Here is a 72,089-nt window from a genome sequence, read left to right on the forward strand (position 1 = left end):
ACATTCCACTGGCACTAGCAAGATCAGACTCTACACCGGCACTCACATCACTGGCACCGGTGGTGAAAGGAAGCATATCAGCACAGAAGCCGACAAGATTTTTGTTGTTTATATATTTTGTTTATTATTTGTAAAATCATTGTAAGCCGACTTGGCAAGTTGTAAAATGACTCTTATATAAGAGAGATCATTGTAGAACATTTGTAATGAAGTAAGAGGAATGTAATTAGGCGAAATAAGGCATACCTATTATGTGAATTATAGGTTAAAGGTTTATGTAAGAAGCATAGCAGAAACCAGTACTAGATCTGGCATTATAGATGCTATTTTGAAGCAGTACAAGACACTGGATTTATATAATCCATTTTGTAAGTCAGTGAGACTTCCCATTTTGTATTTGAGCAGTGAGCTCTAGGCAGTTGGCCTTCCTGCATGTGCAGGCCCCTCTTGTAGCAGTAATATTCTCTTATTCATGGCCAGTAAGTGAATATTGTGGGTCACAAATCCCACCGAGGTTTTTCCCACACCGAGTTTTCTCGTTAAATCCTTGTGTTATGGTGTGATTTTTTATGTGGTTGTTTTTATCTATGTTCATTGCATTACTTTATGTTTACCGGTACACGGTATTAATATGCTCTACATGTTTTAAGTTAAGAAAATCTTATAACCGGTTAGATACTGATTCACCCCCCCCCCCCCTCTCAGTATCTTATAACAGCTTGAGGAAGATCTTGACACCGGTAGAGATGGAAAATCTGATGAAGCAACTTGAAGGAGCTCTCTCAGACTATGATGCAGAAAAATTGAAAAATATCAAACTTGAAGATGATCTAAAGGCTGCTCAGGATATTATTCAAGCACTTCAAGAGAATCTTTCTATTTCAAGAAACAAGAGAAGAGAAATTTGTGAAAAGATGCAAAATGAGAATGATGAAAAAGAAACTCTTAATGATATGATAAACAAGCTGAAGCAAGAGAACATGACAACAAAGAATGAGATGCAGGATATGACTATGAGATTCTGTAAAGAAATTGAAGATAGAAAGAAGAATGAAGAAGATTTGACCATAAGACTGAGTGATGTTGCAAATGAGAACACAAGACTTAGCTATGAAACTGATTTGTTGAAGACAGATCTGATGCAGACTCAGAATGACTCAAATGAACTGATGAGGCAGAAAGAAGTCTTAGAAAGAGAACTAGATACTGCAAATCAACATAAAGAGAAATTCAAGAAAAGCTCATAAGAACTTGGTAACTTGTTGAAGAATCAAAAACCTAAAGGTGACACTTCTGGAATTGGATTTGAAGTTGGTGAAAGCTTCGGTATTGCAAACACACAGGATCATAGCAAACCGGTAAGACAACCTACTGCTTATAAATTCAATGGCAAATGCTTTAACTGTAATAAACATGGTCATAGAACAAATGAATGTAGATCTAGAAACTATCAGAATACCAATGCACCCACCGGTCAATGTTCAAAATGCAACAAAGTTGGTCATAACTCTGAGAATTGCATAATGAATGTGAGATGTTATGTTTGTGGAAAATTTAGACATTTATCTAATCAATGCAGAACACAAACTGGCATAGGTTATGGAAAGGCTATTTAGAGAAATAATGTGACTTGTTATGCATGTAACAAAATTGGGCATATTGCTAAATTTTGTAGAAGCAAGTCCTCACCGGTAGACAACAAAGGTTCTAGTTTGAAAGGTAAAGAAACAGTTGAAGAGGTTAAGCAAGAATTTTCAAAACAATGGATCAGGAAATCAGAACTGAATGTGGATAAGAATACTCCTCCACCGGTAGAACCGAGCAACACTCCACCGACAGAACAGAGTAGCACTCCACCGGCAGGAGTCTCTTCATCAAATTGAAGAAATTTCTTTGAGGGTTTGGCAATCAATGAGACATATGCTATTATTCCCTCGGTTGATGGTAAGAAGTTGAAATTACTTCTATACCGACAGTTATGTTAAGTGATTACTTAACCGGCATGCATTAAATGAGGTAGTTGGTAGATTGACATTATAAATTAATGTTTTTGGCTCCATTTCACTTCACCAAGCATTCAAACATTCGAAGAGCGTGAAATTTCCAGAGCTAAGGCATTTCGAGCAAAGAGGCAAAGCATTTCAGCGATCAATCCTTCCAAAGGCAGAAAAAGGTATTTATAATCATGGCATCCTCTTCTGTACTTGAATTCATAGAAAACCCTACTGTGGTTGAGGTAATCAAATGCCCTAGGCCTGTATTTCAGTTAGTTCCCGAGATAGCTAAAAAGGATGACAATGTAGGAGCTTTTTCCCAAATTCCCAAAGGAGTTGTTTTTGTAGAAGACCCTAGAATTTATATCCATTGCCATATAGAAGAATTAGGAGATGAAGAAATCAAGAACATGTACAAAACTGTCATATGTGATGACTCCGGAAATGTAAAACCTGAACACAAAATTGTTGAAACCCTAGGATTCACTGAGATCCTTTGCATTTCGGAATTCCCCAAGGAAGTAATAAGGATAGTATTGAGAAGGGTACATGGAGAATTATTTTGGCTAGATTCAATTCATAAAATTACCAAGGAAGTTGTGAAAGTTGTAACAGGGTTACCTTCCACGAGTAACAGACCAGACAAGACAAAGAAGGTCTCAAATGACCTGGTAATAAACCTAACTGGTGCAACATCTGACAGAAGGTCTCTAAGGGTTAATGATGTGACCGACATAAATGTGAGATTTGTTAGCATGATTTTAGGTTACAAAGCAACACATGCAAACCGAATTAACTCAGTTTCTAGTTTATGCATAAAAAGTGCACATGATATGGTTAAGGATAATGTAAAAATTGATGTATGTGAATGGTTAAAGGATGAATTGATTGACAATTTAGGGAAGATCAAGAAGGATAAGAAAGGAACATTTAGATTTGGTAACCTACTTGTATGCTTAATGCTACACATAACCAAACAGGTGCCCGGTATAGGTATCAAGAACCTTGGATTTGACATACCAGTAGGGAAACAGTTATCAGACTTGTTCAACAACATGGGTGAAAGCAAACAAAAGAATATTGATGAGTATTTTAAAGCACTAAAGGCCAGAATGAACAAAAGAGTCAAACTGTCACAGGAAATTGTAAACAAATACAAAGATGATATATGTCTTGTGATTAAAAAGGATGAGATCTGGATGGAAGCAGTTATCCCAAGAACAATTTGGGTTATGAGACTGATGACCACATCATTGAAACATATGCTAAAGCCCTTCTGGAAGCACCAAATGAACCTAAGGAAGAAATATTTGGTAATGCTAAGACCATTGAAAGCCAAATTCAATCCAAGAAGAGAGTAAAGAAAGTAGAAGCAGCAGTGAGGAGAGGTTCAAGGCAGGCTAAGGCTATAAAAGAAGATGTACTGAAACAAACTGGTATCACTGAAGATGAGTTACAGGCACAACAACTAAAAACTCACCTTTCATCGGTAGCAACTTCTTCAGAGAGTGACATGCCAGCTGAATTCAAAAGAGTTGTAAGGAAAAGACAACCTTCACCAGTATCCACACCCTCGCCTAGAAGAACTAGACAAAAACAACAGGCAATAAGGTCTCCGGTAAAGAAGACAACCCCAAAGAAAAAGCTAACTCCTAAGAAGAAAATGACTTAACAGAATATTTCTCCGATTGACAGACTGTTGGATGAAATCACAGAAGAAGGAAAACTCAAGAACATAGAAAAATTATATGATACACTATCAGCAGATGAGAAAGAGCAAGTTGAAAACAATGTCATTTTACACCTGGATATCTATAAGAAGTTTTTGATGCAAATTGTAGATGAACTACCAGATGAATTATTCAAGAGACTAGAAGCAAGAAGACAATCTGTTGTAGAACTTGACAAGAAAATCAAAATTGAAAAATTACTTGTTGTCTACCCAGTCAACACTCCAAAAGAAATAGATAATCTAATTGCAAAAGCCAACCGTTCAGTATTCTCTACTGCACATCAGCATATTGCACTAATGGCAGGAAGAGTAAAAGAGGTAACAAAAGAAACAGAAAATGGATGGGATATATTCCTTGTGGAGAAGGAAAAGCAAGAAGAGTACAGGAACCCCAAGCCTATCAAAGTCTATCAAAAGGACAAAGACAAGGGTAAAGGAAAGGTTGGTGGAGCTCCTAGTATCAAAATAAAAGATAAATTATCCCCACCACCTCTGATTACTACACCGGTAACAACAACAGAAGACCAACCGACAGATGACAGTATGGATGTATCACAAGAGGATACTAATCCTAATTTGAAGATACTATACACAGTTGATGTTGATACTCAAAAGGTCAACATTGTGGTAGATAAAGACACAACCGATAAGACTGACATGGCTAGTGAGCCACCTGCAACTAACAACATTGATAACACTGAAGGAAAAGTTGAAGATGATAGAACAGGGAAACAGACAGAGACTGGAACAGATCAACAGACAGAGAGACAAGCAGAGTAACAGGCTCTAGAACAGGAACAGGTTCATGTGGAAACAGTGCCACCGGCAACAGGAGAGAAACAAAAACCCTTGCTTAAGGAAATGGAAACACAGACTGACCTACCAGAGGTCACTACAAGCATGGTTACTTCCTCCACCTGTGGAATTCAGAATGTTGGTTCCTTCTCAGTGGATTATAAATCAACCAATGTAACTGAAGTTCTTTTAGATTCTTTGAAGAAAATAACTGATTGTAGTTCACAAGCTTATAAAGCTATAGATGACACAATCCCAATTTTAAGGATGATAGCTCCTAAATGCAACATAGATAATAAGGATTCTTTGACTCAACTTGACACTTTGTCGAAGTATATTACTGACAGCACAGTGACAGTTGAGCAAATAAAGGAACAGGCATTCAAAGACAGGCTAGAAATTGAAAAACAGATTCTTTGAGGATCAAATAAAGAAGTGTACTAGGGAATTTGACACACTTCTACCGGAACTCTGTAACATATTGAAGGAATTTAAAACTTTGTACAAAGATACGTGCAAGACAAACTTTTTGATAGTGGACATAGATAAGAAAATGAGCAAGCTACAAGAAGAAATAAATAAACTTGCTGACAATTTTGTTAATTCACCTGATACATTATTAGTTTTTGAGCAAAAGATAACAGGTTTTGAGGAAGAGTTACTGAAGCTAAAGAGAGAAAAGGAGAGAATAATAAACAAGGCTAAAAATCTGAGACTAAGACTAAGTCCAAGACTGGACTATCTAGCATTCTTGAGGAAGGAAATATCTGAGGCATTAGTACAAGGTCAGAAAACACCGGCAAAGCATATGCAGCACCTCACCGATATAGTTCAAAGAACGGAGGCAACAATAAAAGACAATAAGAAGTTTATGGAAAGCATAAATTTGGTTTTGGAGGATCTTTTTCAAATTGTAACCACCCAATTACAAGGTTGAGATGGAAAAACTACAACTCTATTGACACCTTGACAACCTTTGTCATTGATGCCAAAGGGGGAGTAGTAGTATGAGAAAATAATCTGCAAATGACTTATCTGCTCAGGGGGAGCTCACATATTTTTGGTACACAATTTTTGGATTACAAGTTTTGGAATTTTCTCATGAGTGTTGCCATCAATGCCAAAGGGGGAGATTGTTGGCATATGCACACTCCAATGAGACATTGTAGGTGATTGAAGGTTTTGTCATTGATGGCAACCTTACAATCCTATGACACCAGCAAGACATTCCACCGGCACTAGCAAGATCAGACTCTACACCGGCACTCACATCACTGGCACCGGCGGTGAAAGGAAGCATATTGGCACAGAAGCCGACAGGATTTTTGTTGTTTATATATTTTGTTTATTATTTGTAAAATCATTGTAAGCCGACTTGGCAAGTTGTAAAATGACTCTTATATAAGAGAGATCATTGTAGAACATTTGTAATGAAGTAAGAGGAATGTAATTAGGCGAAATAAGGCATACCTATTATGTGAATTATAGGTTAAAGGTTTATGTAAGAAGCATAGCAGAAACCGGTACTAGATCTGGCATTATAGATGCTATTTTGAAGCAGTACAAGACACTGGATTTATATAATCCATTTTGTAAGTCAGTGAGACTTCCCATTTTGTATTTGAGTAGTGAGCTCTAGGCAGTTGGCCTTCCTGCATGTGCAGGCCCCTCTTCTAGCAGTAATATTCTCTTATTCATGGCCAGTAAGTGAATATTGTGGGTCACAAATCCCACCGAGGTTTTTCCCACACTGGGTTTCCTCGTTAAATCCTTGTGTTATGGTGTGATTTTTATGTGGTTGTTTTTATCTCTGTTCATTGCATTACTTTCTATTTACCGGTAGTTGTGCAAGACTTTTCAATATTTGCACAAAAATAGAAAATAGTTATGCAAATTCCTAACATTTGCACAAGAAAACCTTAACAATTGCGCTTACCTAGGCACATGCATAGATTAAAAATAATTGTGCAATTGTCCAATTTCTACCCTAGGATGCATTTGTATCTTGATTATTATACCTAATTAACAATCAAAAAACACAAATTACAAAACTCAAATTAGGCACATATTGAGGATTTGTAGTCCCTTGGCCATTGGTGAGTGCCCACCATTTCACTCAAAGCTCCTACACATAGACTTTGGAAGATATGACTTTCTAACTTGAGAGTGTTCAAATGAGACAAATGAGGCATCCCCTTTCCATTTATAGCCCTTTGTTGCCCAAAGTCTTCCATCCCAAACCTAACATAACTCATTCTAACCCATCAATACACCCTTCTAGCCTATTTCACCTTGTTTTCTTTGTTCAAGACATCCAACCTAGCTTATCCATCTTTTCATGAGATTGACCTCAAAAATGTATTTGACCAATCTCTCAAGGGGACATCCTACCTCCATCCCTCAGTCCATTGGGGTGCATTGGGACATGCCATCATCATACTTTTATATTTTCTTTAAAACAACACTATAAAATGCATTTCATCAAAGGGGACAAAATGTAGACACTTAAAAATTACTAACGCATTCTTCATGTGTCTCAGAAATCATTCTTTTACACATTAATTAAATAGTTTTATTTTTTAATTAAACTAATATCAATTTTATCTTTTCATCATTTCAAATTCATATTTTCCCTCCAAATCAACATTTAATAAAATTATTTAATTATTCCATTTTCATCCTCTCACATTAATTAAATATTTTTTATAATTGTTTAATTATTTCTCTTTATTTATTTTATATTTTTTTATTAAAATATGAGCTAGTTTCCATTTGCAAATTTATATTTTCCATATCTGGTTTCCATTTCAAAAACTCAATCTATCTCTTCAATTAACTATTCTTCTTTTTTAAAATCTTTTTCTCCTTACTTCACTTAATTATTCATCTTTTTATTAAAAAAGGGGAAAAAAATCTCTTCACTTAACTCAATTTTTAATTAGAAATTGAGTGTACACATTCATTAATCACTCAAAATTAATAATCTTTCATTATCTTTACAACTTAAAATTTTTATTTTCAATTTATCAACTAAATTGCTCATCTTCATCTTTTTTTCGGAAATCTATAATTTCTTCCATCAATCAATCTCAAATTCTTAATCACATTTTTTGAATTTTATGCAATCATATCATACTTTAATTATTGTGTGTGTACTATATTATGAGAGCAACACACCACAAACACCCATTCTTCAAGATGCAATTGAAGAATCAATGAAGATGATTAAGGTTTGCACATGAGGTAATGTTGTTGTTTACTATTGTCGCATACATGTCCTTTTCTTTATTAAGTGATTTGAGAGGTTTTAGTTTTATTTTATTACTTCTTAGTACATTCTCTTACTAACAATCTTTGACATTGTACAATATTCTTTGAAGTCTTTTACATAGATTTTTCTAAATGTTGGTATGAATAATCTTTTGAAACCAATGTTACCAAAAATGATAAACCAATCGACAAAGCAATAGGAAATAAGATTGAAATAGTTGCATATAAGAAACACATAAATAATATATGTATATTACTCTTAATAAACACAACATATAGTCCAAAATAAATTATTAATCACATTGAGATTAATATACAATTTACGTTGATAATAACAATATCCTTACACGTTGAGATTTTTTAGATAGATCGTCTTATAATCTATTGAGGACTAATGGAAACTCCTCGGGGTGGTAGAGGAAGATATGGAATCTATAGTTGATTCCCAAAATAAACTTCTTTTGGTGGACGACCATGCACAATAAAATCCCAACTCAATATAACTTGATTAAAAGGGGATTTTAATTACCTAACAAGTGTGCTCTCTAAAACTAGGATGAAGAGTATATCACTCATATTCTTCTCCATTGAAAATTTGCTCATGAGTTATGGCAAAAAGTGTTGATGAAACTTGAAATACATGGGTCAGTATTAGTACTATCCAACAATTTGTCACCGAATGGAGGGGAACCCCTTGGTCAGACAGCTTTTGAGGCAGACCCCCCCACCCCCACTTGGGATGGAGCTTGTGGAAAGAAAGGAACAACAAAAATTTTAGAGGGGAGGAAAATTTGATTAAGGAAGTCTTTAGAATCCTCTGTAAATTGCTTAAGGAAATTTTATCATTCACCACCTGGAAGTGCCCATCTTATCCCCCCATTCCTTTTGATGATATGATGGTGAGAAACTCGGAATTGCCTAATGCTTTGCTAGGTTTGACAAGTCCAAAAGATTGGTATGGAGGAACACTAGGTGTAAACCACCAATCCCAAGTTGGTACAAGCTTAATTTTGATGGAGCTGGTAGAAGGGATAAGGTTATTGCGAGTGGTGTCATTCGATCTACCAATGGGGATTTAGTGGCCGCCTTCACTAGTAACCTAAATGGTTACACTAATAACCAGGTAGAGGGGATGGCCTTACTGTGGGGAAGGAAATTTGCTCTCTCTCTTGGTTTTAAGGCTTTAGCTATAGAAGGGGACTCAAAGTTGATAGTTGAAGTTGTTAAAGGCCTAACCAAAACAAATTGGTCTATTGAAGGAATTTTGGATGATATTAGGAAACTCCTTCTCGGGTTAGATTTTTTTGTCATTGACCATTCATACAAGGAGGGTAATATGTTTGTTAACGCAATGGCAACTCTGGGTATTGAAATTGAAGGTATCAGATTTTGGAGAAATATTGATTGTATTCCATCCCATGTAAGAACTCTCCTAGAGGAAGAGAGAAAAGTTAATCATAATTGGAATGGGGATTAAAAATCCATGGATATGGATTACCCTATTCTACATATTACTGTTGTTGAACAGGAATAATATTAATAACGCTTCAAAAAGACAAAGGCGGAAAGAATGTATTAGTGTGAGGAATTTGAATCGATTGAGAAGGCAAAAAGGGATTAGAGGAGGGTGCACTTACATGGAGGGGGCCCTAATGATGAGATGGCATCATGATGGGATGAAAAGGGAAATTTTTTGAAGCATTTTTAATTGGGAAAAGCCAACAAAAGATTTGGCAATTTGGACCATATTTATTACTTGTAAAGGAAGGTGTTGTCCACACGAGTGGGATTTTATGAGATGGATGAGGAGTAAGAAGGACAGAGTTAGCACGCATATTAATCATTACAACCTTTTTATCTGGTTATCTACGTCGGCTTTCCTTTTCAGTACAATTTGTAGTAATTCAAAAACATTGTGGGGCTTTTTGTTATTGTTGTTGAGATTGACGAAATGGGTGGAGAAAGGGTTCGAATCGAGCTAAGAAAATGTGAAGAATTTAAAAATGAAGCCATGGTCTGACATATTTTCTATGAAGGTAGTGTGTCGCAATTCATTGAAAGCATCAATGGCTATGACAAGGGCCTCTCCATGTAGTTCACAACTTTGTGGGAAGATAGAAGGCTTTTGGTGGGCGAAAACTCATTTGAAGTGAATGAAGAGGTTATTGCCTAGGCGATGGGGTTGTCAACCATAGGCTGGAAATGGAAAAAGACAAGTTGCATTTCCAATAATGACAATCTCAACCAGTTCTTTAGGGGGAATGAGAGTCATGTCAAGCTACATAGTGGCTTTGATAGAGAGAAATTACTGTTCCCGTGGAACCAGATATGCCTCATGATAATGAAAAACTTCACCCTAGGGAGCGGATTTAAAGTGTTTTATTTTTACTATTTGCCCTTGCTTAACCATTTTAGGAATTTAAGTCTTGTTTCCTTTCCTTTTTTCCTCATCAATTTTTTTGGAATTTTATATGAAAGAAGTGGTTGAGAATGCTAAAAGCTAGGGGAAAAAACCTATCCCACTCCACCAAGGTCTTATTTTTTGCCTCTACCATTTTCACTTGGCAATGTGCCCCCCTAGACAAATAATTGTGCAAGAAGCCCCACGCCCTACTATCCTTCCCTCGGCCAACACTTTTGATATCCCTAGTGCCAACATGAAAGAGTGCATCTGGTTCCTAGGTGGTGCCAAAATTGCTTCCAGACTTTGGTCTCCTTAATCCCCCACAATAAATAAAAATGAATTGAGGGACCCTAATCGTAAAGCTCTGCTCCAAAAAGGAAAAAAACCTATTCCTCATGTTTTAAAGCCCAAATTGACCATCCAAGAGGTTAGCAAGGAGGAGGCCGAAGTGGGGGAAGATTTTAGTAAGAATGAAAATACCCCTAGGAGGTCATATAGGCTAGCTACCCACTCTACTGAGAAAGGAAAACTAAAGAACCTAGTGAGCTATGATACTAAGGATGAGGTGGAGTTGGGTAATGAGGATGAGAAGGAAAAAAAAAAAAGTGAGGAAACTGACAAAAGGGGGGGAAAGGAGGAGGAGATGGAAACCTTTGAGAATGATGGCAGCTCCACCCATATTTTGGAGAGTCCAATTGATCTCACTGATGATATGATGCCAGATGAAGTGGAGATGAACAAACCCAAGATAGAAGGGACTTGTAAACCCAGCATGATGGGACTTATTCTGAATGCAAAACCAATGTTAACAAGTTGGAAAATCTCAAAGCCAAGGTCTCTAAACTTGAAAGGAAACTTGGGAGTGTCTCCCAATTCAACTTGAGGGTTATGCACAGTTCCACCACCTCCTTGTGCCTGATGCAGGAAAGATCTTGGGAGTTGATGAGGAAGAGGAAGGAAATTACAAGGAAGTGTTTAAGTTCCTCGTTGAAGATTGGTCCAATGTCCTCCACTAGGCTGGTTGCAAATTCAATGATAGTCACTAGGGATAGTCTTTAGTTTTTGTTGTTAATGTTGTTTTTGGCCACAGACGGCCCTATGTTAAGACTTTTACTAGTATAGATATTACTGTGTTTATGACCCTAGGTGGCCTTTTGCTAAGACTTTAAGTAGTTTAGATAGCTCGTTGGGCAAGGGTTCCAAAGGTATAATTTTCTTTTGGTGCGTTGTTGATGGTTAGTTTTTTATGTTAGTTGGTTGTTAATGTCCTACTACTACTTTTATAGTTAACTTTACGCCCTTTGAGTAGTTGTTTATAGGGACAACACCCTTGTTTTATTGCTTATTAATATCAAAAACAATATCCTAAAATTGTGATATTTTAATTTACGTTTAACATTATTTATATTTGAAAATCTAAAATGGATGTGAAAACGGTCAAGAAATAGTTTGTTCGCAACAAGTTTTGCATCAATCTATGTATATACAAAACAAGAAGGCCTGCAATAATTATGGTAACATAGAGTGGAACACATTGAAAATGAGAACTCTTTACTTCAATCCTAGATGTGCAACATGTTGTCCAATTTTGATACGGTAAATTCAATGTACCAAATTCTTAATTCTCCACAACTAGGTATTCAAAGATGACACTGTAAATGCAAATAAACAAATTTTAGATGCTCTACTCTATTACAGTAAGGCTTTTATTATCAGGCAACATATGGAAATGAATTAGAAGTCCCCAACTTGACTTAAATAAACCTTCTTGTGCTTGGTTGTCCAAAACAATGTTCTCACATTAATACAAAAATGATGGTTTGACCTCTCACAATATGAGTTATGTTATGCCACAATGGATAGAACAAATCTTTTAGTTTAATTTTTATTAAAAAAGCATAAAAACAATGATGTTGGCCCTATACAAAGGCAAACCAAGAGGCCACAAACAATTGATCAAGAATAGGCCAATGACAACAAAGGCCCAAATAGACCACTTAAAACACACTAGCAGAACAACTAGTAACCCACATCAAGGATAGGGAGAAATACAACCACAACTCAAGGAAGAGTTTGGGAGGAGGAAGAATGATCTCTCCTACATCGACGAACAACAATCCAAGCAATACTGTCATTTGGAACACAATCACAAAGGGGATTAAGAGGGAGAATCCCCATAGTGAGACTATCAACACAAGGAGCTAAATGTTGACAAGATGAAACTTCAACCACCAAAGGGTGGAGTAGAGCAGAAGTAACAAGCAAAGAAGGGTCCACAAGACCATAGGGGGCCATGCCAACAGCAAGAGGTAAAGATAGATCCATGGGGTTCGGGGGACCAGACCAACAGCAGGAGGCAAAACATCATCCTAGGAGGAATCATCAACAACCTGTGAAGAGTTGTCAAAAGAAGAATCGAAAGCTAGGACGGTTAGGTGATCATTAATAGCATCCTTCCGCCAAGTGGTAGCGGCCTTACATAGTGCGACAGAGAACAATATGTGGCCAAGTGACTAGTAGAGAAGTAGCAATGACGTCGAAAGGGGAGGCCCTCATAATCCAACAATTGAGTCCATGGCCTATCCCCAACCATGAGAATCACATCTCAAGGAATGGTTATGGAGACATCGATATTGATTAGGATCTGTGTGAAAGTAGAAAGACCCATGGAGGAGGTGGTATCATCAACCTTCAAGAAGCGGCTGATAGAGTTGCCAATGACCTCAAAATAAGAGTTCTCCTTAAAATGAAGGGGAAGATTGGGGAGACAACCCATATTGGACACACATTTAGTTTAGTAAGAGGGTTAAAGGAGGTTGTCCAAGGTTTAACCGAGAGGGAGTGAACACCCCCAAAACCACAACTTAGTCAACACCAAATCACGATTGTCAGAAGAAACAAAAGTAGCAACAAAAAAACCTTTGGCACAAGGGAAAAGCTCGATGTTACTAGGGGCTTCCAAGATTCTACCACCCATCAATGAAGATCCAAGAGAGAAGGCCAAAGACTAGCAAATCTACACACCAACCCACAACGATGGTAGAAATCCACATTATCCACCACATCTTGACCACAAACCACAACAGGGGAGGTCTTGGCACAAAATAGAGAACGAGATTTCCCCTTGGCATCTTTTAGTTTGTTTCTACTCTATGATTGAAGCTATTGTAATGTGTGATCAGGTAGGATGTTCATCATAGTCTAGTTCTTTTTCAAGAGCTCATCCTTAAATAGTGTAACATTTTTTTCAATCAAACACTCTTTAACAGGAAGACAATGCCCATATGTGATTCCAACTTTCCTTTGTTCAACAGATTAGATTGAATGCAATATAAACTTATTTAGGTCCCAATCAATTTGTTGCAGATTGTATTACCTAGTCCATGGTTAATCATATGAGAAGCACCCATTTCCATGTGTATTACAGACAATGATAAATGTTGAATATATGATAACACTTTTCTTTCATTCTAGTAATTCACACTACCCCTCCTTCCACTTTAGCCAGCCAAATTTTGTCTTTAAAGTCAACAATGATTATCACTACCAAACATTTCATATCTTCAAAAATAAATTTTCAGGCATTATTCATTTCAAATCGTTTACGAGCATTATTCATTTCATATCTTCAAAAGTAAATTTATGGGCATTATTCATTAATAAAAGAGTCCTTGGTTATGATGATTTTGTGTTATGTCCCCTTTTGTGAATAACCTAATTTCTACCCTAAATCACAATTTTCAAGTAAAACAAGAAATGGAATAAGGTTAGTGATATCATTTACTTGATTGAGAACCTAAGGTTAGAAACCATTTGTAACATAATTCATAATATAGAATTTCTTAATTAGGAACATCAAAAGCACGGATCTTTCCTACTATGTTGGAGACATTAATTTAATCATAAGATATTTCTAATCTATTTGAGAAAATCTAACCACAAGGAAAGTAGAACAAGGTGATTTGATAGGTGACCTAGAGATCCTTTACCCTAGACCCAAGAGGAAATATACCATCCCTCTTGGCCTCATGTGGGCCTTGCCATCCATATGAGGTGGTGTACCTAGTGAGGTGTCTCATAACCATTCCCCTTCATCATGACATCCTTTTCCATTTCCCGTGATTGGATTCCTTAGCATATTGATCCACCACGATGGAGGGTTGGGGTTCATTTACAATGGGGTGTCCTGGAAATCCTTCCCTTCTAAGCCCAAGGGCAACACTACTTGTAGCCTCTTGACCTAATGGACCCTCAATCACCACCAATGAGGTGGCATACATAGAAGAGGATACTTAGAAGAGGATCCCAATGCTATTTCCCCTCCTTGTAAGCCCTTAAAACCCCTATCATGGCTGATTATAATATTTAAGCAAAACATACAAAGTCCTACATTATAGCATGTATTATATACATAAATAAGCAATCATAAACAAATATCATATTTCTAAGTTGTATGCACATTAATCAATATTGAGCCTAAACAAGATTCATTATGCTATGTATATTACAAGAAACTCATACCAAAATCACAATATATGATCAATTTGTTGTATGCCTTAATTTATTATCAATATTAAATTTGATCTATTCGATTGAATGAATTAATTTGATTGTATGACTTGAAGTATTTGTGAGTCATGATTAAGTGATGGTTGATTGGGTGATTGAAGAGTGATGATGTAATGAATACCAATTTCATATATTGGCAAATGATGATTCTTAATACTAATTTGATAGTGAGTTGTTGATTGATTGTTTACTTTATTGATAACTAACGATTGCTTTTGCAGATCCACGAGTGATGAGCAATGATTTAAGGATCCCTGAATGCTTGAAATGATCATTCCTTTGTACTTATTGGTGGAAAAGTCGCCACTTTTCATTACTGCTTTTGAAAATAATATATTGATCTCCCTTCCATCTTTTCCTCAAATGAATCTTCTTCCCATTATATTTTCTCATGAGACGGAGAGGTTACATCTCTTCAACATGCCTGCCCTTTGACAAGAGACGCAACCTTTTACAATTTCCCCGCTTTAAAATAGTACAAACCTTTCATAATTTTTGCCCTTTGAAAAATACACTTCCTTTCTTCTTCCATTAACCTTTCCTTATTCACATGCTTCATTAATTTCTTCCCTCTTCAACATCTTTCAAATTATCTCTGATCTCTTCGACTTGTGTCTCATGTTTCAACTCTTCATTCCATGCCTTTTGACCATTCATTAACTTAACTACATTTTAATTATATTATCTTATATTTTTATTATTTTATGTTTTAATTTATTATTATTATTTATTATTAGATCATATTTCAAAATGAAGACGTTACATATTGTTATTCAGAAGGCAACGCATATGGCAACTGAAGTTTGGCAGATTCAATACTATTGAAAAGCACAATCTACAGCTGTAAAGTTATCTCAATTCCATATGGTTTCCAGAAAAAATAGGATAGTTTAGCATAGAAAATATACAAGGCACCCTTATCAAACCATATCATTTTTGTTCTTTTAACCCTTACATTTCTATACATGATCCTTCAATGAATATATCATTTATTAACAGTAGGATGCTCTAGCTGTGAGCTATAGCCATGTCATGATTTTTGGGTACCTGAACATTGTTGAATCATACTAACACTAATTGAAAGGCATATATAGCTGACATCTAAGACCTTTTCATCCAGGTCCCGAACTTTTTGTATGTTGCATTGTTATTTTATGGATACGACACCGGCAATTGATGCAGTCGTTAGTTTTACAACCTATTCTCTCTCATGGTCATTGCTACTCTTATGTTTTCTATTTACAATCACTTCAAAAAAGATAACAGAAGAAATTGAAGTCTTTTAAAAGGAAAGTAACAACAAATAAGTGCAAGATTGTACCATATTGTCAGACTCCAGACTCAGCCATGCTTTGCCGAGGACTTCGACTCAGTGCAACAACTTATGCAGACTCAATACTCAGAATGTGTAAAAGTTTTTTTAAGGGCTTTTTTTCAATTTCAGGTCGCTTTCCTACAAAATTTCACAAATTCTGCAGTCTGATTGCTGAGATTTGCAAGTCTCGTCCGAATCTACTATAGTACTAACTAAAGTACCAGGAGCCCAAGGCTGCGTACCCTTTGAAGTCAAGGATGCTGAGGTCCACCCAGCCTCAGCCTATAGTGGTCAAGTCAGTTGATCGATAGATGTTCAGCAAGATAAAAACCTACCCACTACTAAACAAGTTGTCCTTTAAGGTTGCCCACACGCATGGTCATTTATAATGACTTCATATGGATCAACCATTGTTGCTTGGTCACTTTGCATACACTCAAACTCGCTGAGTTCTGAATGGTGTATTCTACCAGATTGTTATGTGGTCTTATATATTGTTTTAAGTATCATTAACCACCGCATGCAACACACACATATTGAAGACCGAAGCTCAATACAGCATATTCTTTCATAAGATATCCCCTAAATTTTGCCCAGTGGATTTGAAGCAAGCCAGAGAACAATGATTTTTAACCATTGGCCGAAGTTCCATTTCCACAGGCCTTGGCACACTTAAATATGATGAGGCCAAATTTTGGAGGTAGGAGTCAAACTTGCCATTGTAAACCCCCATAAGGACAGCTCTGGCATTATGGACCTATGTTCATTGTATTATTCCCAATGGGTTTGGAGCAAGACTGATGCGGATCCCAAGGTATCATCTTCAACTAAATATACATTTATAGTAAGCCTAAGCTATCATCGCCAAATTTGTTGAATGCAGTTGCCAGAGAACAATCCCTTTAAAGGGTTGGACATTTGAAATGATTATTGCCTTGTTACTTATATTTCTGAAACAGAGCATGGAAAACATTAAGGAGAAAAAATTAACCTGACACATCGTTCAGTAAAAGCCCTTTCCCAACTTTTTTGTCTTAACTGTCCACTCATATAAGACATCATTTTGTTCGTTCTACTGAATTATGCAAAACTGGCAATCGAAGCAATGGGAATTTACAATACCAGCTCAAAGGTGCCAAAGCAATGGGTTGTTAAGAAGAGAACAAGATGCACCACACTAACATCAATTTATGAACCCAAAAAAATAAACATAAGCAGCATTTACCTAGCAAATCAACACAAAGTTCTAGATCAACCATTCTGGCTGGTGTTAAATTCTAACAAGACACAAACCCTATTCTTACCAAACAAATCCTTTGTATACAATGAAATAAAATTAAACATCTCATTGACTATTGAATTGTATCACCCGCAAAGCAATAAAATTAGATCTCAGTCACTTTAAAATTTAGTTAAGTTCCAAGGCATTCTCCCATACAAGGAAGCAGACAAAAAAGATACGACAAAATAAATACTCCAAAGTTTCGTTTTACACTGAATCTTCTCTACCAATTTGGTCTTTTAACTACAAAATGGATGTGAAGAACGTCACTCGATCTTTTGTAGAATGACCGGTGAGGGAACACTGCATCCAGAACAGAAAACAATAGAGTTAGAATCCAACAAAACAGTAATTATAACCAAAGCTAGAAGTAAATGATTTTTCATGCAATTTCTATATAGTTACTAAATGCGTAAATAGATGGATTGTGCTATAATGATTATAATATTATATTAAAAAAGAATATCAAACATTAGTAGCATGAAAAGTAAAATTTTAATATACCACAGCATTGATGAAAACAATTCAATATCTACCAGTGAAGCATACCTTATATGTGGCTGGGGTACATGAAAACCCTAACTCGCCCTCCCTGTCCATTCCCAAAATTTTCACATTGTAAAATTTATCAACAAGGAAACAAGAATGCTATCTGAATTAAAAAAACGATTTCAATATCTATAGGCATACCATTGACTTTGGAGGTAAATTTCTCTTGAACTTGGATCTCACAATACCACTATTGCCATGTGGTCTTGTTACTTTCCCCCATATGGACCTATAAAAGGTTCCATTTTTCTTTGTCTTGGCCTTGTAGACATAAGCCATTCTTTTACCTTGATACCATTCCACTTCCTCTCGTGTGTTCACTCCCTCAATTTGAATGAGAGATGTGTTTGGGTATTGATTTGATTTGGACCTGATCAAATGTAGTAAAATTTGAAAAGAACAATTGTTATATTAGTCCATCAAAATCAAGAAAGAAGTCAACGAGACTGGAGTAAACAATTTCAAGGGACACTTGGAAATAAAATCTTAGCAAATATATACCTTTTGTAACCAAGAATGACTCCTCGTACATAGAGCCTACATAAAGACAAACGTACCAAATAGTTAGCACCTAGATAATATACCATTTATTGAAAATTTTAAGCAGTAAGTGACAAGATTCAAAATATTTGATCAGTTGAACTTTTGAAAAAAGTAAAGGGTTTGCTAAGGTTTAGAATTTCAAGACCGTTTAGACAAGTTCAAAGTCATATAAAATTCAAAATGATGATTACTTGTGTGCACACAAAATATGAAGTCATCGAAAATAATATCTGTTCACATTATTTCAAAATTTGATACAACGCAGTGTCACACGATATTTACAGACTGGCATCAGCTTCAAAGCCTCCATAGTCTAGGCCCTAAGACCACTAAGTTCTGAAATAACAATTTAAACATCTTCAAGATAAGAACTTTCTTCATACGCTATTGATTATCAGTCCCTGCCTTTGCAGCAGACTATAGTATTATGGACGAGGGGCTCTGGAGGGTGAAAAATTAAACACGATACTAGAGTTTCTTGCCTATTTTTCCTTGGGTGATAAATCCTATTGTATGGATTTCTTGATTGGTCAAGAGTATTTTCCTGATACTGTTGGACTCTCAATAATCAGCAGAATAAAAAAATTAATTCTTTGATAAACCTTTGCTGCAGGCAAAAATAAGTCATGGAGGGCAATAAATTCATTTTTTTCATTGGGGAAGAATTTCAGCTGAATTAGTTATTTTCAAACTCTTTAATATTTAATAACAAAACAGCCTAAGTTAAAATCTGTGAGACCTCATTTTTCCTGTTTTGCATTCAAAAGCCTCAGGGTGGACACAACTGCATTTGTAAGGCTTACCTGTCTCCTCTGTTAACTGCACTTTGTAACTCTTTTTATCTAACCTAAGCATTTTAGCACCCCTACTTTCAACAACTCACTATAGAATTGATTTGGTAACGGAAACCTAACCTATTCCTTTTTTTGAACCTGTAGATGAGTGAAGGCTGGTGTCAGAGCCACTAATTTCCCACCTGTAAGGTGCCCTCCTTACCAATACCATATAAGTGCCTGTGTATTCATTTGCTACTCCACTAGTTCATTTGTCATATGCTTTTTAAGTTGTGGGTATGTCTGAAATGGAAGAGTTTTGCGGCTTCATGAAAATCAGTATATGGTGGAAATAACTAATTTTGAACTAAATTTCTTTTTCTTTCCCTTCCACCTTCTTTATATGTGGGTTGTACAGTATATTCTGGCACAGCTTTTTACCCTATATTCATTTTACTCGACTTAATCTCTTCACCACTTGAGTATGAGACAGCTAAAAATACAAAAATATGCCAGGTAGTGGTGTTAATATCATAACCATAAATTGGGTTTACTATTTAAATTGTTTTGCCTATGGTCTTTAATTGCAAGGTTTAATTCTTGTTTTACCTTGTTTTCAAACTCATCTGTTATTAAACTATTATTTTATTTTTGCAGGTTTTTCTTTTCGGGCCAGAATATATGGCTCAAAGTATCTAGGTGGCAAGTAAAGTTATGTTTTTGTCCTTGCTTAGGCTATTAATCTTTTTAGTATTTAAACAAATTCATGCTCTTGTGTCTGTTTCCAAATGGGTCCTTTCAGCAAGATGTGCTCAACATGCATAAAATATTATCTGCAGTGCATACTTCACAAGGGGAGAATTTCAATAAGGCAGGTGATCTTACTGAGCAATCCCCAGGCTTCTGAACCACTTATTCAATCTGTTATATCTTCTGTGGCCTACCCTTGCTCGTTGATTGGGCAATTTCTTCTCAATGCTAGCTATGTGTTTCTTGGTTTGACAGTCAAATATGTAATTTCTGCTGATCTTCCAGTGAAAAAACTTCAAGGGGAAATGTTGGGAGGTAAAAAACATACAAGCCCCTTGATAGACTTTAAATTTAAGAGATCAATAGTTCTATGTTCCTGCTCCTCCACTGCTAGATACCAGTTTAGTGATGAAAGTCCTGTGTCTCCCAAAAATAATTAGAAGGGTACACCTTCTTGTTGAAGCCCAGAGATCTTCCCTGCCAGACTCTGGAATTAGATCTCGTGCTAGACTTGATGATGATATAATTGGGCCCTCCCTGTCAATTTAGAACTGCTCAGAATTGCATGATATACGTAATGGGGTATAATCAATTTTGCCATAAATTATAAAGGAAAACTGTATCACATTAAAAGGCAAGACTTTTTGCAGACTGTTAAAAATTCTTATGGATTGTATTTGTTGTTGTATGGTAATTTAGTCTATAATATTTTCATCAATTCAAAACATTGGATGAATTTATGCACTTTGCATATATTTTGATAAGCTTATCTTGAAGAATTAGGCACATTATAAATGCAGATTGCCACTTAGCAAGGAAGGGGCAGATTCAGATTCAGACCTTTGACTTACCCTGTTAAAATAGCAATGCCAAGTGATTTCAATTTATTGTTTAAAAAATTGCTAATATCTTGGTAAGATTGCACATCAACTTAAACTACAAATGCACTTGTTAGTCCATAATTATAGCAAACAATTTTCACTAGATTCTTGCAGAAGGCACTTTGCAAAAAACAATTTAATCTGTATGTTAATGTTTGTGTATTTCTTCTTTGTAGAGAGCAGTAATTCACATTTTCTGACTTTCTCTTTGGACAAAAATAATATTTCCCAAGTGAATAAGTTTATTTCTTGTTTGTAACAATAAACAGTTTTGCATGCAAAAGCCCCAGCTTAGACATGCATGGATTTCTAAGGGTTGCACATCTTGATGAGCAAAGACTGCTACTGAAGCGACATGAGTGCAAAACAAAGGGGCAAAAGAGTGAGGCATGTACTTTTCTAGTCTACAATAGGTCTATATATACATACATTACCCATTGTTGCTGACAATTTTAAAACCTTTCCCACATGCTGTGAAGTAGACTGATTGTAATACTTTGAATTGACAGTCTAGTAGCACATTATTCTGTATCAAGGTTTGCAACTCCCATAGCTCCACTCTGTCTATCCTCGAGATTTGGAATCTTCTTGGATGGGGTATTTGGAACTGTATATGGATCACTGTATCAGAGTAAGAAGCCTGGCACTTTCAGCTGCTCCTTAGCCCAAAAGGACTAACTCCAAACTTTCTATCGTGTTTACTCCACTTTCTCCATGCAGTGAGGCTGCTTGTCTTTCGGGGTTGACACAAATTTCAAGTTGAAGAGTGATATAGATAGCAATATGTAATGACCCCTCTTCAAACTTAAAATATGTCCAAACAAAGGTCAAGTAGTAGATAAAATAAAATTATAATTGAAGTTTATTTTTTATAATATCAAGAGGCATGTGAAGAGCTATGTCTATTGGGAGAAAAAGAGTATTTAAGAGACACTAAGGAAGAAGAATCATTATTAAGAATACATTTCTATCATTTGAGTCAGAATAACCTTGCGACTGGCAGCAAATTGTGACTTTCTACGGACATTTATGAGGCATTTTTAAAATAGAAAAAAAAAGTGTAACCCCAAAATAAATCACTCCAGAATTGATACGGATTAAGAGCCTCCAAAGGAATTAATTTAGTCATTCTGAACTATATTATGAGCATTAAATTTCATCTACAGAATAAACTATTAACTGTATATTCTGGATCAATCACATCAAGATTAGATATGGATTTCATATTTATATTTAAATGTGCATATTATCATAATTGCGAGCTAGTGCTTGTTGTATTTAAAAAATAAAAAGGGACGTCATGCAATGGAGTTCATGGTATTATCCTCTTTTCTTGATGAATATCATCTCCACTTGGGCTATCTCTTATCATTGGTGTTATCTTTAAATTTGAAAACCAGTTATTGTACACTTGTTATTCTACACAATCTTTGAGCAATCTTTCTAACTGTTCCAATATCTATCATTTTTGCTTTGTATTGTCTTTTCTTTGGTCATGATGGTACGTATGAGCAACATATCTCCACTCTATGACAATGTCACTCAAGTCTCATCTACTCACTCATCTTTTTTAAAAATTTATGAGCAAATTTGTGAATGAAATTATAATTCTTATATTTAGGGTTAGTGATACCTCTGTATTATCACGAGCCTCAGTGCATACAAAGAAACCTTTTGTTTTCAATGTTGACTGGATATAACTTCATACTAACAAATTCTAAGTGATTACATTTTACTACTTACTACTTAAAAATTATCTGCCATGAACAACCCTTGTTCAGATCTTTCTCGATAAATGGACCAAATCAGCATATACTTGGCACAATCTTGAAAAAGTATAGTAATACCTATGCTTTTTACATTAATTCATGCTATGTTTCTATAAAAATATTTTGGTTGAGACATGATCTTTTTGCATCTGTTGTGGTTTATAAACAGGCAACTTGTCTGTCCCATATATGATTAGACAACACTATTTTTGATTCTTTTACCGTAATGTTGGAAGCTTGACTATCCCATTTATGACTAGACAAAACCATTTTTCAACCTTTTAGTGTTGAGGTCCTTCTAGAATTTAATCAGTTGCTTCTGATTTTATTATTTATGTAAATATGTTCTGTGATGGAAAACAAGCTTTCTTGCCTTGTACTTGTAATAAAATTCCAGTCATTGCTGCAAAATGATTTTGCAGCCTTGGACAGGAACTTAACCTGTAATGCAGCCCTTGTTGTTAATAACATATAGTAATACAATCAGAGCCAACGATCAGATTTTATGCATCGACACTACCACCACAATTTGAATTGACCTAATTTATATCAAAATTTATTTGAAAGATCTACGCAAAGTCGTGAAAATGCCCAGGATTGATTAATAAAACACACAAAAACCCACCCCGCTTCAGATCTAGGGTCTCCTTCCATGTTTCTAATGTAACTAGAGTTGTTATTCAGAAAACACAAAAAACCCTCTAATGATAAGTAAACTGGACATCATTTATACAATAGAAAATCACGCATAGTACACTGCAAAACATGACTTAGCATAAGAACCCATTCATAGCATCGTTCAATAAAATTTAACCAGATATTAACCGCACCATTCGGTTCACTGTAGATAAAAACAGCGTATTCATACAAGAACACTAAAACATATATGCAAAAACCTATACAATACCACCCATATAGATTTTTAGCTTCCAAAATCCATGATGATCGATCAAAATACTCCAGTTTTCACCTATTCAAAAAAAGTTAATTTCCAGTCCTACATATATATTTCAGGAGAGACCAGCTTTTGAAATGGGATTTTTTGCAGAAATCATCAAATTAATTGAAAAGGGTTACAAAAAAACCATTTTTTATGTTCAAATCAGAGACAAACAGATCGTCTTCACAAACAGTTAAATTTATCAGGAAAGATATGGGTGTATGTACCTTACACGCTCTCCTTGGCGCTCCTTCACCATTTTTACTAAACCCTTACAAACCCTAATGTGCAAGACCTTGAGGAGAGTAGATATGTAGTGTCAATGAAATCCACAGCTAGGTTTTGCACTTCCGGTAACCAAAAAGCTTAATGTCAACCTAAGAGGCTCAAATAATGGGGCAATAGAAGATCTAGATTCATTCCAAATCATTTGGAGTGCATGCACGCCGTCCCCTACAGCAATTATGTGAGCCACTTTAGGAAGGACAAAATATATATATATATATATATTGTGGCAATTATTGTGTATTATTAGGTACGCGGATACATTATAGTAATCATTCAATTTAAATATTTTTCCTATTAATCGCTATTTTTATTATTATTATTATTTTAATATTGGTACCTAATATTTATAAGTCATTTGAACAATATTTTAATCCTTTTAACATTTGCTTTAAATTAAAAAAATTATTCATTGTTATGTTTTTTTTTTTGTCAAATGGAAAAAAATGAATTCATTTATTTTGAATTTTTTGCAAACATGAATGAAATCAAAATATTTTACATTACTTTTTTTGTGTCGTGTGCTTCCTCAATTACCTATTGAAATAGAGTTGTTACTAGAGTAGTTATAATAAAACTTTCTAGTTAGTCAATATATTATAAGAACCTACTGGTTCTAGAGAACTCAAGCTAAAACATGTCAATGAGCATGATGGATTGGTTAATGCTTTGAAGACGTCTACTTTTAGGAATACCACATATGTGTTTGTCACCGCAATAGTAGGAAATATGATGACAAGATGAGTCTTCTTTGAAGTGTAACTCATCAAAGTTTTTTAAGTTATTCTAGTATTATTTAATAGTTTGGGGCTAGAGGAAAATTTCCTATATATTCACAAAAAAAATGGTTGTGATTATTTGTTCATATTATAAATCTTCTAATATGTACAAAGGTAATTTGCAAAGGTAATTCTCCATCAAGAGCTAGTTGTGTAATATAAATCACTTAATATTTAAGGATAACTTTGCATTAGATTCAAACTAATGCTCAAAAGTATACTTTATTTACTACAATTTCATTATCCTGTGGTGTTGAGAAGTTTATCGTTGTTAAATATCTTAAAATTGCTTAGAGGCTTCATTTGATCTTCTCCTTTCTTCTTTGAATGATTGTAAGAACTAGCATATATATAACTATATATATAATACGTCAAGAGTTTTCCTTCTCAAGGCACTTATTGTATATTAATGTGAGAAATTGATTAAAAGATAGGTGCCTCGAGAAGGATATTGCTTGGCGTGTTGTATGTGCGTGTGTGTGTGTCCATGTGCATGTGCATATGTATATGTACATACACATACACATACACGTACACGTACACACACACACACACACACACACACACACACACACACACACACACACACACACACACACACACACACACACACACACACACACACACACACACACATATGCATACACGTATATGTACACATACATACATGTGTGTGCTAGTAGCAATCATGACTCATAATGAAAGACAATATGATTAAGGTTAGGTTCATTAATAGTGTTATAGCAATCACAACACATAATGAAAGGCATTGTGATTGAGGTTGGGTTTAGTATTAGTGTTAGGGTTAAAGTTGGAAATATAATTATAATTGGGGTTATAGTTAGAGATATAATTAGAGTAACTTTGATATAGATGAATTAGGGCTAGGGTTACATTTAAGGTAAGGATTGTGATTAGGGTTAGGCTTATGTTGATGGTTAAGGTTGGGCTTAAGATTATGGTTATAATAAATTAATTAGGTTAGGGTTAGAGATAGAGTTAGGGTTAGGGCTAGGGTTAGAGATAAAATTAGGATTAGGATTTGGTTATCTTTAGGAATTTGGTTTTTATTTTAGGATTAATAATAGGGTTAGGTTGAGGAAGAATTAGGGTTAGATTTAGGATTATGTTTAAGGTTAGGGATATCAGGTTAAGGTTAGGGATCAAGGTTAAAGATATGATTATGATTTGGGTTAGGGTTAGAATTAGTATTAGGGTTAGAGTTAGGGTTAGGGTCAAGACTAAGACTAACATTAGGACTAGTGTTAGGGTTAGGGTTATTGTTAGGGTTATGGTTAGAGTTATGGTTAGGGATATGGCTGGAGACATAACAATTATAGCTCTATTCCTAAGTGTAACTCTAATTGAACCCTATCCCTTACCCAAACCCTAATAACCATATCACTGATGAAATATCACTTATCTAGACGAGAAAAGGGGAGGAATTAGAAGACTTGATTCATCATTATAAAGGCTTAAGGAGAATATTCTCCTTATGTTGTTGGTTGACTTTAAGCCAGGTTATGGTCAATTCACTTGGAGCAATAGGAGGTATGTTGCAAACTCTATCTCTGATAGATTGGATAGATTTTTATTCTCAAGTTTTGGGGTTGGTAATAGAAGAAGTGTTATCTCTGTGATTTTGGATTGGAGAGGCTCTAGTAATCAACTCATTAAGCTTTCAGCTATTGTTAATGGAATGACAAAAAATCCTTCCTTTAAATTCTAACTTATGTGGTTGTGTGATCCATCACTACAGGACTCGATGGAGGATTGGTGATTGAGGGGCAGACCAATCTATGGTACAACTATGTTCATTTTTTGTCAAAAAAACTTCAGTATGTTAAGTTTTAGCTCAAGAAATGAAATAGACGAAGTTTTGGGAATATTTTCAAGGTTAAGGAAGGAGCTCAAATCCGATTAGATGGCATTACCTAGAAAATAAGGGAAGATGGCCTTACTATGGAATTCCCTGAGGAGGAAATGAGAGCTATGAAATAGTTTGTATAATGGGGAACTTCGAGAAGAAATACTTTGGAAATAGAATTCTATAATTGATTGGTTACAATAGGGAGATAGAAATACTACCTTCTTTTTCAACTCGGACAAAGCTAGGAAGCATGGGAATTCAATTTTTACAATTATGTCTTCTCGTGGAGTTCAATCATCTTCTTCTCGAGATATTGCCAAGGAGGTTGTTCAGTTTCTCCTCCTTATCTACAAAGGTCTCTCACCTAGATGTGAAGGAAGAACACTAGATTGTAGAGTGCATATCCTCTTTGGTCACTAGGGAGATGAATGGGAAGCTTAATGGCCCAATTACTATGGAGTAACTTGAGGGGTTATTTTTTAAATAAAGAAAAGCAAATCTCTTAGACCTAACAACTTTGTGATTGATTTTTTTCAAGAGTTTTGGGAGATTGACATGGAGAATTTACTAGCTAAAGTTCAAGAGTAGCATAGCAGTAAACAAATGCTAAGAGAAATGAATTCTACTCTCTTGGCTCTTATCCTGAAGAGAGGAGCTAATTCCTTAGATATGTTTAGGCCAATTTTCCTATGCAATATGGTGTATAACATTATCTCCATGTTGATTGTTGATCTAGACTTGAGAAATTTCTTCATAAGCTTATCTCAAAGGAGCGAGGTGCCTTTGTTGCTAGTAGAAAATAGTAGATGGGGTAGTTATTGTTTTTGAGGCTCTACCCTCTATAGAGACATCTAAGATGAAGGTGATGTTCATCAAGCTTGATATGGCCAAAACATATGATTGGGTTAAGTGGGCTTTTCTCTAAAAAAACTCTTACTGCCTTTGGGTTTGATCATGTCTGGATCAGTTAGGTTATGAGTCATGTTACCTATGTTTCCTTTTATGTTTTGATCAATAGTGAACCGACTTCTTTGTTTTAAGCTTCAAGGAGCTTGTGGCAAGGGGGTCCTCTTTCCCATTTTCTATTTGTTTTATTGGCTAAAGGGTTGGGTCGACTTCTCAAGACTCGTTGTCATCAAGGGTTAATTTCTTGATGGAGGTGGGGTAATGGTATTCCTCCTTGATCTCATTTACAATTTTTAGATGACATAGATCTCATGGGATTGATGAGAATTCAAGAGACTTTTAATTCCATGAGGGTGTTAGACATTTATCTTGTTGCTTCTAGTCAACAAATTAATGAAAGTAACTCCTCTTTTTCTTCTTTAATACTCTACCTATTATTTAAGACAAGATTTTTCAAATACTCAAGTTTCAACCTAGGACCCTTCCTTTGGTGTATTTTGGTATTATTGTTACTCCAAGTTCACTACTTAGAGGAACTTGGCAAAAAATATTGGATAAGTTTCATGAGAAAGTAAACCATTGGACCTTCAGGTGGCTGTCTTTTATGGCTAGAGTTGTACTTTTGAAATATGTGTTTTAAGCCCTGCAAATGTACAAAAACCTGGTCCAAGTGGCCCCTTCCAAATTTGTCAAGGAGTTAGAGGCTCTCTCTTGACAGTTTTTATGGTCTGCTGATCTTTCTCCTCCAAGTGCAATTTGGTGAAATGAATACTGTCTACAGATTGATACAAGAAGGGGGGTTGGGATTGTGTCAAGCTTTACTTTCAAGACATGCCTTAGTTGCTAAGCTCTATTGGTGTTAGCGGACCAAGAAAGATCAGAGTTGGGACAAAATTATTCCCCTAAAGTACTTGAAAGGAGTGGAACCTAAGGATGTGCCAAGGTTTCATTTGTAAGGAAGAGGTTTGTGATTTGAGAAACTCTAAAGAAATGAGTGGTGCTAGCGAAACAAGGTCTTTTTTGGATTTGCAATAGGGGATCAAAGACTCTTTTTTGGTTTGATTCTAGGGATGGTTATTCCCCTCTTCTGCCTTTGTATCCTCATTTGCAACCTCTTTCCATTCAGTTCATAGAGGTTGGGTGGGAGAGGATGGAGGATTTTAAGTTAGCTCAAAGAATGGGTTAGGTGGAGGTTTAAATGTGGAAGGATCCTTCTGAATGGCCACCTAGAGGTGCTTTGGAGGATAGGGCCAAGCTCACCATAATTCCTGATGGTAGAGTTTGCAATTCCCTAAGGCGAGATGATCTTTTGGCTTGGTGTCTAGACCTACAAGGGATTTACTCTATCGTTGTAGGATATCGGGAACTTTCTAGAGAAAAGGATGGGACTAATGAAGTTCCTTGGTAGAAGGCTACGAGGTATAAGTTTGCATGGTCAAAATGTATTATTTTCCTTTCACTAGCAACTTGTAACATATGTCTTACTTGGGAGAATCTCCAAAAGTGTCAATTTTGAGGGTCCCGTCAATTTGTGTTATTTACAAGAAGCATGAGGAGATCTCTCCCCATATTTTCCTTCAATATGGTTTCTCTGAGTACCTTTGGCATTTGTGGTGGAGTGCGTGGAAGCATACTTATGTTTGTACCTCTTCTTTGATGAAGTTTTGGAGGAGCCTTGGAATGCCTCCTACCAAGGCTCTCTTTCTTCAAGTAGCTTGGGGTATTGGTTTGGCTTACATTCTCTAGAAAATCTGGTTGGAAAGGAACTGCAAAATCTTTCAGGTAAGGAAGATGGTGGTGCAATATATTTGGCGGTAAATTGTAGGTATGATTCAAGAGACTGCTCATGATAAATGTGATATGAATGTCCCTCAAGAGCCTTGGGAGGTAGTGGTGACAAAACGGTTTGGGTTTAGTTGCAAGTAATTTGATGGGGAACCCTATAAGGAGGAGGCAAGTGTGTGGAAATAAATCTTTGTGAGAGGGAAAGTGGAAATCACCCTCCCCTATATTAGTTGAGATTAATATTGATATCTCTTATAGGGGTGACCTCGGGCATGCTGGAGTAAGAGGTATTGGGAGAGATAGTTTAGGTAAGGTTCTTTTCTTCTTCTCAATTTACAAAGGACACCAAACTAACAATCTTATGGAGACTTTTGGCATTTCTCATTGCCTTGGAGAGGTGATGTGAGTTGGGTTGGAGAAAGGTTATTTGTGGGATAGATTCTCATATTCTATTTAATATGCTAAATAAGCAAGAGTTTGATGAGACAAATTGGCAGTTGGCCTATGTGGCTAGACAGATCTTGTGGTTGAGAAGATCTTTGGATCTTGTTTCTTATTTTCATATTCTACAAGAATGGAATAATGTTGTAGATTTTGTAGCGTCGTAAATTGTACACCCTTCATTAGGTGGTACAAATTCCACGCTTAGGTTAGCACCCACCTTAGTGTGTTACATCTTGCATTTTAAAATTCTCTTTGAGCATTTAATTAATTAATTTAATTAAATCTAAAGTTCTCTTTTATCACTTCACCCATCATAAAATCGGGCCCTTAATCCTACGTGTGCCCCTTTTTATTTATCATTTTAATCAATTGATTCATTAAAGCCCTAATTGGGTCCTATTTCAACTTTCAAGGCCCAATTTCACACATCTAAACATCTTAAATCATTGCAACCACTTGGGGATCACCTTATAATCACAATACCTTGCATCCCTGGAAATTTGGAAAAAAGTTGATAGGACCAGTGTGAATCACACCAGTCCCAAATTTTTCTCCCTGAATTTTGGGATCATATTTTGGTGGTATTATAATGTTTAAATCCATATTGTTGCAAAAAAATATCAATTTTAGGTCATCCTTTGATCGAAAACAAAGTTAGGGTTTCATATATAAAGTCTCTCTTTTCCTCATTTGAAGGATCCATTCTCTAGCAATTGAAGGAACCACTTATGAAGTGAAAGTACAGGTTACGTGAAGTCTTCAATCAGAAAACCAAGCATCCATCAAATCTACATCAACCATTTTTATCATCAATTGAAGCTTTGAAGTTATTGAAGAATAATAGGAGATCGTCGACTATTGATTGGCTTGTACCTCTCCCTTTGGGTTTGGTATGGTCTCATGTTATTTTCATGTCTTCATATGAGTTTCACAACACTTATTTTCATATTTACATTCTTGCTTTAGATCCATTATTGCATTTGTGATTCGAAGCATTCTCATTTGAACATTTAGGGTTTATACTCAAAAGCATAGGGTAGAACTCTATTTTTTGCATTTTTAGCATATTTTGGATCTTATACACACATAAAGTTCTAGCACACACACATTTCAATACATTATTGGTTATTTGTGGAGGTGGAAATCACCAAAACAAGGGGTTTCACTAAGATAAAACCCTATATATCCACCCAAACACCATTTTTCAAGTTGCAGGTGCAGGTATAGAAATCCAATGGATGCACAACTTTTGGGAAAGACAAAATTTGCAGATACAGACCCAAATCCAAAAGGAGGTCCAAGATCCTTGGGATCAGAGTGCCCCGATCCTCTACCTTTTTGTGCATTTTGTGGCAGTTCAGTGTCTTAGAGCTTCAATTTACAGATTTTAGAAGATCAACTCGGTGTAGTAGTAGAGACCAAAGCACCTAGCGCCCTGGTACATCTCATTTCAGCCCAATTTCCGATGACAGGTGAACATCTGAGTTTCATTTCCAATTTTGTACTTTGTGCCTTAGTTTCAGATCTGCATTTTCTTGTATTTCAGTTTACATTTACATTTTTAGCCATGTCCTTAGCCTAGTTTGTCACATTTTCACATTTTGTACATCTCCTCTTCATAGCGGCAAAGGAATATAAACCCTAAAGATATTCCTTGACTCTCTTTCATAAGAGGAAGTCAAAATGAATCATCTCCTTAGGATCTTTTGTATTCCAATTTGTGAATGAGAGTGAGATTAGGTCTTAATTCACTTGATTCCATTTTCATCCTACACAGATTCCTTGGCCAAATGGGCCTTAGAAGACATGGGTGACTAGTTGTTGTTGGTTGGGAGCATCTCCCTTTGTAGTGTTCTTAAAGGCTTGAGAGGTTGATTCTTGAGGATAATTAGCGACTTTTGGGAGTTGCGTTTGGTGCTTTCTTGGTGTTGGTTATGGTTGGTAGCAAGTTCCTTGGTTGGTGGTATATGCTCTTTTGTACTGATGGTATTATGATTAATAATTTTTTACCCTTTATATGTGTGTGTGTGTGTGTACATATACACACACACATATATACACATATAGACACATATATACGTGTACATATACATATATATACATATACATATATGTATATGTATATATATGTATATATGTATATGTATACATGTGTCTATATGTATATGTATATATGTGTCTATATGTGTATATATATAGACACACACACACACACACACATATATATATATGTATATATATGTGTATATATGTGTGTATATATGTATATATGTATATATGTATATATGTATGTATATGTATATGTATGTATATATATATGTATATATGTGTATATATATACATGTGTATACACACACACATATATACATATACATATACATGTATATATGTGTGTGTGTACACACACACACACACACACACACACATATATATTATGTGTGTGTGTGCATGTACGTACGTACGTATATATATATATATGTGTGTGTGTGTGTGTGTGTGTGTGTGTGTGTGCACGCACATGTGTGTATATGTGTATATATGTATGTGTGTGTATGTGTGTGTGTGTGTGTGTGTGTGTATATATATGTGTGTGTGTGTATACACACATATATGTATAGACACACACATATATACATATATATATACATATATGTGTATACACACACACAGAGAGAGATATATATATATATATATATATTTAATTGATATTATAATATGTTATTGTTTTGTATTGTTACTGAATATTATGGTTATTACATTCATATAGTATTATTCATTTTACTATATTACTATTAATACTGTAGTCACATAAATCTATCCATTTTAATTAAATACATATTTGCTATTTATTTGATTAAAAACCCACTAGCTATTAGTTGATTAAATTAATATTTAATTAATTCATCTTCAAACATTCTCCTATTAATTAAATAAATTATTCAATTTATTTTAATTAATTAATTCAACCAAATTCACACTCAATTAAATGAATAAATACTATTTATTCAATTTAATCCTCTTTCCTCTTTTAAATAAATTAAATAAAACATTTATTTAAATCATTATTCCCCCCCTCCCCCACTTGCATTTTCCTACAAATGCAAGTTGCAACCACAAGTTGAAATAAATTAATTTTATTTTAATTAAAATCCTATTTTCTTTCACCCACCAAATTCACTTGCAATCCTAACCCCCTTCTAGATTCTTCTAACCTCTTTCTAATTAGCATAATCCACCCCCTAATTATTGTCACATTCCTAAGCAACTTGGAGTCACTTCTCAAAGACTTCAAAGTCTTTGAAAAGCATTTAATGCTTTGTGTGTTCAACAATTTAACCTCTAAAGTCTTTTAAACCACTTATGGCTCTTAAATAAAGAATTTATTCACTCAACCCAACCTTGACCTTAACTCCCAAGTTAACTCTCAGGTCATGTCAAGCATTTAATGTTTATTCCCTCTCCTCTCAACCTATCTCACATTGGTACTTGTCATCCTGGGATTGGGTTGAAAGCCCTTATATGGATTGAATATCATTCAATCCTGACCCTTGTTGAGATTATTCAATCTCAACCATCCATTGCTCCATTTTATCTATAAATAGAGCTCTCATTCCTCATTTTCAAATCCTCAAGCATTTAGCATTCATAGTCATGGTCCTGAAAACTTGTATGCATTTACTCTATAGTGAATTTTAGAGAGCATTTAACATAAGTCACATATATTGTCATTTTGGACTAAAATAAATATTAGTTCATTTTCGTACCATGTTTAATTAGTTTGTTTTACACTTGCATAGCATAGTTAATCATCTACAATCTTGAACCTCCATAAGGCATCCATAGTGCAAAAAGTTGCTGAGAGCTACACTAATTTGGAACTTGGAGAGGAGAGAAACAAAGGAGAAGGAGCTAAGAGCATGTTAGAAGGCATTTGGAGATGCCTTGTGATATTTGTTTCCCTAGTTAAATACTTTAGCATGTTTTTAGTGTCTCTCTTGATATATCTGCTTAGATTAGTTTTTGGTTGAGTAACACTAACCTTTGATCCTTATTTCTTGTTGTTTTTGTGTGTTATACGACCACAAGCTTTAGTCTAACCATTGTGTATTTTGCAAAGTATCATTTGGTGAACCCGACGTGAATCCAACAAACACATTTTTTTTTAACAAACTAACTTTTTGATTGTTTAGCTTGACACACAGGTCGCGTTCGACACTTTTGTTTTTGCTTTAGCACTATTGTTTTTGGTCTTTTAGCGCTTTTGTTTTTACAATAGCATTTGGTGAACCCGACGTGAATCCAACAAACACATTTTTTTTAACAAACTGACTTTTTGACTGTTTAGCTTGACACACAGGTCGCGCTTCGGCGCTTTTGTTTTCGCTTTAGCGCTATTGTTTTTGGTCTTTTAACGCTTTTGTTTTTACAATAGCACTATTGTCAAAAAATTAGCGCTCTTGTTAATAGTATAGCATTATTGTTCATTAGTTAGCACGTTTGTCGTTAAATTAGCGCGTTTGTATTATGGCATAAATATTTTGTTTTAGCGCTTGTGTTTTTACTTTAGCGCATTTGTGTTAAATAGCGCTTCTGTTTTCACATAGAGTAGCGCTATTGTAACAGAACATTGTAAAAAAGGCCTTGTAATCGAGAAAATAAATTTTCTTAGGCTTGTAGAAGCCCACCATATGTTTGGATTTTCCTAATTGTTTGTTTCGTGTGCAGGTTTAAACTAACTCCTTTTGTTGTTTCAAGTTAAAAAAAAAAATTCATTTGGTGCTCTAAAATTCACAACACAAATTTCATTTCTTGCGAGTTATGATCCATTTCATTTGGTGCTCTAAAATTCACAAATTTCATTTCTTGCAAGTTAGGACCATTTCATTTGGTGCTCTAAAAATCACAAAACAAATTTGCTTTCATTGCAAGTTAGGGATACACTCTATTTGGGGGCTTAAAACAAGACAAGACAAATTTTTATTTCTTGCATCAAATTAAAATTCACAATCGACACTTCATTTTTGTGCAAGTTAAAAAGAATCCCAAATTTGTCAAAGTTGTTCTCAAAATGATTTACTTCATGCATACGTGTTTCAATTTCAGTTGACCGGGATTTTTTAATTCCTAGTTACTCAAACATATTGCCTTTGAAGTTAAAAAGAACATCATGGTTGTTAAGCAACAAATCCAATTAGATAGAACATCATTGCAATGACAAGTTAAAAGGAACAAGTGTATTTTGTGATTGGCACACTTGTGCAAAAGAGTTGGTCGAGTGGTCCTACTTTTAACACACACTATCCTCTCCCTTGGCTTTTGTGGTCCTAGGTACAAAAGAAAAGTGTTAGTAACACTCAAATTTTATCTTTTTAAGAGAGGCCTGCCAAGAGACATATCACTCTTGGGAACGACCTCGCGTGATAAATCCTTCGAGCCGCTATAGAAATCAGGTGAGAGCGAAAGTTGTAGCCTTGGGTATAGTTGTTCCTATAGTGTAACTTGTCGAAAGGACAAATGGGCCCCACCACAAGTTACAAGGCTCTTAAGTGAGTCACTGCAGAATGAACTTATGTCCAAAAACATCAAACAATACTAAACACCATTAAGTAGTAGCCCATCCATTCTATTGATTGAGGATATTTGTGATAAATTCATGCAAGAGCATAGAAGGTTTTGCTCCCAAGATACTCACCATATGTATTTCCTTGAGTAGAAACATAGCTTTTTGAAAAGTCACTTGTGGCTTGACGAAAGTGATGACTCCCCCATCATAGGGATCATCTATTTGTTATGCTCTTGCAAGACTTAGTATATCACATCCTTACCTGCCACGACGGGATTCATAAGGTATGTAGTACCAAAGTCGAAGAAATATCAAGATGTGGGCTGAAATTATTGCAACTGGCCATTTGACCATAGGGATAAAAAGTGCTTGAAGTGTTTTCGTTTTTGAGTCAAGACCAGTACAAATTGAGCCGACTTCAGGCTTTGGAAAACACCTAAAATACATTTGAAGGAAAGGGTCATAAAAGTTCAAAAGATTGGGTTGATCTAGACCCATACTTACTTGTGTCTTTTGAGGCAACATTCTTGTGTTTGTGTGCTTGCTTTGTTTTCTTGTCAAAGGAACATCATAAATCCAAAATCCAAAACAAGTGTTCATCCAACACAAACATTTTCAAAGAGATCTAAAACAAAGAGCAACAACAAAAAGTATCAAACTATATGACCATTCTTCACATCTTGAGAAAGAAGAATCTTCATCAACACATCAACTTGAAGAAAAGACCATTAAGCTCAAAGGCTTTTATCAAAAGGAGGAAATTCTTCTATCTTAATAGACAAATCTTTGTCTCTCATAGAACCTTCTTACGTCACATGCATCTTTACCTTCAAGGGAAATCAAACGAATTTGATCTAGAATCATTAAACCGCAGAGCTTTTATGCAATATCGCGCTTTGAGTTATCACAAGAACAAAGGAGGCAAGATCAATCCTGACTTCTTTCCAGATATTTGCATCACATATAACATAGCTCGAGAAGAACCACCAACTCCCGAAAGAGAAGAAGAATTCCCATATGTGACACAAAGCTTTTATCGAAGTTAACATTTCATCCATTACCACATTCACATCATTACTCTGTTCCAACTCTCAAAACATTAAGAGGTTCTTGTCCTAAGTTCTATTTCGATATTGCTTGAATCAAACACAATACATCACTTTTTAGAGTGTCTCTACATCTAGGAAAAACTCATCCTAAGAGACATTTCTACACAAGTTAAAACTAGTCTATGAGTGCATCCTCTCATTACTAGGTAGTTAAGTCTGTAACACATCTCAAATTTCTCTAAACCTTATCACATCACACTTTGTCAAACACAACAAGCAATTCAAGAAAGAACTTTGGTAACATCTACCTTTAAGTACTAGAGATCCATATGCAAAGCAACCCACCAAACATAAATCTCTCATTTCATCAAACTCATCATCCTTTTCACCCAACTTAAACAAAAACTTGTAAACAAAATGGCTCAAACCAGATCTAGAACTAGACAAATGGAAATTGAGGAAGAAGAGGAGGAAAATATCAATAAATTCCAAGAAGCCCTAGGAGGAAACATAAATGACGAAAATCCAAGTACTCCTACTCCTACAACAATAGAAAGGGCACAACACAACCCTCTCTTTAATAGATTGTTTGATGAAATACTCAGGAGCAATGCTGATGCTCACTTTTTAAGACTTTCTCAAGAAGGAGCCAAACTACCCTCTAACTTTGATGTTGCACAACTAAGGTAAGCATTGGAACGAAAAAGTCACAATGAGGAGCAAAGAGGTCGAGATCCCATCAGATACAACCTTCATCAAGGTAATCTACCACCACCTCCTCCTCCAAATGAAATAGAAATGTTGCGGCAACAAGTTGAAAATATCACCCAACAACTTCATAGTGGTGTGAAAACTAATCAATTTTCACTCAATGACATTTGTCTCTATCCCTTTGATAGGAACCTTCATATGCCACCTTTTCTACGAGGGTTCAAAACACCCAAGTTTGAAAAATATAGAGGAAAAGGAGATCCTCGTGATCATGTTTGAGAAATCCATTCAACTTGCCTCGAAGTGGCATACGAGGATACATACCTAATGCGCCTTTTCCCCCAAAGCTTGGGAGGAACAACCACATCATGGTTTTCCCGATTACCAGGTGGCATTAGGACATTTGAAGAACTCATCCAGAAGTTCCTAGCACATTACTCACACAACATTGAACGTGATATCACCATGGCTGATCTATGTAACACTAAACAAAAACCAGGTGAGCTATTTTCAATCTTTCTGCAACGATGGCGTCAAATGTCTAGTAGACATTCTCTTCAGTTACCTGAACAAGAACTAGGGGACAATATTTATTTCCAACTTAAACGAAGAAATAAAATTTCACTTGGACATGAAAGACACAGATTCTTTCAATGACATGATCACAAAAGGCTTGAAATGTGAGCTGGCTCTCATCAAGAAAGGACTTATCAAAATCTACAATGAACCAAAGGATGGCCCTCGTCCACGCTTCAATAGTGACAAGCCTAACTTCTGGAACAAAAACAAAAATATCGTCAACGACGGGGTTGTGGATGCAAGAACTATCAAAAGTGCATAACCTATGGTTCGATTTGCAGGACAAAACTCCCTACCCAAGAATAACACAATTGCTCCTCCAAATCAAAGCCACACCACATCTCAAGACGAACCTAGACAACGTCAGCAAAATTTTAAACCAAAGTGAACATACACTCTCTTAGGGGAACCCATCGAAATAGTGTTACGTCAGCCGGTTTCTCAAAATCTGGTAACCTTACCCAAAACATCAAATTATTAACCTCAAGTCAAACCTTCATGGTGGAGGGATACTAAACATTGCGATTTCCATCAAGGAAAAGGGCATAAGACAAGCAATTGTCACAAATTGAAAGATCTTATTTAGGATCTTATTGATTGGGGTGAAATCAAAATCGAAGGACACGACCCAAAGACAACAAACAATGATCATCTCATGTTTAAAAATCCACTTCCATCACAAGATCAAAGGGGTCCTTCCACTTCAGGGAGAAACACAGACACCACGGATTATACGCAAGCGGCGTATAATTACACTATGAATCACCTATACGATGTCAGTGAACAAATTGCAACTATTACCATAAAAAATCCCAGCTCCACTTGCAATGTTGTTACATGTCACAAAAAGACTACCATAAAAGTAACTCCACAAGGCACCCCATCTATCCCAAAGAAGTATAACCTTGTGGACCAATTAGACAAAATGCCCACACTAATATCTATCTTAGAGCTATTGTGCCTATCTCCATCCCATAAAAGAATCTTGGATCAAGCTCTCCAAGAGGCGTCAATCCCTACAAACCTAAATACAGATCAGTTCCAAGCCATGGTTGGAAATCTTAGGTCATCACCTTGTCTCACTTTCTCTGAAAGTGACAACTTATCCTTCCAACAACCTCATAATGCCTCACTCCACATTGAAGGGTTTATCAACCAACATAGGATCAAGCGAGTCTTGATTGATAATTTAGCAAGCCTAAATATTTGTACTCTACAATTAGTCAAAGCATTGGGATATGCAATTGAATCAGTGAATCCTCGCAAGAAGATCACAATCAAAGTCAATGATGATGCAGAGTGTTCATCCAAAGGAGTTGTTGTGCTACCAATCAGAGTAGGCCCCGTGGTGAAACACATCATTTGTCAAGTTCTAGACCTTCCTCTGCCATACAATTTATTGTTAGGAAGACCTTGGATACACACCATGCAAGCCGTCCCATCCACCTACCATCAGTGTATCAAGTTCCCACATAATGGTGTAGAAATCACAATCCTGGGCGATGCAAACCCCTTTGCATATTGTCATAATATCAGTCATCAACCAGAGATTACCGTTCCCAACAATAGAAGAGCCATCTCCTACACATCATATGCAAGTCCAACCTCTCTTTCCAGTTCAAACACCACTATACCCAAGCAAGAGAAGCTTAAGATGAAAATAGCAAAGGAAGGTCCTAGGGAATACAATTTGAGTCAACTCTTTTGTGTGGGACAAATGCCTACTTCTCCTAGAACTCACGGTAAACCTCAACAGTTACTTCAACAACCACTGATCAAGCTAGCATGTACTTTGACGCCTTTCATCCTTGGAAAGAGTCAAGAAGATGAAACCAGAGATGAGGACTTAGTAAAATGGATCTATAAAGACCCAATCACCGTGGACATCCCACAAGCTAAGCTTCCCATAGATCAGTATGACAAAGGCCTTCTCATTATGCAAAGAATGGGTTATGATGGCCAGAGTGCTCTAGGACCTTGCAAGCAAGGACAACATGAACCACTGCAACCGAAATTAAAGCCCAAAGATAACACTAGCCTAGGCTTTCAAAAGGAGATCCTTCCTAAGCTCAGATTCAAAGGGAAACCCAACATACCACTATATCAGTCTATTACAAAAAGGTCACCTTTGATTATAAAAGTAGCACCAAACACCATAGCAACTGTCTCATCGAGGCTAAGAATCCCAGCAAAACCATCCACAACACCAATCATCCCACCAATTAAACCAACACCTCCATCAGTAATAGCAGCCGCAACAATAACATCAATAGCACCATTAGCAACAACAACTATATTAGAACTCCCAGCAGTATCGACAACACTGACAATTCCAGTAGAAGCAGCAGAATCAACACTACCGATACTCCCCATATCGGATTCATCGATCCCCATAATCCTTCCTGTAGCACCAATCATTTCATCTACAAAGGTACATCAACTGATCACACCTACAATGTTTAACTCAAAAGATATCCCGGTATGGTATAGTAATCGGTTATTGGAAAGCAACTCGGAGACTGACTCGCATAAGTGGGAATTTGATTCAGTGCAGCTTAATACTTCAAATGAGGAAGACACATCACTACCCCCACCCCGCAAAGACATCCTTGTTTACGGAGAAGCACAGATAAAGACCTCTTGGGTTCCTAAACTGAAAACTTCTTCCATAGACCCTACGTCACATCCTACGCTTGATTCTGATAGGGAGAGTACCATCAACAACCTTCACCACAACATCTTAACCCTCACTAACACATCTAACAAACTCAACCTAATCAATGAGGTAATGCCCATTATACATCCTGAACTCATCGAATGGAGCCAATCTAATCCCCCATGTCTTCACCATTTCCAAAACGATGAGGCGATCATTGACTTTTTGGAACTACGAGATAACATACCAAGTGGGGATCACAAATATGGATTCACCATTGAACTTAATAGCGCAACATACTTCGGGGCAGATGCCAAACCTTTCAGCTGTAAAAATATAACAATAAAACATGGATCTTCCAGTGAAAACGACACTATGGCACTATTTGATCCCACAAAAGTAAAAAGAAAGAGTGTATCCAATGGTGAAAACCTCTCTGAGGTGCCTGAGGATGAAAGGTTTGACATTCTCCCTTCTAGTACACAGCAGGAACGATCAACGATTCTCATCGAAGAAACCAAAGAATACAACGTGGGAACTCTTGAAACTCCTCACCACATACATCTGGCATCTCTTTTGACTTCAGAGGAACAACCTAAGTTTGTAGAGTTCTTCCAGAAGTGTCAGATCAACTTCACATGGTCATATGCAGACATGCCTGGTCTTGATCCAGATTTAGTCATGCATCACCTCACTGTCGCAGAAGGAGCCAAACCTGTCAAACAAAAACTTCGCAAGATGCATCCTTAGATTGCAGTACTAGTCAAAGCAGAACTTAAGAAACTCCTAGATGTTGGTTTTATTGGACCAATTGATTATGCAGATTGGATATCCAATATTGTGCCTGTCGGCAAACCAAATAGGGGCATCTGTATCTGTACTGACTTAAAAGATCTGAACAAAGCATATCCTAAAGATGACTTCCCCCTACCAAACATCGACATAATAGTGGACCTAACAATAGGACATGCCATGCTTTCACTCATGGATGGATTTTCAGGATACAATCAGATAAAGATCGCACCAGAAGATCAATATAAGACAACCTTCACATGCCCATGGGGAACATAATGCTGGAATGTAATGCCTTTTGGTCTAAAGAATGCAGGAGCGACCTATCAATGAGCAATGAGCACCATCTTCCATGACCTGATGCATACTATAATGGAAGATTATGTTGATGACTTACTGGCAAAATCACTCACAAGAGAAGGTCATCTGGACATATTAGAGCAAATATTTGACAGACTGAAACAATATCATGTTTGACTCAACCCAAAGAAATGTGTCTTTGGAGTAACCTCAGGGAAGCTTCTAGGATACATTGTCTCAAGCAAAGGCATTGAGGTTGATCCTGCAAAGGTCAAAGCAATCATGGACATGCCACCTCCAAAGAACATCAACCAGCTAAGGACACTACAAGGATGACTTCAATCTATCCAAAGATTCATTGCACAACTGGCAGATAAGTGTCACCCATTTACACACCTGCTACACAAGAACATTCGCTTTCAATGGGATACCAGATGCCAGCAAGCATTCTAGATGCTTAAAGACTATCTCATGAATACGTCATTGTTGATCCCACCAGATCCAAGTAGGCCATTATTACTCTATATATCAGCAACAAATACAACATTAGGAATACTACTAGCACAACATAATGCAGAAGGGAAACAGTGCGTTGTTTACTACATCTCTCGCACACTGGTTGGCTATGAACTCAATTACACCCCTATTGAGCAAGCTTGCCTAGCAGTAATCTTGGCAGCCACTAAACTGAGGCACTATTTGTTGACACATAAAGTATAGCTCATTGCAAAAATTGATCCACTCAAGTACTTACTCAACAAAGCAGCATTGACAGGCCGCTTGGCCAAATGGGTGATGATTCTAAGTGAATTTGACATCAAGTATGTGGACCGTAAAGCTATCAAAGGACAAGTTATTGCAGATTAGTTGACCGATGCTCTCCTCATAGGCGATCATCCTCTCATTTCCAATTTTCCAGATGAAGAGATATTCATGATCATAGCAGCACAACCATGGAAACTATACTTTGATGGTTCATACACTAGGCATGGCTCAGGGGCAGGCATTCTATTTATCACACCTCAAGGTGATAGCATCCCGAAGTCTTACAAGCTCACATTTCCGTGTACAAACAACATAGCTGAATATGAGGCCTTGATCACAGGACTCGGGCTAGCCATACAATGAAAGTTACAAGAACTACAACTATATGGCGACTCCCAATTGGTCATTCGACAAGCAACAGATGAATATCAGACCAAGGATGACAAACTCATACCGTACAAACAAATGGTGGACAAATTAAAAACATCATTCGCTACTATCACCTTTGAGCAGATACCCAAAGATCAGAATCGAGCTGCTGACGCTATGGCTAGCATTGCATCTCTCCTAGATCTTCCATAGAATTCAACACGCTACGAATTCTTGGTCGAATAGCTTTGGATTGTCGCTTATGATATCCCCGAATCTGAGATGATATGTCGCCTTATCGGTTCCAAATCCCCATGGTACAATGAGTTCTACACCTACCTCGGCGATCACACACTTCCTCCTAATCAATCAAATAACCAACGTAAAACCTTCATTCGCCAAACCGCTCAATATACCATTATTGTTGAAACCCTATACCGACACAGTCTTGATGGTACTCTCCTTCGATGTCTAGAATAAGATGAGATAACAAAGGCCTTGGAAGAGGTACATGAAGGAATTTGTGGAACTCATGCAAGCGGTCCGTCACTAGCCAAGAAACTCCTGCGCACTGAATACTATTGGTCATCTATGGAAAAAGACTCCTACTATCTTGTCAAAAAGTGCAAGAAATGCCAAGTTCATGGAGACCTGATACATGCACCAGCACAGGAATTGCAACCGATCACAACACCATGGCCTTTTTGTCAATGGGGCCTTGACCTTGTGGGTAAAATCCATCCATCTTCATCCAACGACCATAAATTCATTATTACCGCCACTAAATACTTCACAAAGTGGATCGAGGCTGTTCCACTTACCCAAGTCACCGACAAGCATATCGCCTCATTCATCCTCAATTACATCATCTGCCAGTATGGTGTACCCATGTCCATCATCACAGATAACGGTATTCCTTTCAAAAATTAGTATGTCCATGAACTTTGTGAGAAATTTCACATCCAACACCACTTGTCCACTCCCTATTACCCACAAGGAAATGGTTAGGCCAAAGCATCAAACAAAAACATACTGAGAATCCTCAAAAAAGACAGTCAATAATGTCGATCGTGATTGGCATGTTCAATTGAATCCAGTACTATGGGCGTATTGAACTAGCATTCGAACCCCTACAGGCATAACTCCCTACTCATTGGTCTATGGTGCAGAAGCTATCCTTCCTATTGAGGTCGAGATACCATCTCTACGGGTTTCCTTGCATAATCTTATAGATGACAAAGCCTACAGAGTATCACGTCTTCAGGACTTAGAGCTACTCGATGAGAAGTGACAAGCTGCATACAATCACCTCAAAGCCTATCAACAATGCATGAGTAGAAGCTATAATCATCGGGTTAGACCTCATACATTTGAGGTAGGTGATCTTGTTCTACGAGAAAATCCTTGTAACCAACCCAACCGAGAATATCAAGGAAAGTTTGAATCAAACTGGCTAGGTCCATATGTTATCACTTTCGTATTTGGGTCCAGGGTATATCAGTTGGCTACGTCCGAAGGAGAACCACTAGCAGATCCGATCAACAACATGCACCTCAAATGGTTTAATACATAAGCTGCACAGAGCATCAGGCTCCCATTCATATCGGAAAAAAACCAAAAACATTCAGATGAATGACCTAAAGAAAATACAAAAACATCAAAATAGTAAAGAAAAATCATGCATCCAAATGGTGAACAACCACTCTGATGGCACCTTGGGTAAGTACGATGGTGAAAACCTGGCAAACAGGCGCCACTATAAAGGCTATGGCTCCATTGTTTTTTAGACTTGTTGCGATCACGTTCATTGCATCCACTCATCCATCCATCCAAACCATGGCTGGTTATTGATCTGCAATCCAGGATAGTACTTCGTGCGTCTGGCATCCCACTTTTTCATAGTCATGTCTAAACTGGGGGCAATACCCTTAATCTAGTTTGATGGAAGTGGATACTACATTGTTTTGTGATTCACTGAGTTCTTCATTTGAAAACTATCTCACAAAATCCAAAAACATTCAAAAACAATCATCACAATACCAGAAACATTGGAAAAATTGTCTCAAAATACCAAAAACATTCAAAAACCATCTCACAAGATCCAAAAACATCATAAAACATCAAACAATCAAAAACATGGCAAAGCCCTGTACACACATTTTTTTCAAAGCAAATACCAAAAAAACATTGTGAAATACTCCAACGATGGCCACTTATCCGATCAAACACGCAGACTGTCTTAACAAGGATTCATCCTTCCTTACCAAAAACAAAGACAAGATGACATTTTTCTTTGACAAGAAAATTATGTTTAAGCTATCAAATACTTGGTTGATTTGTGGGTTATTTATTCATATCATGTTCCTACAGCATTGTTTGTGTATCTTTTGTGAATTTTTCCGATGAAGTACTAGGGCATGTCCTAATGGTGTCTACGTGGGAAGTTCACTAAGCTACGTGATCTTATGCGAAATACACTCATAGATCACTACGGCTTGCTGACTACAATGTATACCTTGACCATATGAGCATGAACCATTATCAAGGATCCATATTCTTTTATTCTTTATATATGTTGTTTGCCTACAAATACGATGCTCCATCCTTGGTTCCTACTGCCTCATCCAAATTTGATAGTGGTTTATCTCTGACTAAGGTATGAACTTGTCTCGGGATATGATCGACAAAAGATCAAGGAGGACATTCCAGGTCATGCATGAAAGGAGATAATCCTTGTCTGTTCCATAAGCAATACTAAGGTCAACTTGATCCATTATATCAAGATGCTTGTATTAACTTGCTATGTCAAAATCCATGTAAGGAATACTCAGGTCATCTTGAATCATTATTTCAAGTTGCTTGTATTTTCTTACAACATTTTAAAAGCTCAATGATGAAAATAAAGCACTATGGATCATCATTCCATCTCATCTATATATATTGCATTCTGTTGCATTCCATCCATCCATAGATTCAAAAATAGTTGTATATCATTCATACATAGTAATGACAATGGATGCATACTCTATTTTCCTCTTCTTCCATAGGAATGAGTCATAGGTCCTCCACATCTTCTATCTACAATCGAATCCCCTCCTCACCCTCCCTATCTTGGTCATCATCATAATCCCTTCATTGTGTTCCATCAACCCAATCAAGCCACGTTCATCACCATCCATCTCTAAATAGGACGGACTGCGTTTCCCATCCTAAGTCAACACAAAGCAAGTTACTCTATCTGCAAAGGTACATCGACTCACACACACCTAGACTATCAACATATACTCTCATCAGGTATCTTTGGGTCTCAATAGGTAATTGATGTCTTCGTCAGAATTCCGACGACCTCGGGCATTTTATTAAAAAAAAAACACAACACATTTTCATTTTGAAAGCAAACCGAAGCAAATTGCGACCGTCTTGCCTCCCTGCCCCCCTCGCCGGAGTGATCTCTACACAAGCAAGGTAAGGTTTTTTTGCAATCAAAGGAACTCTTTGTTTTTCAATGAAGGGCAACTAATTTTTTTTCGCAATCAAGGGCAACTGGTTTTTTTTTGCGAATTAATCCATTTTGTGCATATCCTGCGATCTTAAAATTCCATGAAATGACATCTCTTTGAGGTATTCCATCATACAGTTCACATGCCATGTGTATGCTACCCCATTTTGCGATTTTTGTTATTGGAGCATTTGCAACTAATTTCTGACAAAAAACCCCCTTCGATTATGCTTTGATGGACGTCCATACCTTGTTCCAAAGCTCCTATTTTGGCACACGCAGGGAGGATGCTGGCAAACATTGCATTGAGATAAACATGATTGTATTTCATGAGGATTTGAACTCAAAGCATTGGCACTATCACTTATGGCTATATTAGCTTTTTAAGACACTTTCGTAGTGCACTTCACCTGTCCTAATAATGGACTATCATGAGATTCTTAAGAATGGAAATACTCCAAACATTCATGCCCTCTATGTTGTCATTGTGGTTTTCAATCATTGTGACTACATGCTTTTCAAGGACCAAGTAGTGTTCTTTTTTCATTGTTCTACTGTGCTTCTCAAGCTACACCAACATAGTTTTATTTAATGGCTTTGTTTTGATAGTGATTTCTCCATGGCTTCCACTGTCTTTTTCTTGGCACATTCAATGCATTGTCATCTATCACTACTATTTATTGTCCTTTTTACCTTTATTGAGGTTGTTCTCATACATGTCATTCACTTTGTCTATGAGTATATCTCAACCAATCCACTATTGTAAGTAGAAATAAAAGATTAGTCTCATCTCTTTTACTATTTTAGACCTTCATAGTAATCTTTGCAATATATCATTTCCTTCCAATTATATGGAATAATGATTTTCTTTTTATGGAATGTGATGAAGGCTTGAGTGTGTCTTCTTGAACTCACTTATTATCAGCTCCTCTATGATTACCTTAGATCTTTGTGGCTAAGAATTGTTCTTGATGAACTTATGCTCTTTATTGATTTCTTTTACTACCATTATATTATCCTAAAAAAGGCTTGTTCAATGCTCCCTTAGCATGCATGTGCTCTCTTTGTATTGATCTAGGGCTACTCATTAATGTATCTATGGATTTCCCTTATTCACTATGTTGTGACAGTCATTTGCAAATTTGGGACTATCATCTTTCATAATTTGATGTCTTTAAGATGTGGGTACATTGCTTGACAAGAAAAGCTCAAGCATTTGTGAAGTTCAAAGAGTTTAAACCCCTTGTTGAATGGTCATCCAGTTGTTCTCTAAATGCAAAATGCTCAAGTAAATGAGAAATTCACTCAAAATGGTTTATCCACGACTAAAAGAAAACAACTAACCACTACATATATGCATCAACAAAACAGTGTTGTATAGAGACCTAATCATGCCTTCATGGATATGTAGATCAAGTTCCTACATTTTGGACAAAAGCGATTCACACAATAATATATTTGTTGAACACACCCACCACAAAGATTTGGTTATGCAATAATATATTTGTTGTTAACTTTGTCATGGAGGATTTGGTTATGCTTGTTACAATCAAGGTTTGACCAAACTAATTCTTAAATATACAAATGAAGAGTGTGGTTGGTTGGTGACTAATTACTCTTTTTAACACCATTTACAAGATCATATTTGAATCAAGTGTCTCAAGAATTAAGCTACTACTAAGAAGATAGTTTGCCTAAAGCAAATGGGTTTCTTGGGTGGCTATTTATTGTAGATAACTTAGTTCCTTCATGAGAATCAATCAATTTGGAACATGTATAACTCACATTTGTGACGTGTCACTAATGCAATTCCTTAGTACTCGTTTGAGTACTATCTCCTCTATTGTTTTCTATCCACTTTTGTGTCCTTCTTAGAACAAATAATAGATTAATGAGAAGGTGGAAAAGGTGGATTCACCTAAGAGGGAGTGGATTTTCCCAATAATATGTTAGATTCTCCCAAGGATGGATGGACTATACACTTGAAAGGTAGATGATTAAGGATGATGACAAGGTGAATTTTCCTTAGAATGATAGGGTTGATTTTCCTAAGAACAAGTAGATTAATGTAAACTAGAGGATACAAATTTGGACAAAATAATGGAAGGAGACTAAAACTAGATAGATTCACCTAAATGGGAGTGTAGTCATCTAAGGATAGGAAAAATTCACCATTTGTGTAAGAAAGATGGATAAGATAAATGATTTATGTGAAATAGATTCACTTAAGAGAAAGTAGATTCACATAAGGATAGGTGGATTTTCCTAAAGATGAAGGGATAAGACTTAACAAAAAGAGGACTTAGGATGATGACAAGGAGGATTCATTTAAGGATATGGCATATTCACCTAAGGGATAGTGTATTCTCCCAAGAATATGGAAAAATTATTGATTGGTGGAATGACATACTGGATCAAGGAATGATACAAGGGTAGATTCACCTAAATATAGGGTAAATTCAGCTAAAAGGATACCCATGAGATTGTGGTACTGAGTACCTATCTATGGATGGTGTATGTGGATACAAGTATGATGAAACAAAGTCCAGATCTCTATTATAGGTCCAACATAATCTCTATTATTTGAGACACCATTTTATTAGCATATCCAATTAGGGTAATTTATGGGTTTAATTATGGATCATGTTGTCTATTTCCATGCACTATTGAACTTATTTGGATGTATTGTGATTATTTTAATTTTGAAGTTATAAATAAATTATGTTTGTACCTTAGAAAGGGTAACTCCAATTGATGTTTGGGCAGTTTATTTGAAAACTTATGGTGATTATTGCCCTATGTTATGTAATGGAGTTATTTTTACACTAAGTAATTAACTAGAAAAATGAATTTGTATTGTTGTACAAGTATGATGAAACCATGCTTGTGTGTTTACATGTTTGTGCATCCTATTGAGAACCAACCTCGTTGTTGAGGAACTCAATAAATGTGGTGTTAAGTAGAAGAATGGAAAACTCAAGAAGCTATGGTGACATATTGTGGCATTAGTAGGGATTATCTCTATTGACTACACCTTTCAAGGATAGTGTCCCCTAGTTCTCCTCATAGAATGGACCATTGGATGGCTCATAGTGGTATCCTATCCTACATTTATCTTGATGGCATTGCCGATAGTTGTTATGTGGTTCTTGGTACGGGTTTCCTCTTACCCTATTATCTTATTTATATCTTTGTTCCAACATGTGGAGATTGATTTTTGTCATGCTATGATGATTTTCATGTTTGCATGTGTTTTGACATTATGCAAATAGATATGATGTCACACCATACTTATGTTTTGATATAGTGTAGGTGATGGTTACATGTTGTTGATGGTAGCGATTTGGGTTCAAAGACACAATTCCACACACACACACAAATATTTGAAGATGAATTTTATATTATTCCTTCTTAGTGGCGATTAGTGTTGGAAGATTTGCACACATGTAGAGAGGAACTCATGTTAGATGCAATAGGTTGTGTTTGATAATATATGAATGTGCCTCATGATGTATACATATAGCTTTGGTGTGTGACATGCATGCACATTTTTCCATAAGACACATTGCTATGTGGCATGTGCCCTATGCATGTCTTCTTTGTGAGGCACGTTGCTATGTGCAATGTGGCCCTAGGTGTGTCTTCTCTATGAGGTGTATTGCCATGATATGTTAGGATTTGTAGTGTGCAGGCCACAAATGCATGCATGAGGGACTATTATTATAGTCATGTTTTTTGGGCATGTAGCCTAGGCATGTCTTCTCCGTTAGGTACATGGCCATGCCATGTGGGATTTTTTGTGTTCATGCCACAAATGCACACATGAGGGACTATTATTGGAGTCATGATGAATCTTCACTCTATTTAGCCACAATTTCTAGTCGTATAGTTATGTAATGTGCACTTTTAAGGATTGTGAAGTTTCCTTCAATTATTGATGATCTCTCATCTTTGTTGCATGGGCCAACAACTTTATTTTATCTTGTTTGAATTAGTCCCCTGCCTAAAAGCTTTTTTCCTTGATTTGTTTGTGATACATGTTGAGAGATTTTTGTTTTCCTTTTATTTATGCATGTCTTAACCATTCTCCACATGCTTCCCATTCTTATTTAGATTGTTGTATTTTTACATATGTTGGAATCTGTAGTTCCATGTACATGTTTTCTATGTTCTTTGTAACTGTATGAAAAGGTGTAAAATGTGGGTATAGTCCAAAATCTTGATTACCAACAAGCTATTATTGTTTAATAGTTCCAGTGTTTGTATTAATTGAAACAGTTTAACCCTTTTAACATGTTTCATAGCAAACCTGCACTTTGTATGCAATCTGATGCTCTGCAAAAAGGATTAGAAAATCTGTTTGATGGCAACACACACAAGAGCACAAGAAACAAACGTTAGTGTTAGCAACAAAAGATTATCCTAAACAGGCATATCAAGAGAGATATTAAGCATGAAATAGAAAGCATATAAACATAAAATGAAATAGCTAATCAAGATGCTCATAGTTGCTCCTCCCTTGTTCCTCTCCTCTCCAAGTCCCAAATGAGTGTAGCTCTCAGCAGCTTTTTGCACTATGGATGCTTATGGAGGATTGAGATTTAATACTAAGCTTCAAATATGAAATGAAAAGCTAAATACTGTGCTAGAGTAGATAGTGATGCTATGAAAAAGCTCTATGCTAATGCCAGTATAACAACAATACTCTAAAAATGCTTCCTCTTTGCTTGAGGAGAAGGGTTCTATTTATAGAAGAAATGGAGAAATGAAGGGTTAAGATTGAATGGTTTAATCAAGGGCCAAGTTTGAAAGTTGGGGATCCATGTGCACAATTGGCACCAATAAAATGGTGACAAGTTTCAACATAGGATTGGGTTGAGAGAAGAGGTTGGAGGCATTAAAGGCCTGAGAAGACTTCATGGTTATCTAGAAGGTAAGGGTCAAGTCTAAATTAGGATTACCCATTGGATTAAGAGTTAATCCAAGGATAAACCTTTGTGCAAATGATTAAGAGATAATCATGGTCAAAGCATTAAAGGCTTGATGAGACCTTTGGGTTGGGTAGAGGTTGAGTCAAAACAAATGTTTTAACCATGTGGGAGGGTTGAATTAACCATTAATGGTTATTGGAGACTTTGGGGATTAAGTGGTTGAAGGTTGAAAGCCTTCAATGGTTATCAAAGACTTTGAGCCATTTAGTGGTTGAAGGTTGGAAGCTTTCAAAGGTTATCCAAGACTTTGAGGGTTAATTTGTTGAACACACAAAGCATTAATTGCTTTTCAAAGACTTTGGAGTCTTTGAGAAGTGACTCCAATTTGCTTAGGAATGTGACAATATTTAGGGGATGGATTAGGCTAATTAGGAAGGGTTTAGAAGAATCTAGAAGGGGTTTAGGCATACAAGTGGATTTTGTAGGAAAATGCAAGTGGGAGAAATTTTGGTATTTTCAATTAAAATAAAATCATTTATTTCAATTAAATGGTGTAAGTTGAATTTGGATAAATATTTAAATAAATATTAATTTATTTAAATGAGAAAAAGAAAATAAAGCATTTAAATGCTTGAAGACTTTGAGGGAAACCATTAAAGGCTTGAAGACTTTAAGGAAAACCATTAAAGTCTTAAGAAGACTATAGAAGGAAGCCATCAAGTTTGAAGACTTTAAAGCCATCAAGTTTGAATACTTTAAGGGAAACCATTAAAGGTTTCAAGTGGGTGAGGATAAATAGGATTTTAAATAAATAATTTATTTAAAATAGTTGTGCAACTTGCTTTTGTAGGAAAATACAAGTGGGTGGAGGATAAAGGTGATTTAAATAAATTATTTATTTAAAATAATTGTGCAACTTGCATTTGTAGGAAAATGCAAGTGGGTGGAGGATAAAGGTGATTTAAATAAATGTTAATTTATTTAAATGTGAGAGGTGGGATTTTGGGGGATTTAAATAAATATTAATTTATTTAAATGTGAGAGAAGATTTAATTAAACAAATATGATTTATTTATTTAATTAATGGTCTGAATTTGGTTAAGTGAATTAAATCAAATAAATTGAATAATTTATTTAATTAATAGGAGAAGAGGGTTAAGATGAATTAATTAAATATTAATTTAATTAATTATTAATTGATGGTTAAATAATCAAATAAATACTAAGTATTCATTTAATTAAGTGGACAAATTTATGTGACTACATTTGCCCCTCTTTGAGACGGTGTGGTTTATCGCGTCGTTTCAAAGAAAGAAAAATAGGTGTGAAGAAATGCCCCATAAAATGTAAATTTAATGGGTGGTATGCCCCCTCGAGAGATGGGCCGAATTTTTTTTTGAAAAATCGGGCGATCTCTCGAAAAAGAATGAAAAGCGGAGGGGAGGTAGAATAGAAGAAATTGAATGATGAAAGAATGGGAGAAAATGGAGTGAATATGAAGAAACAACAAGCCAGTGGGTACCCTGAGGTCATGCAAGAGATACATAGCAGATGTAGTGTGGGGTTTGGATTGATGCTATACAATTGATCAAAATTGTTTGGACAATCTGGTGCAATCGGTTGAATTGCCCCGGTCAAGTCAAAGCGTGACAGTTGATGTCAGTTGGTCGCTTGGACATGATAAAGTCTGAGTAAGTGAATCAAAGTGACCTGATGGTGACTTAGACAATTGATGTAATTGCCCGATGAAGTCAAGGTATATGAAGCAAAATACTCGTTGAGACGTATACAAGTGATGTAATTGTCCGTTGGATTGTGTTTGATTGGTTGATCAATTGATAGTATGTGCGTGTGATGGATGGTTGTGGGGAATCATGGCAGCCCCGTTGAGACTAGGTCATTATGATAAATGCCTGATGTAGTCTAGGATTACCATAATCGATTACCTGTTGAGACCCGAAGATACTTGATCAGAGTATCTGTTGATAGTCTAGGTGTGTGTGAGACGATGTATCTGTGCAGATAGAGTAACTTTCTTGACTTATTGGATGACTTAGGATAGGAAACACAATCCCTCCTATTTAGAGATGGATGGTGATGAACGTGGCTTGATTAGGTTGATTGGGACATGATGTAGGGTATGTGATGCTGATTATCGAGATGGGGAGGGTGGGGGGGGGTTCAATGTTAGATAGAAGAAATGGAGGACCTATTACATTCCTATGGAAGAAGAGGAAAATAGAGTATCCATTGTCATTACTATGTATGAATGATATGCAGCTATTTATGAATGTATGGATGGATGGAATGCAACAGAATGCAATATATACAGATGAGATGGAATGACGATCCATGGTGCTTTATTTTTCATCATTGAGCTTTAAAATGTTGGAAGAAAATACAAGCAACTTGACATAAAGATTCAAGATGACCAGAGTATTTCTTACATGGATTTTGATATAGCAAGTTAATACAAGCAACTTGATATAATGGATCAAGTTGACCTGAGTATTGCTTGCGGAACAGATAAGGATTATCTCCTTTCATGCATGACTTGGAACGTCCTCCTTGATCTTAGGCTGATCATATCCTGAGACAAGTTCATACCGTACTAAGAGATAAAAAACCTTTATCCAATTTGGATGAGGTAGGAGGAACCAAAGGAAGAGCATTGCACCTGCAAACAAACAATATATACATAAAGAATAAAGAATAAGGATCCTTGGTAATGGTTCATGCCCATATGGTCGAGGTATACGCTGTAGTCAGCAAGCTGCAATGATCTATGACTGAATTTTGCATAAGATCATGTAGCTTGGTGAACTTCCCACGTAGATACCATTAGTACATGCCCCAGAACTTCATTGGAAGTAATGCGCAAACGATACAAAACAATGCTGAAAGATCCCGATACAGATAAACAAATGATTGTACTCATAAATCAACCAAGTATTTGATAGCTTAACATAATTTTCTTGTCAAAGAAAATGTCACTTTTGTCTTTGTTTTGGTAAGGAATGATGCATACTTGTTGAAGACAGTTTGATTGTTGATGTTGAGTGTGTGGTTGATTGGTAAATGGTCATTGTGTGAGTAGTTTGTCAATGTTTATTTTGTATCTGATCGGATAAATATGTACAAGGTGTTGCCATGTTTTTGTGTGATTTTTGATGGTTTTTCCGATGTTTTTTGGATTTTGTGAAACAATTTTGAATGTTTTTGGTATTTTGAGAGTCATTTTTGAATGTTTTTGATATTTTCGGATGATTGCCTGAATGAAGAGCGTAATGAATCATATAAGACAATGTAGAATCCACTTCCTTCACGAGGGTAAGGGTATTGCCCCCAGTTTGTAGACCTGACTATGAAAAGGTGGGATGCTAGACGCATGGAGTATTTTCTTAATTGCAGATCAAATAACAAGCCATGGTTTGGATGGATGGATGTATGTATGAAGTAGATGTGATCGCCACAAGTCTGAAAGATAATGGAGCCATAGCCTTTACGAGTGGTGCCTATTTGCCAGGTTTTCACCATCGTTCTTACCCAAGGTGCCACCGGAGTGGTTGTTCACCGTTTGGATGCATGATTTTTCTTTACTTTTTTGAATGTTTTTGTATTTTCTTTAGGACATTTTTCTGAATGTTTTTGGTATTTTCTTTAGGACATTTTTCTGAATGTTTTTGGTATTTTCTGATATGCAGGGGAGCCTGATGCCTTGTACACCTTAGGTATAAAACCGTTTGAGGTGCATGCTATTGATTGGATCTGCGAGCGGTTCTCCGTCTGATGTAGCCAACTGATATGCCCTGGACCCAAATACAGCAGTGACAACATATGGGCCCAACCAGTTTGATTCAAACTTGCCTTGATGTTCTCTGTTTGGTTGGTTTCGAGGATTTTCTTGAAGAACAAGATCACCTACCTCAAATGTACGAGATCTAACTCGGTGATTGTAGCTTCTACTCATGCGCTGCTGATAGGCTTTGAGGTGATTGTATGCAGCTTGTCGCTTCTCATCAAGTAACTCTAAGTCCTGAAGACGGGATACTCTGTAGGCTTCATCATCGATGAGATTATGCAAGGAAACTCGTAAGGATGGTATCTCGACCTCAATAGGTAAGATAGCTTCAGCACCATAGACCAATGAATAAGGAGTTGCACCTGTAGGGGTTCGAATGCTAGTTCGATATGCCCATAATGCTGGATTCAATTGAACATGCCAATCACGACCGGCATCATTGACTGTCTTCTTTAGGATTCTCAATATGTTTTTATTGGATGCTTCGGCCTGACCATTGCCTTGTGGGTAATAGGGAGTGGAAAAGCGGTGTTGGATATGAAATTTCTCACAAAGCTCACGAACATCCTGATTTTTGAAAGGAAGACCGTTATCTGTGACAATGGACATGGGCACACCATACCGGCAGATGATGTAATTGAGGATGAATGAGGCGATCTGCTTGCCGGTGACTTGGGTAAGTGGAACAGCTTCGATCCACTTGGTGAAATATTCAGTGGCGGTAATAATGAATTTATGGCCATTGGATGAAGATGGATGGATTTTACCCACAAGATCAAGACCCCATTGACAAAAAGGCCATGGTGTTGTGATTGGTTGCAGTTCTTGAGCTGGTGCATGTATTAGGTCGCCATGAACTTGACATTTTTTGCACTTCCTGACAAAGTAGTAGGAATCCTTTTCCATAGATGGCCAATAGTATCCAGCTCGCATGATCTTCTTGGCTAGTGATGGACCACTTGAGTGAGTCCCGCAAATTCCTTCATGTACCTCTTCCAAAGCCTTTGTTATCTCACCTTGTTCCAGACATCGAAGGAGAGTACCATCAAGACCGCGTCGGTATAGGGTTTCGGCAATAATGGTATATCGAGCAGTTTGGCGAATGAAGGTTTTACGTTGGTTATTTGATTGGTTGGGAGGAAGGGTGTGATCGCGGAGATAGGTGTAGAACTCACCGTACCATGGGGATTTAGAACCGACAAGGTGACATATCATCTCGGATTCAGGGATATCATAAGCGGGGATCCAAAGCTGTTCTACCAAGAACTCGTAGCGTGTTGAATTCTGTGGAAGATCTAGGAGAGATGCGATGGTAGCCATGGCGTCAGTGGCTCGATTCTAATCTCTTGGTATCTGCTCAAAAGTGATAGTAGTGAATGATGTCTTTAGACTATCCACCATTTGCTTGTATGGCATGAGTTTATCATCTTTGGTCTGATATTCATTAGTTGCTTGTCGAATGACCAGTTGTGAGTCGCCATATACTTGTAGTTCTTGTAATTTCCATTGTACGGCTAACCTGAGTCCTGTGATCAAGGCCTCATACTCTGCTATGTTGTTTGTGCATGGAAATGTGAGCCTGTAAGACTTCGGGATGCTATCACCTTGAGGTGTGATAAACAGAATGCCTGCCCCCGAGCCGTGCCTAGTGTATGAACCATCAAAATATAGTTTCCATGGTTGTGCTTCTGTGATCATGAATATCTCTTCATCTGGAAAATTGGAAATGAGAGGATGATCGCCTATGAGTGGTGCTTCGGCCAATTGATCTGTAATGACCTACCCTTTGATAGCTTTACGGTCCACATACTCGATGTCGAATTCACTTAGAATCATTACCCATTTGGCCAAACGACCTGTCAATGCTACTTTGCTGAGTAAGTACTTGAGTGGATCAATCTTTGCGATGAGTTGTACCTTGTGTGTCAACGGATAGTGCCGCAATTTAGTGGCTGCCAGGATTACTGCTAGGCAAGCTCGCTCAATAGGTGTGTAATTGAGTTCATAGCCAACCAGTGTACGAGAGATGTAGTATATAGCACACTCTTTGCCTTCTGCATTATGTTGTACCAATAATACACCTAATGTTGTACTTGTTGCTGAAATATAAAGTAACAACGGTCTACTTGGATCTGGTGGCATCAACAAGGGTGGATTCATGAGATAGTCTTTAAGTGTCTGAAATGCTTGCTGGCATCGAGCATCCCACTGAAAGCGGATGTTCTTGTGTAGCAGATGTGTAAATGGGTGACACTTATCAGCCAATTGTGCAATGAATCTTTGGATGGATTGAAGCCGTCCTTGTAGTGTCCTTAGCTGACTGATATTCCTTGGAGGTGGCATGTCCATGATTGCTTTTACCTTTGCTGGGTCAACCTCAATGCCTTTGCTTGAGACAATGTATCCTAGAAGCTTCCCGGAGGTCACTCCAAAGACACATTTCTTTGGGTTGAGTCGAACATGGTATTGTTCCAGTCTATCAAAGATTTTATCTAAGATGTGGAGATGCCCATCTCTAGTGAGTGATTTTGCTAGTAAGTCATCCACATAATCTTCCATCATAGTATGCATCATGTCATGGAAGATGGTAGTCATTGCTCTTTGATAAGTCGCTCCTGCATTTTTTAGACCAAAAGGCATTACATTCCAGCAATATGTGCCCCATGGACATGTGAAGGCTGTCTTATGTTGGTCCTCTGGTGCGATCTTTATTTGATTGTATCCTGAAAAGCCATCCATGAGTGAAAGCATGGCATGTCCTGCTGTCAAATCCACTATGATGTCGATATTTGGTAGGGGGAAGTCATCTTTAGGACATGCCTTATTCAGATCTCTGAAGTCTGTACAAATGCGGATGCCCCCTTTTGGTTTGCCGACTGGCACAATGTTGGAGATCCATTCTGCATAATCAATTGGTCTAATGAAACCAACATCTAGGAGTTTCTTGAGTTCTGTTTTGACTAGTACGACAATCTGAGGATGCATCTTACGAAGTTTTTGCTTGACAGGTTTGGCTCCTTTTGCTACTGTGAGATGATGCATAACTAAATCCGGATCAAGCCCAGGCATGTATGCATATGACCATGCAAAGTTCATCTGACGCTGCTGGAAGAACTCTATAAATGTAGGTTGTTCCTCTGGAGTGAGAAGAGATGCCAGATGTATAATATGAGGGTTTTTAGAAGTCCCCACATTGTATTCTTTGGTCTCCTCAATGAGGATCGTTGATCGTTCCTGTTGTGCATTAGCAGGGAGAATGTCAAACCCTTCATCCTCAGGCGCCTCAGAGAGGTTTTCACCGTTGGATACGCTCTTTCTTTTTACTTTTATTGGATCAAACAGTGCCACAATGTGGTTTTCACTGGAAGATCCATGTTTTAATGTTATATTTTTGCAGCTGAAGGGTTTGGCATCCGCCCCGAAGTATGCTGCGCTATTAAGTTCAATGGCGAATCCAGCTTTGTGATCCCCGCTTGGTAGATTATCCCTTAATTCCAAAAAGTCAATGATAGCCTCATCGTTTTGGAAGAGGTCAAGACATGGGGGATTTGGTTGGTTCCATTCGATGAGTTCAGGGTGGACAATGGGCATTACGTCATCGATTAGGTTAAGTGCGGGAGATGTATCAGTGAGGGTTAAGACAGCGTGGTGAAGGTCATTGATGGTACTCTCCCTGTCAGAATCAGGCGTAGGATGAGACGTAGGGTCTGTGGAAGATGTTTCCAGCTCAGGTACCCAAGTGGTCTTTATCTGTGCTTCTCCGTAAACAGGGATGTCTTTGCGTGGCGGAGGTGGTGATGTGTCTTCCTCATCTGAAGTGTTAAGCTGTACAGAATCAAATTCCCACTCATGTGAGTCGGTCTCTGAATCACTTTCCAGCATCCGATTGCTATACCATACTGGGATGTCGCTGGAGTTGAATACTGCAGGCGTGATTGGTTTATGTACCTTTGTGGTGATCGGTGCTGTAGGAACCGTGATGGGGATTAAAGGATTTGTCACTGGAAGTATCGGCAGTGTTGATTTAGTGGTTTCTATTGGAACGGCTGGTGCCATAGATGCTACTACGGGTTCCAATATAGTTGCTGCTATGAATGGTTTTATTGATGTGATGACTGCTGTGGATGGGATTACTAGTTCGATTGGTGGGATGAGTGATATTGATGATGGTTGCGGTGGGTTTGTGAGCCTCGATGGGGCAGTGACAATATTGCTTGATGGTGCTTTGATTATGAAAGGTGTCCTCTTTACAGTAGGTGGGCAAAATGGTTTGCTAGGTTTTCCTTTAAATCTGAGTTTAGGAAGGATCTCTTTTCCAAAGCCTAGGCCTGTATTACCTTTGGGCTTGAACTCTGGCAGCAGCGGTTCATGTCGTCCTTGTTTGCAGTATCCCAAAGCACTCTGACCATCATATCCCATTCTTTGCATAATGAGGAGGCCTTTGCCATACTGTTCTGTAGGAAGTGTAACTCGCGGTTTGTCAGTGGTGATGGGATCTTTATAGATCCATTCCGCTAGGTCCTTATCTTGTGTCTCTTCCTCTTGACTCTTTCCAAGGATGAAAGGCGTTAAGGCACATGCAGGCATGTTTAGTGGTTGCTGGAGTAACTGCTGTGGTTTACCATGTGTTCTAGGAGAAGTAGGCATTTGTCCCACACAAAAGAGCTGACTCAAGTTGTATTCTCCAGGACCTTCCTCTGCGACTTTCATCTTAAGCTTTTCTTGCTTGGGTATAGGAGTGTTTGAACTGGCAAGAGAGGCGGGATTTACATATGATGTGGAGGAAATGGCTTCCCTATTATTAGGAACAGTAATCTCTGGTTGATGGCTGATATTATGGCAAAATGCAAAGGGATTTGCGTCGCCCAGGATTGTGATCTCTGCACCGTTATGTGGGAACTTGATACATTGATGGTAGGTAGATGGAACGGCTTGCATGGCATGTATCCAAGGTCTCCCTAATAATAGATTATATGGCAGAGGAAGGTCCAGAACCTGACAAATTATGTGTTTTACCACAGGGCCCACTCGGATTGGTAGCACCACCGCTCCTTTGGATGAACGCTCTGCATCATCATAGGCCTTGATGGTGATCTTCTTGCGAGGATCCACTGATTCTATTGCATATCCCAATGCTGTGACCAACTATAGTGTACAGATGTTTAGGCCTGCTCCATTATCTATCAAGACTCGCTTGATCCTGTGTTGGTTGACAAAGCCTTCAATGTGGAGTGAGGCGTTATGAGGTTGTTGGAACGAAGAGTTGTCACTTTCGGAAAAAGTGAGACAAGGTGATGACTTTAGAGTTCCAACCATGGCTTGAAATTGGTCCGTGTTTAGGTTTGCAGGGACTGACGCCTCTTGGAGTGCGTGATCCAAGATTGTTTTATGAGAGGGTGACAGACGCAAAAGCTCCAAAATGGATATAAGTGCAGGGGTTTTGTCTAATTGTTCCACAAGATTGTATTGCTTCGGGACAAAGGTAGTGCCCTGTGGAGCTGCCTTTATGGTAACTTTGCCGCGACGTGTAACAACATTGCAATTTGAGGTGGGATTTTTGAAGGTTATAGTTGCAATTTGTTCACTGGCATCATATAGGTGATTTACAGTGTAGTTATACGCAGCCTGCGTATAGTCAGTGGTATCGGTGCCTCGCCTGGAAGTGGAAGGACCCCTTTGATCTTGTGATGGAAGTGGATTCTTGAACATCAGGTGATCATTATTTGTCATTTTTGGATCATGTCCTTCAATTTCAATTTCTCCTCGGTCAATAAGATCCTGAATGAGATCTTTCAATCGATGACAATTACTTGTCTTATGTCCTCTTCCTTGATGGAACTCACAATGTTCAGTATCTCTCCACCATGCCGGTTTGACTTGAGGCTCATAGTTTGATAGCTTAGGTAGAGTGACCAAATTTTGAGAGAGGAGTTGTCGCAACACTGTTTCAATGGGTTCCCCTAAGGGAGTGTAAGTGCGTTTTTGTTTTTGTGGACGAGGTCTTGGTTCATCTTGAGATGTGATGCGACCTTGATTAGGAGGACCATGTGTATTATTTTGAGGTGGAGGATTTTGTCCTGCAAACCGAACCATAGGTTGTGCATTTTGGACAGTCCTGGCATCCACAACTCCATCATTGACGATATTCTTATTCTTGTTCCAGAAGTTCGGTTTATCGCTATTGAAGCGCGGGCGAGGAGCATCTTTTGGTTCATTAAAGATTTTGATGAGTCCTTTTTTGATGAGTGCCCTTTCACATTTTATACCCTTGGTGATCATATCGTTAAAAGAGTCTGTGTCTTTGACATCCAGGTGAAATTCCATTTCTTCATTTAAGTTGGAAATGAAAATTTCCACTAGTTCTCGTTCAGGTAACTGAAGAGAACGTCTGCTAGACATTTGGCGCCATCGTTGCAGGAATACTGAGAATAATTCACCTGGTTTTTGTTTGGTGTTGCATAGATCAGCCATGGTGATGTCGCGTTCAATATTATAAGAGTAATGAGATAGAAACTTCTGGATGAGTTCCTCAAATGTTCTAATGCCACCTGGAAGTCGGGAAAACCATGATGTGGTTGTTCCTCCCAAGCTTTGGGGAAAAAGGCGCATTAGGTATGTGTCCTCATAAGCTACTTCAAGACAAGCAGAATGAAATTCTCGGACATGATCACGGGGATCCCCCTTTCCTCTATATTTTTCAAATTTGGGTGTTTCAAACCCGCGTGGAAAGGGTGGCATATAAAGATTCCTATCAAACGGATAGGGACAGATGTCGTTAAGTGAGAATTGATTGGTCTTAACACCACTATGAAGTTGTTGGGCGAGATTCTCGACTTGTTGCCGCAACATCTCCATTTCATTTGGAGGAGGAGGTGGTGGGTTACCTCGAGGGATGTTATATCTGATGTGATTTCTACCTCTTTCCTCCTCATGGCGACTTTGTCTTTCTGATGCTTGTCTTAATTGGGCAAGATCAAAGTCTGAGGGGAGTTTGGCTCCTTCTTGAGCAAGTTTTAAGAAGTGAGCATCCGCATTGCTCCTTAATATTTCATCAAATAATCTGTTAAAATGAGGGTTATGCTGAACCCTTTCGATTGTTGAAGGAGTGGGTGTACCTGGGTTTTCATCATTCCCATTTCCTCCAAGTGCTTCTTGAAATTCATTGAGGTTGTCCTCTTCTTCCTCAATTTCTATTTCTCGCTGCCTTGATCGTGATCGGGTTTGAGCCATTTTGTTTGCAAGTTTGTTTTGAAGTTGATTGAAGATGATGATGAGTTGGTGATGAAATGAGAGATTGATGATTGGTGATTTGTGTTGTATGGGGATCTCTAGCACTTTAAGGTAAATGTAACCGAAATTCCTTCTTTGAATTGCTTGTTTGTTTTGATAAGATTTGATGTGATAAGGTGTAGAGAAATCTGAGATGTGTTACAGATTTTGACTACCTAGTAATGAGAGGATTCACTCATGAACTAGTTTTAACCTGCGTAGATGTGTCTCTTAGGATGAGCTTATCCTAGATGTAGAAACAATCTAAAAAGTGATGTGATGTGTTTGATTTCAAGCAATATCTAAAAAGGAACTTGGGACAAGAACCTCTTAATGTTTTGAGAGTTTTGGGATGAATTGATGATGGAAAAATGATGTATGAATGAGATGATGGATGTTTTGTTTTCAACTTCAATAAAAACTTTGTGTTACAAATGGGACAAACTCTTCTTCTTCCCTTTCAGACGTTGGTGGCACTTCTCGAGCTGTGTTGTAGGTGATACAGATGTTTGGGAAGAAATTGGGATTAATCTTTCCTCCTTGATTTTTGTGATAACTCAGAGCTCTATATTGCATAAAAGCTCTACGATTCAATGATTCGGAATCAAATTCGTTTGTTTTACCTTGAAGGTATAGACGCATGCGATGTAGAAAGACTCTATGTGAGACAAAAATTTGTCTATTGAGATAGAAGAATTTCCTCCTTTTGATCAAAGCCTTTGAGCTTAGTGGTCTCCTTTTCAAGGTGATATTCTGATGACACTTCTTCTTTCGCAAGATGTGAAGAATGGTCATAAATTTTTGATTCTTTGTTTGTTTGTACCTTGTTTTTGATGTTTTTGGTTGTGTTGACAGATGTTGGATGAATACTTTGTTTTTGGGATTGATTTTCTGATTTTTCTTTGACAAGAAAACAAAGCAAGCACACAAACACAAGAATGTTGCCTCAAAAGGCACAAATGAGTATGGGTCTAGATCAACCCAATCCTTGGACTTGTTTTTGACCCTTCCTTTAGATGTATTTTAAGGTGTATTTCCAAAGCCTGAAGTCGGCTCAATTCGCACTAGGTCTGTAAAACGAACACACTTCAAACACTTTTTATCCCTAAGGTCAAATGGCCAGTTGTGATAAATTTAGCCCACATCTTGATATTTCTTCGACTTTGGTACTACATACCTTATGAATCCCGCCGTGGCAGGTAAGGATGTGATATACTAAGTCTTGCATGAGCATAACAAATAGATGATCCCTATGATGGGGGAGTCACCACTTTTATCAAGCCACAAGTGACTTTTCAAAAAGCTATATTTCTACTCAAGGAAATATGTATGGTGAGTATCTTGGGAGCAAAACCATCTATGCTCTTGCACTAAATTATACCTCAAATATCCTCAATCAATAGAACAGGTGGGCTACTACTTAAAGGTGTTTAGTCATGTTCGATGGCTTTGGACATAAGTTCATTCTGCAGTGACTCACTTAAGAGCCTTGTAACTGGTGGTGGGGCCCATTTGTCCTTTCGGCCAGTTACACTGTAGGAACAGCTATACCCAAGGCTACAACTTTCGCTCTCACCTGATTTCTATAGCGGCTCGAAGGATTTACCGCTCGAGGTCGTTCCCAAGAGTATCGATCCCTTGGCAGGCCTCTCTTAAAAAGATAAAATTTTGAGTGTTACTAACACTTTTCTCTTGCACCTAGGACCACGAAAGCCAAGGGAGAGGATAGTGTGTGTTAGAAGTAGGACCACTCGACCAACTCTTTGCACAAGTGTGCCAAGCACGAAAAACACTTGTTCTTTTTAATCTATCATTGCAATGTGATCTAACTATTTGGAGATGTTGCTCCAACAGTCATGGTGTTCTTTTTAATTTTCAAAGGCAATTGTTTGAGTAAACTAGAATTTGAAAATCCTGGTCAACTTAATGAAAAATACGTTTGCATGAAGTAAAATTGCTTTAAAAATGAGACAAGTTGATTGTGAATTTTATTTGCACCAAAAATGGAAGTGTGGATTGTGAGTTTTATCTTGATGCAAGAAATAAATTTTGCCTTGTTTATTTTAAGCACCAAAACGAAGTTTGTTTCCTAACTTGCAAAAAAAAAAAGAAGTTGTTTTTGTATAAGTTTGTGGTTCTTTTTACCTTGGAACAATGAAATTCTTTTTAAGAGCCCCCAAAAAATGTGTGATTCTTTTTTTAAAAGCCCAAATTTGAAATGTGAAGTTAATTTTAAACCAAAATAAAAAGTGAATTCATTTTTAAAACCAACTTCAAAAAACAAGTTAGTAAAAAATATAAATCTACTTTTTAATCTAATTTAAATCTGCACAAAAGAGAAAAATAGTTAGTAAAATCCGCCTATTTGGTGGGCTTCTACAAGCCTAATTTTTTTTTTTTGGGGTTACAAGGTGATTTGTACAACGTTTTGTTACAATAGCGCTAGTCTGCGTTTGAACAGAGGCACTATTTAACACAAACGCACTAAAAGAAAGGGAAAGACAGAGAAGGGAAAAGCACTGAAACAGAGTGAATAGCGCCAAAATAATGTCAAATGCACCAAAACAGTGTCAAAAGCGCAACCTGTGTGACATTTTCAACATTCAAACATGTTATTGGTTAAAAAAAAAAAAGTTGATCTTTTTGGTGTCTGGATTCACGTCGGGTTCACCAAATGATGCTCTGCAAAAGGGATTAGAAAATCTGTTTGATGGCAACACACACAAGAGCACAAGAAACAAACGTTAGTGTTAGCAACAAAAGATTATCCTAAACAGGCATATCAAGAGAGATATTAAGCATGAAATAGAAAGCATATAAACATAAAATGAAATAGCTAATCAAGATGCTCATAGTTGCTCCTCCCTTGTTCCTCTCCTCTCTAAGTCCCAAATGAGTGTAGCTCTCAGCAGCTTTTTGCACTATGGATGCTTATGGAGGATTGAGATTTAATACTAAGCTTCAAATATGAAATGAAAAGCTAAATACTGTGCTAGAGTAGATAGTGATGCTATGAAAAAGCTCTATGCTAATGCCAATATAACAACAATACTCTAAAAATGCTTCCTCTTTGCTTGAGGAGAAGGGTTCTATTTATAGAAGAAATGGAGAAATGAAGGGTTAAGATTGAATGGTTTAATCAAGGGCCAAGTTTGAAAGTTGGGGATCCATGTGCACAATTGGCACCAATAAAATGGTGACAAGTTTCAACATAGGATTGGGTTGAGAGAAGAGGTTGGAGGCATTAAAGGCCTGAGAAGACTTCATGGTTATCTAGAAGGTAAGGGTCAAGTCTAAATTAGGATTACCCATTGGATTAAGAGTTAATCCAAGGATAAACCTTTGTGCAAATGATTAAGAGATAATCATGGTCAAAGCATTAAAGGCTTGATGAGACCTTTGGGTTGGGTAGAGGTTGAGTCAAAACAAATGTTTTAACCATGTGGGAGGGTTGAATTAACCATTAATGGTTATTGGAGACTTTGGGGATTAAGTGGTTGAAGGTTGAAAGCCTTCAATGGTTATCAAAGACTTTGAGCCATTTAGTGGTTGAAGGTTGGAAGCTTTCAAAGGTTATCCAAGACTTTGAGGGTTAATTTGTTGAACACACAAAGCATTAATTGCTTTTCAAAGACTTTGGAGTCTTTGAGAAGTGACTCCAATTTGCTTAGGAATGTGACAATATTTAGGGGATGGATTAGGCTAATTAGGAAGGGTTTAGAAGAATCTAGAAGGGGTTTAGGCATACAAGTGGATTTTGTAGGAAAATGCAAGTGGGAGAAATTTTGGTATTTTCAATTAAAATAAAATCATTTATTTCAATTAAATGGTGTAAGTTGAATTTGGATAAATATTTAAATAAATATTAATTTATTTAAATGAGAAAAAGAAAATAAAGCATTTAAATGCTTGAAGACTTTGAGGGAAACCATTAAAGGCTTGAAGACTTTAAGGAAAACCATTAAAGTCTTAAGAAGACTATAGAAGGAAGCCATCAAGTTTGAAGACTTTAAAGCCATCAAGTTTGAATACTTTAAGGGAAACCATTAAAGGTTTCAAGTGGGTGAGGATAAATAGGATTTTAAATAAATAATTTATTTAAAATAGTTGTGCAACTTGCTTTTGTAGGAAAATACAAGTGGGTGGAGGATAAAGGTGATTTAAATAAATTATTTATTTAAAATAATTGTGCAACTTGCATTTGTAGGAAAATGCAAGTGGGTGGAGGATAAAGGTGATTTAAATAAATGTTAATTTATTTAAATGTGAGAGGTGGGATTTTGGGGGATTTAAATAAATATTAATTTATTTAAATGTGAGAGAAGATTTAATTAAACAAATATGATTTATTTATTTAATTAATGGTCTGAATTTGGTTAAGTGAATTAAATCAAATAAATTGAATAATTTATTTAATTAATAGGAGAAGAGGGTTAAGATGAATTAATTAAATATTAATTTAATTAATTATTAATTGATGGTTAAATAATCAAATAAATACTAAGTATTCATTTAATTAAGTGGACAAATTTATGTGACTACACAATCTTATTGTTAGAGTTCAATTACTGAGGTGATGTGATTTTCAAAAGTATTCTGACGAAAACAAAATTGGTTTTCATTTATGTATTTTATTAAAATTTTAGAGTTTCCTCGTGAACATTTAAACTTAGAAGGATTTAAAAATTCAATACAAGAGTACTGGACATAATTTCTGGAGATAGAACTGAAACTCTCTCCCATGACTTCAGATTGTTTCCATGCTCCCTAGGCTAGTAGCTTTCAGACACAAAACATAGGTCTTCTAAATTTTGTCCCAACATTAATTAGTTCCTTTCCCTTCTTTTTCATCCTTTTGGAAAGAGAATTGGAAATTGTTAGGAACGAACATCTTCCTAGGTGATTTGTTAAAATACAATGGGGAACTCAATCAAATTTGAATTCACTTTGTTTTAAGTTGTTATCACAATTCATTGAATTATACTTACAAAAGGCTTATATTTCCAAGGTAAAATATCAGTATCTTTCTTGGGTGATATTAGATAGCAAGGTCTCTTGGCTTAGACAAAATCACCCTCTCATTGTATTCAAAGTAGATGCGTAGCAAAGCTAGATGCATCAATCGTTAAATCATAAACAAACACAAGCTCAAAAATTGTGCTACCAAGTACACTTGGAACCTAGCCTGTAACTAACTAGTTCATACTAGATATTGTTTGGGTATGGTATTCAATTCTATTAGAATCTACAAAATAAATATTAACCTAGAAATTAATGTAAGTGATAACATTTTTAAAATTGTTAAATATAAATGATAATAAAATCAAAATAGCATAACATAGTTGATTTCATAAGAGAGAAAATGAAAAAGTTCACAATATCTTCACTCGATATCCAAGATTTTTAATCCATGAGGATGAAGATGAGGATGAGATAGAAAACCAAAAGACAAGGAATTGTTTATCCAAGTTTCCAAATTTTTGAGGATAAGGAAAAAAACATAATCCTATGAAAGAAGGAGAATGTGCAAGTCATTATCTCAAGTTAAAAAAAATTACTTAAGTAAACTAAACAAACAAATGCAATATCATACTTACGATAAAACATATCCACTTGGTGAATAAAATGGTACATTGGCACACCCCCTTAAGTGCAATTGAGGTAAGAAGAAATGGGTCACAAGGTTAGGTATCCATGTAAAATATGAAATAACCCCAAATTATAAAGAGAGTGTACCCTCTCGAAGTAGAGACTAGAAAATCCATAGGACAAAACTCCATCCCAAGTGACATATGTGAAGGATAATATAGACCCACCCCATCCCCTAAAGTTGGTGCCTCCACAAAGAAGAGAGAAAAGCAATGCAAAATGTTGAATGGTGAATGTTGTAGTAGGTTCATTCGCAACAAATGATGCACCTTCCTTTCACAATATGGAAATATCGAGTTGTCAAATTGTTGAATTCCCATTCAAATGGAATGTAGAAAGGAATTCAGATGTATGGTTTTTGAAGCGACTCATGTGTCTTGATGTTGATGTTAAGTTGTGATTGTTCCATAGAAGATTCAGGGACTACAATCATTGAAGTGTGAGACCTTAATTAATGTGAAATAGAATGTGTCATGTTGCATGATATGGTGGGGATAGAAAAAGTGAATTTACAATGGGAGACGATGTAACTCGATGGACATTGTCATCAATGAGAAGACAAATATTCTCAATTGTTTCATCAATATTTGAAAGGTGAGAGTCCACAAACAGATGTGAAATGTTTAAGTAGGCCTCCCAATGAAGTGGATCTCATAGACACAAAGAATCCTATATAGAGAATCATTGAGAGCCCTTGAAGAAGCAAATTTGAACTTCAATGAAGCAATACATGATGGAGGAATATCTTGCAAGAGGAAATCAAAGTCATTATGGTGTCATCTAGATCTGAAATGTGGTCTACTTTTCAAAAAAGTAAAGATGCTTGATAGGAATGTGTCCTAGTGGGGTGAATCTAGAAGACATATAATCCTATTGCAAAGAATCATGGAAAGTTATAGAAGAAGCAACTTTTAATTCTGAAGTAGCAACGTGTATAAGAGATGTTCTCATTTGTAGATGCAGTATCAAGAGGAGGATCACTAGTCCATGGACCATGTCATTGTTGTTAAATACCTATGCTTTTGTTTATAGTCACTTGGTGTAGGAATGAATTCAATGAGATAGGGTAGGAGATCCTGCATAATGTATTTTTTCACTATCCCTTGTTTTGAGTACAAATGGTTCTCTGAATTTATCTTGACAATAGAATGTCAGAATTTAATACCATAATCCATGATGAAAACTGCCAAAAATGGAAATTTATATTAGTTCGTAATTACAAAATGCTTTTGTATAGGCCTCTCGAAGATTAAGTACATCAAATTGAGACTTTATAAATTGAGTGTATGTATTAGCAATCTCCCAAATTGTTCAATGGTCTCCAAACCTTGTCAATTTTTTATTTTTATTTTAACTCAAATATGTATGGTATAGGCATATCATTGGTTGTGTGATTTTTTTTTTTTCCTTAAATGCTTCTACGACCAAAAGAGACAAGTTTTAGATGAAAATGGGGTCTTATGGGCCTTTTTGACACAATGGTAGGTTCTTTAGAGCTGAAAATGCCCCAAAAACTAGTCTATTGCCTTAAGTTACAAACAAATCCTTGTTTGTGAGCATGCTTCTTGATCTCCAATTTTGGTGGAATGAAAGATAATATTGAATTTATCAAGCCTTTTGGATGCTTTGAAACCACCAAAAAAAAGCTACTTTGATCATTGAAATGTTGTAGTGACTTGGATAAAAAAAGAAAACTAAGTCTAAACTTTAGAAGTTAGTTTTTTCTTGTCAAATTGTTTTCAATTTTCAAATCATCCAAGGATGCAAGAGGAGTATATTTTGTTATGACAAGATTAAAAAAAAACTTAGAATCTTTTGAAACCATTGAAACATGGGGACCCCTTCCCCCCCTCCAAAATCCCTATTTTTTCAGGATGCAATACTTAGGGGAAACATCCCCTTGCCGCACCACTTAGGGACATCCTAGGGACTCCAAGGAGTCTCTTGACCATCTTGAGGATTCCTATGAGTCTCTCATGGCCCCCAATTAGAAACTCCAATTCTAAACAAAAATGGTGAAATTATTATGAAAATGTCATCCGTATTAAAGGTTTGGCAATGCCCCCTAACCTTGATGGGGGCTCTGCCCCAAACCCCCCACAAGGGGCACTACCCATTGACCCCAAACCTCTACCCACCATTCTTATTGTTAATGCAATCATTTCCATTTTTTTTATGTTGACTAGTTTAAACACTTAGTATGCCAAAGTTTCATCTGCAATTCTTATACTTATTCTTAGTTTGTTCCCAAAGTTCCAAAACTCTACCACCATTGTTAATGTTCAAATTTCAATGCAATCATTGACATATTTTTAATGTTTATTGTAAAATTTACATAGTGTGACAAAGTTTTATTTACAGTTGTTATACTTATTCTATACACATCCTTTTATAATTAATTTTTTAAGTTGTATATATATTTGCATCCCGCCCCGCCCCCTTCGTCATCCCCCTGTCGTCCCCAAACTTAAGCCCTTGGTATGTTAAGATATGAAAGCTCACAATAGTTTCATTTGATATGTTAATTGAGGAAAAACCTACAATATATAGCTTCCAAGATTCCAAATCCATGAGGATCATGAAGAGGTAGAAAACCAAAAAAAGAAATTGCTTATCCAAGTTTCCAAATTTGTGACAAGGAAAAAGTAGAATCTCAATCAAAGAAGGAGAATGTGCAACTCATTATCTTATTCTACCTAAGTAAAAATATTACCTAATTAAGCTTTTTAATAGTGGAATATCACACTTAGGATAAAACATATCCAAGGTAAATAAAATATTACATTGATAGGCTTCTTTGGTTGCTCTAAAAGTGGTGCCTTATGAATTATGTTCTTGGATACTAAAGTTTCCAAATTCTGGGCACTCTTGATAGCTTCTCATAGAGATTGTGATTCGAAGGCTTTAACCAAACCTTTCAATGGTTTCTGTCAATGTGTTTTTTATGCACTATGCAACACAAAATAAAATACTAAGTATTCTATCCTCTCTTGAACAAAATCCTCCCAAGTGCTAAACTACGTGATCAAATGGGATGACTCCAAGATTCTAATAGTCAGGTCTTGACTTTATATTGTAGATAGACTCAATGATTGTGATGTGATATCTGCTGGAATCACAAGGGGGACTTACGTTGCTTGGGTCAAGACCTATCCATTCTCATGTTTCATGATTGATTTACACTCCATGATTTAGGTCATCCTTGAGCAACATCTCGACTTAGCCAAATTTTGTTTTTTGTACCCTAATTCTTTAATTTTGACCCCTTACTAGCATTGCCTTAGGTTTTATTGGAATTCTTGCTTCTCTAGCATGGGCACATTTCTAGGGTTCATTCGCACAAATTGCTCTTGATGAGCAAGCTAGTATCATGACCATGACTTAAACAAAATTTTAACTTAGTCAAATTATCTCCTCCAAACTTCTATGAGTTCATCGCCTTCATTCTTCATCATTTGGATGTCTTTTGTCATTGGAAGGTAATTCTTGACCACCATACCTTAATCTTGACCTATGCTACCCTAAAACCCTAGAACCTAGTCACGTTTACAATTGAGATCTTGGTGACTTGATCACTTAATACAGCTTAATCATGTAGGTCTCATCTAACTTCGACTCCAACACTTACGCAAATCAACCCTAACAACCAAGTACTTTGGGAAATATCTTGCAACTTGACAACATGGGTAATGATGGAGGAATGGAAGGTGAGACCTATAGAGGTGAGAGAGAGAGAGAGGGTGAGTGGAAGAGATAATGACTTGGAGAGAGTAGAGAAAGAGAAGTGGAGAGGGAGAGAAGAAGGGAGGGATGGAGAAAGAGATCTAGAGAGGGGAGAGAGAAGAGAGATAGTAGAGAGGGATAGAGAAGAGAGATAGAAGAGAGATACCAATGTCAATCTTTTTCTATAAAAATTTTTTTTCTGAAAAGTTGGCCTATTGTTGGAATTCCGACTCCAAAGGGTAAAATTCTGATAGAGGAGTGTCGTCGGATGCACAGCATCCTTGTCGGAACTCTCCTGGAGGCCGTCGTATCGTGACAGTATTCTTTTGGGGTATGAGCATCCATGGCGGCCGTCGGAAAGGTTGGAGGTGATGTCGGAATTGCGACGACCACAAGGATAGTCGGAACTTCCGACACAAAGTTTTTGATGGCTTTTTTTGTCGGTAGTGCGATGAAATCGTGTCGGAATCCCGATGATTTGCCGTCAAAATTTTGACCCGAACGTACTAGTGAGCATTTATCATAATGACCTAGTCTCAACAGGGCTGCTATGATTCACCACAACCATCCATCACATGCACACACTATCAATTGATCCACCAATCAAACACAATCACAACGGACAATTACGTCAATTGTCTAAGTCTCAACGAGTATTTTGCTTCATATACCTTGACTTCATCGGACAATTACATCAATTGTCTAAGTCTCATCAGGTCACTTTGATTCCTTACTCAGACTTTATCCTGTCCAAGTGACCAACTGACATCAACTATCACGCTTTGACTCGACTAGGG

At 36.7% G+C, this 72,089-nt stretch overlaps 1 protein-coding gene across 1 annotated transcript; it reads right to left on the reverse strand.

Moving 5' to 3' along the window:
- Positions 1–17,410: 17,410 nt before the first annotated feature.
- LOC131077112 (large ribosomal subunit protein eL33y) lies at positions 17,411–24,016 on the reverse strand. Its single transcript, XM_058014544.2, has 5 exons — positions 23,794–24,016; positions 18,412–18,447; positions 18,052–18,280; positions 17,911–17,953; positions 17,411–17,664 (listed from the first exon to the last, which is right to left on the reverse strand). The coding sequence occupies exons 1-4, from the start codon at positions 23,823–23,825 to the stop codon at positions 17,912–17,914; spliced, it is 339 nt and encodes a 112-aa protein (XP_057870527.1). The 5' UTR covers positions 23,826–24,016; the 3' UTR covers positions 17,411–17,664; position 17,911.
- Positions 24,017–72,089: the final 48,073 nt, after the last annotated feature.

Source organism: Cryptomeria japonica, chromosome 9, assembly GCF_030272615.1.
Source record: "Cryptomeria japonica chromosome 9, Sugi_1.0, whole genome shotgun sequence".
NCBI lineage: Eukaryota > Viridiplantae > Streptophyta > Pinopsida > Cupressales > Cupressaceae > Cryptomeria > Cryptomeria japonica.

Excerpts from the sequence above, each read along its gene's own strand:
- LOC131077112 (XM_058014544.2), bottom strand. The coding sequence starts at position 23,825 with ATGGTGAAGGAGCGCCAAGGAGAGCGTGTAAG. Across the intron at positions 18,448-23,793 it reads CGCCAAGGAGAGCGTGTAAG|GCTCTATGTACGAGGAGTCA; the intron begins GTACATACACCC and ends GTCTTTATGTAG. Across the intron at positions 17,954-18,051 it reads ATTTACCTCCAAAGTCAATG|GGAGGGCGAGTTAGGGTTTT; the intron begins GTATGCCTATAG and ends GGGAATGGACAG.